This window comes from Pan troglodytes, chromosome 4 (genome assembly GCF_028858775.2).
Source record: "Pan troglodytes isolate AG18354 chromosome 4, NHGRI_mPanTro3-v2.0_pri, whole genome shotgun sequence".
Classification (NCBI taxonomy): domain Eukaryota; kingdom Metazoa; phylum Chordata; class Mammalia; order Primates; family Hominidae; genus Pan; species Pan troglodytes.
Genome location: NC_072402.2, coordinates 178,687,503 through 178,749,287, shown reverse-complemented (window position 1 = coordinate 178,749,287; position 61,785 = coordinate 178,687,503). Strand labels below are relative to the sequence as shown.

The following is a 61,785-nucleotide window of genomic DNA, read 5'->3' as shown; positions in this document are numbered from 1 at the left end:
TTGACTATTACAGACTCTGGGAATATTGGTAGTTCTTTATCTGCTCTGCTCGAAATGTGATATCTCCACAGAAAGACACAAATCATACATTTGCAGCTGAAATGAATTTTCAAAGCGTACAGTCAGAACAGGAGATGGATGGAGCATCCCCAGAAATCCTGAGTCCACTGTACTCATTCTCCACCCCCACGTAACCACGGTCTTGCCTTCTCTGGCCCTGGAGTAGCTTTGTCTGTTGTGAGCATCAGAGAATGGAATCGTACAGTCTGATGCTCTTACGCCAGGCTTAATTCACTTAACGTCTATGAGATGCATCCATGACATAGCATGTAGTAAGTTCATTCTCACTTTGATGTAAATATTCCATCATGTAAATAGGCCAAATGTACTTATGTGTTCTCTGGTTGATGGGAGGGCTGTTTCCAGTGTGGAACTATTAGGAACAGCACCTTGATCACCTGTATCCATCTTTTGGTGAACATAAGCATGCATTTCTTGCCTCTGGGCATAGGGTTTAGGGTGGAGTCACTGGGTCTGAGGCATATGTATGTTTTGTTTTCAGTATGTATTACTTATTATTGTTTAAACCTTGAAATTAAACTTTCTGGCACGTTGGTCATTTCACTTGGGCAGGCTGGACTGGCCCACACCGGGGAGGGGCCTACCATGAGATGGGGCTGAGAGCAGGGGGCTGTAACCTGGGTCTTGGGAGTCAACCCCAGCTGTCTCCTGACCTTCCCCCATCCTGGTCCCCCGTCTCCTGTCCTCAGGGAAGGTACCGATGCAGGGAACTCAGGAGCAGGGTGTTTTGATCTTCACTCTGATTAGGGGAAGAACTTGAGCTCAGTCTCCTTCTCCCACCACCTGCCTGGCCTGAAATTCCCACAAACCTAGGAGCCCTTTGGAGTTGAAGATGATGCATGCAGGGGCCCTCTCTCCTACTGCAGCCAGAGATTGGATGGACAGAGGGGCCAGGCCACTCCATCTCGTCCTCTCCCTGGTGCATGGGCCGGGAAGAGTGAAGGGGCTGTGTGCTTAAGGCCTAGCGCTGCAGAGGCTCCGAGAAAACCAGCTCCAGCCCCTGCTCCTTTCAGCCTCATCTAATTTACGGCCAGGCAGGGCAGGGGTTCTGTTTCTCGGGGCCGAGACCCTGGGAGCCTGCAGGACCCTGCCCGCAATGCACTGCAGCTCACTCCCTCTAGCCCTCTTCCGTGTTTTCCCAGGCCAGGACCAACAGTGCCTTCCCCCGAGTTAGTCTCAGTGAGCTACTGCCAAGAGCAATTCAGTGCACGGCCACACTTCTCCCTAACCTAGAGCCCACTCCTCCTCTGCCAGCAGCATTGCCCCGGGCCTCCTCCCCATTATAGACTGTGGAGAGGAGGAGCCTAGAGAGCCCTAGCTGAGGCTGTCAAACCCTTGGCGTGGGCAGCTGGCAGGTTGACCCCTGACCCCGGCTTTTTGCCTTGAGGGGCGGCTGTGTGGTTCGTTGGCTGGTGTGACAGTGCAGGGCAAGGAGAAGGTGAGAAGATGCAGGGAGGCAGCGTGGGCCGCAGTCACACTTCTGCTGCACCCACATCTGTGAGCTTCTCCACAAAGAGGAGAAAGAAGACAAGGCCAGGGTTGGGCCTTCCCCTTGGCTTTTTTTTTTTTTTTTTTTTTTTTTTTTGAGATGGAGTCTCTCTGTCGCCCAGGCTGGAGTGCAGTGGCGCCATCTCGGCTTGCTGCCAGCTCCGCCTCCCGGATTCATGCCATTCTCCTGCCTCAGCCTCCCAAGTAGCTGGGACTACAGGCGCCTGCCACCACACCCAGCTAATTTTTTGTATTTTTAGTAGAGACGGGGTTTCACCGTGTTAGCCAGGATGGTCTCAATCTCCTGACCTCGTGATCTGCCCGCCTCGGTCTCCTAAAGTGCTGGGATTACAGTCATAAGCCACTGTGCCTGGCCAGGATTTTTCTTTTTTAAGATTGCATGTTGTTCTGTTGCCCAGGCCGAGGGCAGTGGCACGATCACTGCTTACTGCAGCCTTGACCTCCTGGGCTCAAATGATCCTCCCAATTCAGCCTCCCAAGTAGCTGGAACTACAGGCGCACACCATCACACGCAGGTAATTTTTAAATTTTTTTATTTATTTTTATTATTTTTGAGATGGAGTCTCACTCTGTTGCCCAGGCTGGAGTGCAGCAGCATGATCTTGGCTCACTGCAACCTCCACCTCCTAGGTTCACGCAAATCTTCTTCCTCAGCCTCGCAAGTAGCTGGGATTACAGGCACCTGCCGCCATGCCTGGCTAATTTTTGTATTTTTAGTAGTGACGGGGTTTCACCATGTTGGCCAGGCTGGTCTCGAACTCCTGACCTCAAGTGATCCACCCGCCTCAGCCTCCAAAATTGCTGGGATTACAGACATGAGCCACCGCACCCAGCCAATTTTTTTTTTTTTTTTTTTGTAGAGATGGGGTCTTACGACGTTGCCCAGGCTGGTCTCAAACACCTGGCTCAAACAATCCTCCCATCTTGGCCTCTTAAAGCACTGGGATTACAGGAGTGAGGCACCACACCTGGCCAAGAATTTCCTTAAAGCCTATGAAGTGGTGAGCCTTTCATTTCATGTGGAAGGTTCTGGTGGCTGCAGGATGGCCTGAAATGAGAGAGCAAGTGATCCTTTAGAGAAATGGTTTCCTTTCATCCAGTCTGAAGCTGATGGGGGTGAAATCTGGAGTGGCAGAAGTAAGGCTGGAAAGGAGGAGCTGGATTGGAGGAGAAACATCAGCAGGACTTGGCTGAAATGTGTTGGGTTTGTTCATTCGTTTATTTACTCAGCAGATACACAGGGAGTGCTCACTGTGTGCTTGGCACTGTGGTCAAGGAACTGAGTATGCAACAAAGAAGAGAACACATACAGCCCTTGCTCTGTGCCACTCACAGTTTGGCGCAGGTCCGGAGAGGAAGAGGAGGGCTCCAAGGTGTGCTCAAGGTTCCATTGGGACAGTGGTGTCCTCCCCAAACCAATGACCAATTAGTGAGGGGTGCAGTCATGCCCGTGGGCCTTCAACAGCATTTTACTGAAATAAAACAGAAAATATCAGAGTGCTTTGGATGTCATAAGGGAAAGAACACTGCAGAAATTTTCTTTCTGTTATATATGTGCAGGTCTGTATTGGATCAGTATGTGCAATGTACTTCTTATTGAAGGGCAGGTAAAGAAAGAAAAAAAATCTTGTATGGGGCTGAGCGTAGTGGCTCACATCTGTAATTCCCGCACTTTGTAAGGCTGAGGCAGGACTGCTTAAACCAGGAGTTCAAGACTAGCCTGGGCAACATAGTGGGACCTCATCTCTACAAAAAAATAAAATAAAAATTAGCCAGATGTGGTAATGCACACCTGTAGTCCCAGCTACTTGGGAGGCTGAGGCAGGATGATCACTTGAGCCCAGGGGTCAAGGGTGCAATGAGCCATGATCATACCACTGCATTTGGCCTGGGCAACAGAGCAAGACCCTCTCTCAAAAAAAAAAAAAAATCTAAAAGAGAATGGGTAAATCAGGCATGGTGGTGCATGCCTGTAGTCCCAGCTACTCCACAGGCTGAGGCGGGAGGATCACTTGAGTCCAGGAGTTTGAGGTGGTAGGGTGCAATAATCGTGACTATAAATAGCCACGGCACTTTAGCCTGGGCAACATGACGAAACCCTGTCTCTATAAAAAAAATAAAGAAATTAGCCTGGAGTGGTGGTGCATGCCTGTGTTCCCAGCTATTCCAGAAGCTGAAGTGGGAGGATTGCTTGAGCCCAGGAGGTGGAGATTGCTGTGGGCCCAGATCGTGCCACTGCAGGGGGCTACAGGAGTCTAAAAGGGAGGGGACACAATTTCCCCAAATCTCCAATGTTGAGGAGTTCTGCCTACACTCCTTGCCCCAGGATGACCCCAGCACCAAGGCCAAGAGGGTGTCTTGGCCCTCAGCACTGGGGTAGAACATCTGTACACAGAACCAGGCCACAGGAGAAGGCATACACAGAGCCCATGAGCACCAGCCCCTCTGAGCTGCGTCCAGCCCCCATCTCCATCCTCTGTTCTCCGGGACTACAAATCCAGGCCTGACCTGGTTCTATCCCTACCTGCAGAGACAGAAGACAGAAGGAGACAACCCCTGAGAAGCCTTTCCCCAGGGCCTGATTCCCCCTCGCACTGTAAGATCTCTCAGCCCGCACTTTGGGAGGCCGAGGTGGGCGGATCACGAGGTCAGGAAATCGAGACCATCCTGGCTAACAGGGTGAAACCCCGTTTCTACTAAAAATACAAAAAAAAAAAAAAAAAAAAAAAATTAGCCGGGCGTGGTGGTAGGCGCCTGTAGTTCCAGTTACTTGGGAGGCTGAGGCAGGAGAATGGCGTGAACCTGGGAGGCGGAGCTTGCAGTGAGCCGAGATCGCGCCACTGCACTGCATCCTGGGCAACAGCCAGACTCCATCTCAAAAAAAAAAAACAAAAAACCTCTCAGCCCTGGATCAGGTCCCCTCTCCAGGAAAGGTGACAGCGTGGGGTCTAAATGACACTGCCCTAGGGCCCCGCTGCGGTGGAAAACAGACCCAGACAGCGCCCCCAGCCCTCCCTCCCCAGGGAGGAATGAAGGGCGTAACAGACAGCGGAGGACACCGGGACAGGAAGGAGGGGCCAGCCGCTCTCAAACTAAGTCTAAACCACGGCGGTGAGGAAGTGTGGTCCCAAATCCAGCCCCCTCACGGCCGAGCTCACAGAGCTCAGGGCTGGAACTCGGAACCCCTGGCCCGACGCAGGCGGCAGCACCGAAGGGAACTTGAGCCCCGGCCCCCTCAGGGGACCCACGGCCGGGGCGCAGCTTTGCTGGCAGACGCCGCAATACTGCGCAGCCGCGGCCCCGCAAGCAGAAACAGGGCTGGGTCTGAGGCCTGCGTGGAGCTGGGGCCCGACGGCTCCCGGAAGGCAGCGGGGGGCACTGGGCGCCCCGGATCCGAGCCTCCCGGGCGGCAGGCCCTCCCAGCTGTGCGGCGCCCGGATCCCCACCAAGGCACCCCAAGCGCGGACGGCGGGACGGGCGACAGCACCAGGGTGGTGTCCCAGGCTTCCCCACCGCCGCGGACCCACTCGGCCCCGGCCCGGGCGGGGCTTCCGGAGAGATTTATCCCCCTTCCCTCTAACCTTCCTGGGGCTCCGGCTCAGGCTGGACAACGGCTCGGAGACCCAGTCCCCCTCGAGTGTTGACCCCCCTCATCCAGAACCAGCCAACCCACCAAACCACCTCTCCGAAGCCGGGCCTCTTCCCGGCGTCCGCCGCTGACCTGATCAGAGCCGCTCTGCCGGCCTGAGGGAGCTGAGAAGGGGCTTGGGAATGGGGTCTTGAGGAGGGGCTGGCCGGAATGTGCAGCACTAGCCCAGCTGGAGCGGGCGGCGCGGGCGCGCCTGTCCCCCAGCCCACCCAACTCCCGGCCCGCGCGGCCCCCGGCACACCATAGAGACGTGGTCCTCCGCCGGCCTAGAGCGTCTCTCCAGAGCGTGTGCAGGAGCGAGACGTCATTTTGCGTCGCCTCGGGCAGGGTAGCCAGCGGCTGCATCTGAGGCGGACGCCGCAGTGTAGGGCACACCCTGAGGGTAGCGAGAGACGTGACAGGACCGAGCAGCTGGGGGCTGCAGCCTGCTGTGTCCCCACCGATCCCAGAGAGAGGCTGTGAGTCTGGATCTGGGCGTTCGCACCCTGAGAGAGGGGGTCAAAGCTCCCCTGCGGCCCCGAGGAAGAAGAGCAAGGTTGAGGACCGCCTCGGGTCACCAGAGTAGTTTGGAGGCAGGCCTGCAGGCGCGTCCCCGCTCCTCAGCTCCAAGCTGACGTATCTACACCTGCCGGCGGGCATTGAGATGGCTGGTTATGCCACTACTCCCAGCCCCGTGCAGACCCTTCAGGAGGAAGCGGTGTGTGCCATCTGCTTGGATTACTTCAAGGACCCCGTGTCCATCAGCTGCGGGCACAACTTCTGCCGAGGGTGTGTGACCCAGCTGTGGGGTAAGGAGGACGAGGAGGAAGATGAATGGGAGGAGGAGGAGGAGGACGAGGAGGCGGTGGGGGCCGTGGATGGATGGGACGGCTCCATTCGAGAGGTGTCGTATCGGGGGAATGCTGACGAAGAGTTGTTCCAAGACCAAGATGACGATGAACTCTGGCTCGGTGACAGTGGTAGAACTAATTGGGACAACGTAGACTATATGTGGGACGAGGAGGAAGAAGAAGAGGAAGATCAGGACTGTTACCTAGGAGGCTTGAGACCTGACCTGAGGATTGATGTCTACCGAGAAGAAGAAGAAACACTGGAAGCATACGATGAGGACGAAGATGAAGAGCTGTATCCTGACATCCACCCGCCTCCTTCCTTGCCCCTTCCAGGGCAGTTCACCTGCCCCCAGTGCCGAAAGAGCTTTACACGTCGCAGCTTTCGTCCCAACTTGCAGCTGGCCAACATGGTCCAGATAATTCGCCAGATGTGCCCCACTCCTTATCGGGAAAACCGGAGTAATGATCAGGGCACGTGCTTTAAACACCAGGAAGCCCTGAAACTCTTCTGTGAGGTGGACAAAGAGGCCATCTGTGTGGTGTGCCGAGAATCCAGGAGCCACAAACAGCACAGCGTGCTGCCTTTGGAGGAGGTGGTTCAGGAGTACCAGGTGAGAGAAATGAGGGAATGTTGGGGGATGAAGGGAGTGGAAAGGTAACTAGGAGAGCTGAGGAATGAGTAGCATTCCTTTCCCACCTCCTCAGGTGCTTAGTTGCTAAACTTCTCTTTCTTTGATGAGGGAGACACGGTGGAGAGAGATGGTCATGTGGGTAAAAAAGGAGACACAAAACCATGAAGATTGGGGCAGATTGGCTTCCCCAGAGGAAGCTGAACAGATAATATGACGGTCACTGGAAGCGAACCACTACTGCTAATACTGGCAGTCTACCTAAGTGTAAGGGACATGAGTAACAGATACCCAGTACTTCATTTCTCCCTAATGTGAGTCCTTGACCAATTCCCTGGGACAGGTACAGATAGGAATAGAAAGCCACAGTACTTGGAGATAATAGACATTTGGGACTTCAGCACAAGCAGTGTCAAAATAGATGTATTGGTAGACAGAAATGCCAGATGTGAGTCCTAAACTACTGGTAGCAATTGGCCACACCCCCCTCTCAAAGTCTGGGATTGCATCTCTACCTTCAGTGGGGTCCGTTTTCCTTCTAGAGAAAGGCAAAGCATATAAGCATCTTTGATGGATCAGAATGTGCCTCATATCCTGATCACTTTTCTTTCCTGGTATTTTATCATAGTGGAAGGAGTGCAGGATTTAGGATCAGATGACCTGGCTCTGCCACTTACTGTCTAGTCTTGGGCAGGTGTCAACCTCCTTGAGCTTCACTTTTTCCCTAGGATTGTAAGGATTAAAAGAGATCATATATGTTAACCGTAAAGCACTAAACAAATGTTTGCTGTTTTATTTGGCTTTCTTGTAACTTGTCTTCCCTTGTTTGGGTGCTGATATGGTTAATGCCTTGCTTTCTAGTCTTGACTTCTAAGCATTAGATAATTGTCTCAATGACAATGAGCATGAGTACCATCTTCCTTACCAAAAGTCTAGGTAGATTTGACTCCTAGCAGTGCCCAAACGAAGGAGAGGTTGTCTTCAGGCCCAGAAAGGTTGACCTGGATATGCAGCAGCCGCTGCTCACGTCTTAGTAGTGCTTTACAGTTTATAAAATATATTTCCTCATATCTCCTATAGCAGTGGTTTTCAAATTGTTTTTTGACCAATTAGTGTGTCTTAAAATAAATGGGTCATGCCTAGCATTATCTCAAAATGAAGTAAGAGAAAATATTAGAACACATGGAACATAGGGTAAGTATTGCTTTATGAAACTTTTAAGTTATATATATATACATGTATATACTTCGTCTAAAAATATATTGCTTTCTTTGAGTTGCAGTCAAAACACAAACACAAAGCACTGTCCTACAGGCTTCATATATTAGATATTATTATCACCCCCCTGCCCCCATTTTATAGCAAATATTGGTAAGTGCACAGTTAAGGCACAAATCTAACCATAAGTCACTGCTACCTCTGTTACATTAACCTGACTTGAAGGACAAATCCTAGTACCATGTTTTCACCCAAGGTGATAACTAAAGTATCCCATGGAAAAAACTTATGTCCTATGCTTCTGGGTTTTAGTACACTGAAGCTGAGGAAAAGAGAGAACCTTCCATTTCTCTCCTAACTTTTTTTTTTGAGACGGTGTCTTGCTCTGTTGCCCAGGCAGAAGTGCAATGGCATGATCTCGGCTCACTGCAACCTCTGTTTCCCGGGTTCAAGCGATCCTCCTGCCTCAGCACCCCTAGTAGTTGCGATTACAGGCACATGCCACCATGCCCAGCTAATTTTGCATTTTTAGTAGAGATGGGGTTTCACCATGTTGGCCAGGCTGGTCTTGAACTCCTGACCTCAGGAGATCCACCACCTGGGCCTCCCAAAGTGCTGGGATTACAGGCATGAGCCACTGTGCCCAGCCTTCCTCAGCTAACTTTTATCATCATCCCCTTCCCCCATTTTATAGTAAATATTGGTAAGTGCACAGTTAAGACACAAATCTTTTTTTATTTTTATTTATTTATTTATTTATTTGAGCTGGAGTCTCGCTCTGTCATCAGGCTAGAGTGCAGTGGTGCGATCTCGGCTCACTGCAACCTATGCCTCCCGAGTTCAAGCGATTTTCCTGCCTCAGCCTCCCAAGTAGCTGGGAATACAGGTGCGCACCACCATGCCCAGCTAATTTTTGCATTTCTAGTGTAGACGGGGTTTCACCATGTTGGCCAGGATGGTCTCAATCTCTTGACCTCCTGATCCCCCCGCCTCGGCCTCCCAAAGTGCTGGGATTACAGATGTGAGCCACCATGCCTGGCTGTCTCTTTCATTCTTTAGGCAGTTCATTGTCACTTCCTTCCATTGGTAAACATGTAAATTATAGTCGCATGATTTAGAATTTTACTGACCAAAGTCATAATAATAGTTAACGGTACAAGGAACTATTTTTGTATAATGGTTTATTTAATACAGTATACATTATCTTTCATATACTTTGTTACAATGTTAAAAAAACTTCATTTTTCATAATATAGGAAATAAAGTTGGAAACAACTCTGGTGGGAATACTTCAGATAGAGCAAGAAAGCATTCACAGCAAGGCCTATAATCAGTAAGATGTGTGAAAAGTTGGGTAGCCACAGGAGGTGTTCATTAAGGATATGATTCCATTTATATAGCTATTTCTATTGCATAACCAGGGCAGTTTTATTGTTTTGAGGTCAATGTTCTTTTAAAATTTGATTTTCTCTAAGAAGAGGCTTTTTGGCCCAGAAAGCCTTACTTATTTTACATCTTCCAGTTTGTCCATCCCATGAGTTAGAGTTCGTCTTGACTCTGCAAGCTAGAATCAAAGAATTATGAAAGTAAGATCATTTAGATTTGACCAAGGGCACCATTAAATGGTGTCAGGTTTTAGGAAGCAGACGGGTGTATAAAAAGAAAATGAACAAAGATTTCACTTATTGGGGATCAGGCATAACTGGATGCCTGGATTGTCCTGCCACCCAGCTGCCACCAATAAAATCATTCATCACTCTGCAAGAGGGACCAGATGCTTCCATCATCAGTACTCCTTGTTTTTCTGTTATCTCCTTTGAGGTAGCTAAAAATGGCAGCCAAAAAAAAATGTTGAGGCTTTTCTCAAGTATATACTCATGTTATTTTGCAGAAGATAGGGTCAACTTCTTCAGTTGAGTTATCTGAAAGTGTTGGGCAGTGACACCATGCCAAACACTGTTAAATTCATGCCATTAAAAACAGTGGAGTGTTCTGCAAAGCCCGATTCTCTGCAGCTTTAAGACTGGACAGTATTGAAATATTCACAGGAATCTTCCAAGCCATGAAAGCTTAATATTAGACAGCCTTTTTAATTGCAAAGGAGAAAAAAATGGAGACACTTGTGAAACCTTGCATTCTGAGTGCTGCCACAAATAAATTAAGGAATTCCAGAATTTCTTCATCTACTTCTGCAGTCTTAACTCTGAATTAATGACTGAATATATCAAACTTCAGATCTTAAAAAACATCAGCTCGCAAGAGGCTGAGGCAGGAGAATGACATGAACCTGGGAGGCGGAGCTTGCAGTAAGCCAAGACTGAGCCACTGCACTCCAGCCTGGGCAATAGAGCAAGACTCCATCTCAAAAAAAAAAAAAAAAAAATCGGCTCATCTTTTATTGCTGTTGGTTGAGATGAATCTACTGATGAAGAAAACTGTACTTTGCTTACATTCAGAATAAGGCTTTCAAAACTGTGGATGTGCTGTTTTCGTGAGCCTTCTACTTGACCACCAAAGACAGTATTTTTGCAGCTGTATCAAATGAACCGAGTTGGAGGAAATTGTATAGGAGTATATCTTAATGGCACTACAGCAAACTGTGTTAAATTTGGGTTTTTGGCAAAGATTGAAGAAAACTGGTATTCAAGATGTACTGCAGCTGTCACCACCAAGCATGAACTTTCACTGACTACCCATAACCTACTGGAAATCTTCAGCCTTGCTGTCAGCATAGACCACTGTGAGAAACAGTACATTCCATTCCAGTCTGCCCTGCTTTTTGATGATCTAAATGCCATTCCATGTTTTCTGTTACATATTGAAGTTTCTTGGTTGTCAAAGAAAAACGGATTCTGCTGAACTTGTGGACAGAACAACCCCAAGGTTGGAAGAACAATGAAAAATAATCTATACTTGAACATTTCAAAAGTTAAAATTTTTAACAGAGTTTTAACACACTGAAGCTTAAAATACATTGACACTGAAATGTCAAGGGGCAAACACCAATTTCGCCGTTCATTATGAAATACATCAAACAAAACTTGCCAAAAATACAACCATAAAAATATAGCAAATGTATGTATGAGCAAACTAATGCTAAAAATGTCTAATTTTCTTGGCTAGTCTTTCAAGGACCAGATTCATGAATGTCATTTGAAGGGAAAAAGTGAAATACTTGGAATTATTTTGAGTGATGTGCTCCTGAGCTTGTTCTTAAAATCTACCAGTGGTAGCTTTTGGAAAGAATGTGTTTCATACCAATGTGCAGGCCTCACCGGAAGAGCTTCAAGAGGAGTTTGTGAAACTCAAGGTCTAATGGTTTTGACTAGAAACTTCCAGGCAAATACTGTAGAGAAACTTGGGTGTAAAATGACTAAACAGATGAAAAGGCTTTATCCACTATTCCATTTGCTCCTTACACCTTAAAAAGCTTTTTTATTTTTTAATGTTTTGATATATCTAGCTTTGGGGAGAAAGCAGTGCAAGAGTGTTATTAAAAGCAGCTTGTGTTTTCTTGCACCTTTTACACCACCCAGGAAAGAAAAGTTCAGGCTTAACAGTGACATGGCTATCACATCATCTGAATAAATTTTTTCCTTCTAAAATTACTACTGCTTTCATTAATTTTAATCATGATACTTAATTTTGAAATTGTAAATGGAGGGGCAAATGTGAGATTTTCAGGTATATGAAAAGTAGAAGTGTGGGTTACAAAAACATTGAGGAAAAACATACAGCTCACCTGTTTATTGAATGTCTTCCCTATTAGGTTCAGCTGTTCACTGCTGTATCACAAGTCAGACTGTTTAAACTTGTTCCTCTACTTCTGTGGCTGTACCCTGGATCTCATCTTCAGATTGGCTACACATCTGAAATCAACTCCCATTGCACTATGACCTTAGCTCTTAGCCTTCCAATACACTTAAGCACACTCCAATTACACCTGCCCTTCAGCTTTAGGGAGCCCACTGTTTCACTCACTCCATATTTTTTCCTTCCCAATTTATCAGACATTTAACAGCCTTACTATCCTACTGAGCCTAGACTGCATGATTCATTTTGGCATAAAGACCTGATACAGGCTGGGCGCGGTGGCTCACGCCTGTAATCCCAGCACTTTGGGAGGCCAAGGCGGGTGGATCACGAGGTCAGGAGATCGAGACCATCCTGGCTAACACAGTGAAACCCCGTCTCTACTAAAAACACAAAAAATTAGCCAGGCATGGTGACGTGCACCTGTAGTCCCAGCTATTCAGGAGGCTTAGGCAGGAGAATCACTTGAACCCGGGAGGCGGAGGTTGCAGTGAGCCAAAATCGCGTCACTGCACTCCAGCCTGGGCGACAGAGCGAGACTCTGTCTGCAGGGGAAAAAACAACAACAACAACAACAAACCTGATTCATGTTGTCATCTAAACCGGATTGATTGATTGATTGATTTCTTTTTCTTTCTCTCTCTCTCTCTGTTTGACAGAGTCTCGCTCTGTTGCCCAGGCTGGAGTGTGGTGGCACGATCTCGGCTCACTGCCAGCTCCGCCTCCTGGATTCACGCCATTCTCCTGCCTCAGCCTCCCGGGTAGCTGGGACTACAGGCGCCCGCCACCAAGCCTGGCTAATTTTTTGTATTTTTAGTAGAGACGGGGTTTCACCGTGTTAGTCAGGATGGTCTCGATCTCCTGACCCCGTGACCTGCCCGCCTCGGCCTCCCAAAGTGCTGGGATTACAGGCCTGAGCCACCGCGCCCGGCCTCTTTCGGCCTCTTTCTTTCTTTCAATGCTTTTGTTTTTGTTTTGTTTGAGCCAGGGTCTCACTCTGTTGCCCAGACTGGAGTGCAGTAGTGCGATCACAGCTCACTCACTTCCTAGGTTCAAGTGATGCTCCCACGTCAGCCTTCTGTGTAACAAGGACTATAGTGCAGCTAATTTATTTTTATTTTTTGTGGAGCTCTCCCTACATTGCCCAGGCTGGTCTTGAACTCCTGGTGGGCTCAAGTGATCCTCCTGCCTTGGCCTCCCAAAATGCTGGGATTACAGTCATGAGCCACCACACCCAGCCTAGACCAGGATTTCTCAACCTCGACCCTATTGACATTTTAAGTGAGATAATTCTTTGTTGTGGGCAGCTGTCCTATGCATTGTAGGATACTTAGTAGCATCTCTGGACTCTACCCACTACATGCAGGTAGTACCCCTCCACTAGTGGTGACAACCGCAAATGTCTCTAGACATTACCAAATGTCCCATAAGCGGACATTGCAAAATCATCCCCAGTTGAGAACCACTGATGTAGAGTCAGGGAAAGTGGTCATGTCCACATATCATCCTCTTGTAGGCACTATAGCCGGTGCCTGGCATAGGTGTTCAAAAGTGGAACACCTACTCTTGAGAGGAAGAATAGGCTTGCCTAGCTAGCACTTTATTGAAAGTACCCTGAGGGCCAGGCATGGTGGCTCACACCTGTAATCCCAGCACTTTGGGAGGCCGAGGTAGGCAGATCACCTGAGGTCGGGAGTTCCAGACCAGCCTGACCAACATGGAGAAACCCTGTCTCTGCTAAAAATACAAAATTAGCCAGGCATGGTGGCGCATGCCTGTCATCCCAGCTACTCAGGAGGCTGAGGCAGGAGAATCACTTGAACCTGGGAGGAGGAGGTTGCAGTGAGCCGAGATCGCACCATTGCACTCCAGCCTGGGCAACAAGAATGAAACTCCGTCTCAAAAAAAAAAAAAAAAAGTACCCTGAGTATCAGTGGATTAATGGATATGACACCCACTACTCCCTGCTCTTGGAGTGGAGTAGCAAAGTCAACAAACCTTTTCTAAACATTACCGCTGCTTATGTCACTTGGATTTGGGAGAACAAGAACCGTGACAGATGAAACAGTTCACAAAATCAAGCTCTGGAGATTTTGAGTAATAACAATCACTTCAGCTACTCCTCAGTTCCAGCAGAGCAGTAGGGATGTCATTTTTTGTTTTCAGGTATTATGCAGAACCACTGAGTCCACAGTGGAGGCGGCCCTGGTAATATAACATCAGTCCCTAAAGTACTTTCTTAAAACCTAAGGCTCCTGCCATTGACCATCAACCCCTGGCCTCTATGCCATGCCTCCTGAAACTCCTATAAGACTTGTAGATTCTATGCTGCTTCCTACCCCCAATTCCTAACTCCTCTGAAAATTATCCTGTAACAGTGAAGTTATTGCAAATATTTGCTGGCTGGTAAAATGTGGTTATAAGAAAGGAAGCTAAAGACGCTAGTCCTCCACATTCAAGCTAATAGAACTTCATGTAACAATGGAAGTATTCCATTGTTGTCTAAAACAGTAGATACTACTAGCTACATATGACTTGAGCTCTTGAAATGTGGCTAGTGCACCTCATGAACTCAATTTTTAAGATAGTATTTAATTTAATTTTAATTAGCCACATGTAGCTAGTGGCTATCAAATCCTATTTAACAGCACAGTTCTGTACAACCAAAGTCTAGTTCTTCCTGGGGCCCTTGGGAGTAGCAAGTGCAAGGGGGAGGATAAAAACAGAAATGAAACAATTTTCTTTTTCCAGCTGGGAGCGGTAGGCTGTAAGGTAATATTTTTAGACATAAAAGGAGAAAATATTTTATTTTTAAAATCTGACCAAAATGATCTTGAGCCACCTATCACTTCTGATACACGTGGATCACACGGGTGACGAGACAGGAGAAAACTAGGGGAAACAAGTTAGAAAATAAACTGTATTACCTTCTCCTATCAAAAAAGGTCTGGGGCTAGAGCTGGAGCCTCAAAACAGAAGGGATAATAAATATAGGGTTTTACTTTGTGCCTGACTTTTTGAAAATGGGACGGGGGGCAAAACCTAGTATTGGAGCAGGTAAGTGGGTTCTTTCCGTGTTACAGCAGATGAGGGTGATGAGGAGCTCCTGGAGTCCTGGAAGAGAGAGCAGCCTGTGCTGACAGAGTTAATGAGAGGACAGATCTAGGAGTAACAGGGTCTGAGGAGAGGAGATGGCCTCCCAGACCATGAGAACTAAAGGTTGTGATCAATTTCATCGTAGTCTGTCCAAACCAGAGAGTCCTCAAGTGTGGTATGAGAATCCTGGGTGTGGGGCAGTGAGCTCATTTCTGCTCTTGAGAAGTGTAGGAGATGCAGCAAGGTTCCTGCTCTCAGGAGACCTGCACAGATGGAAGGAAACGTTCCCCTAAGTTATTACTTGTCTCACCCCCTCCCTCCCCCAAAGGAAGGGGAAAGATAGACACCTCGGGGGTTTGAATTAAAATAGCCCTTTGGAGGGTTTTTTGTTTGTTTGTTGTTGTTATTGTTGTTTTCCATTTTTTTTACACAGCTCCAAACAGCCAACTGAAATAAAAATAGCCTTTAAGAACAAGGAGGCTTATCCTGTATAGCGATTCCCCCTGCTGAGGTTTGTGCTTAGGCCTTCCTAGCTTTCTCGTCTCATCTTTTTTCTTTTTTTTTTTGAGTTTTGCCCTTTTCGCCCAGGCTCTGGAGTGCAGTGACACGACCTCGGCTCACTGCACCTCCACCTCCCAGGTTCAAGCAGTTCTCCTGCCTCAGCCTCCAGGGTAGCTGGGATTACAAGCATGTGCTACCACACCCAGCTAATTTTTTTATATTTAAAAAAAATTAAAATGTAATTTTAATTGTTGGCCAGGCTGGTCTCGAACTCCTGACCTCAGGTGATCTGTCCACCTCGGCCTCCCAAAGTGCTGGGATTATAGGCAGGAGCCACCACGCCCAGCCATCTCCCCTCATCTTAAGGGACCAAGATCCCAACTTAGAGCCCTTTGGTTGACAATTCCAGCTGGCAGTAAGCAGAGTCCTACAAAGATAAGGAGGGAATCCAGGTGGCCTGGAGAGGATCCATGGAGCTCACATCCCCTTTTTCTCTGACATCTCTTAGGCACATGGAATCCCTTCTCCTACAGCAAAGGATGTGATTTCTCAGCAGGCCCTGGCCATTTCGCCTTAGTGTGAGCAGAGAGGACTGCCCTTCATCCCTCATACAAATTTGAGCTAGCCAGCCCCAGGGTTCCATTCTGACCTTTTTCGCACTCTGGTTCATATGAAGTCCTCTCTCCAGTAGAAAGCTGAGAAAATGAAACTTGGGTCATTTTTTGTTTCTCTCTACCATCTAATGCTACTTTAAATCCTTTGACAAGGAGGCTAGAAGCTTGACTTCTCCCTGCATTTCTTTTTTTTTTTTTCTTTTTTTGAGATGCAGTCTCCCTCTGTTGCCCAGGCTGGAGTGCGGTGACGCAATCTCGGCTCACTGCAACCTCTGCCTCCTGGGTTCAAGTGATTCTCCTGCCTCAGCCTCCCAAGTAGCTGGGATTACAAGCATGCACCACCACGCCCAGCTAATTTTTGTATTTTTAGGAGAGACGGTTTTGCCATGCTGGTCAGGCTGGTCTTGAACTCCTGACCTCAAGTGACCCACCTGCCTTGGCCTCCCAAAGTGCTGGAATTACAGGCATGAACCACCGCGCCCGGCCATCCCTGCATTTATTATAGTCCTGTCTGGACCATCCCCTTTCCACAGCCTCTGACTCTGTATCAGCCAAAGCACCCAGGCCTAGCCCACAGTCCATCTCCCAAGGAAGCCCCAACAGACAACAGAATGCTTTCTGGGGGACTGCTAGACGTCAGACTTCTGCCTAAAATTTATGCTGAATCTTTATCAGGAAAATAAACATTTTTTTAAAAAGTTAATGACCAGGCTGGCCAACATGGTGAAACCCTGTCTCTACCAAAAAAGACAAAAATTAGCCAGGCATGTAGTCCCAGCTACTCGGGAGACTGAGGTGGGAGAATTGTCTGAACCCAGGAGGCGAAGGGTGCTGTGAGCCAAGATGGCACCACTGCACTCCAGCCTGGGTGACAAGAGTGAGACGCTGTCTCAAAAAAAAAAAAAAAAAAAACCGCAAGTGATCTCTGATCTCTTTGTAAGATTTGTTCCAGGAACTGATTTAATTTCACAGCCGACCTCACTAAGAGTGGGACAGCACCTATACTTGTACTCCTGTTTCCTGGTCTCCAAACTTTTTGTGCTTAATTTTTTTTTTTTCTTTTTGAGACAGGATCTTACCCTGTCACCCAGGCTGGAGTGTAGTGATGTGATCATAGCTCACTGCGGCCTCCAACTTCTGGGCTCAAGCGATCCTCCTGCATCAGCCTCCTAAGTAGCTGGGACTACAAGCGTGCACCACCATGCCTGGCTAAAATTTTTAAAAATTTTATAGCGATGGGGTCTCACTGTGTTGGTCTTGAACACCTGAGTTCAAGTGATCCTCCCACCTCAGCCTCCCAAACTGCTGGGATTACAGGTGTGAGCCATGCTCAACCAAAGAGCTCCTATATACAGAGGCCAATTCTAGACACTGGAGTGAAGGAAGTAGTGTAGGGATGAGAGAGCCCTCTTAGTCATAAGGTCTTTAGTAAGTACTCAGTCCCTCCTTTAGTGCCACTTCGTAGGAATCTTGCACCACCACCCCCAGCTAAATTTAGGGTCCCCCTAGAGACCTTCCTGTACAGCATCTCAGCCTTTGGCTTGACTCATTTGTCTTGATTACTGCAGTGGCTTCTTAACTCTTCTTGTCTCTAGTTTTACTCCTCCAACCTAGCCGGCACCGTGACAATAAATGCATTTTTAGCAGGTAGCAATAAAAACTTGTCCTAAAAAAAGAAGCAGTCTAGGCAGGACAGTGCTGAGATCAGACTTTTTTTGTTGTTGTTGTTGTTGAGATGGAGTCTCACTCTTATCACCCAGGCTGCAGTGCAGTGGCATGATCTCTGCTAACTACAACCTCCACCTCCCCGGTTCAAGCAATTCTCCTGCCTCAGCCTCCCGAGTAGCTGGGACTACAGGCACGTGCCACCAGGCCCAGCTAATTTTTTGTATTTTTAGTAGAGACGGGTTTCACCGTGTTAGCCAGGATGGTCTGGAACTCCTGACCTCGTGATCCGCCTGCCTTGGCCTTCCGAAGTACTGGGATTACAGGCGTGAGCCACTGCGCCCGGCCGAGATCAGACTCAAAGAAACTACTCTAGGCTTCAGGACAAAATCCAGATCCCTTAGCAGCAAGGCCTTCCAAACTAGGGCTCCTTGACCCTCAGGGGTTTCACTCCCTCCTAAGGAGCCCTCAAAGCTATCCCTACCTTACCTCTGCACCTATGCTGATCCCTCTGCCTGGAACGCCCTTCCTTTAACTACTTGACCTTTACTTTTCAACCCATGAGGCTGGCCACCAAAATTAGAATCTTCCACAGGCCAAACCCTCCACTGGGTGGTGAGAATGCAACACTTAGCAGAAACAGAGCAGTCCTTGTGAGGAGACACCTGAGGGATAAGAAGAACCAGTATACACTACACCACCGCTGTGAAAGCATGAAACAAATGTGACCTAGACCTGAGGGTCCCAGAGGCTTCCCTGAACAGGCAACCTAAGCTGAGACCCCAAGAAAGCTTAGATTGAACCGAGAGGGTTGGGGAGGGATGTGATGGGCCTTCCAGGCAGAACAATGTGTGTTCTGTGTGGGAGAGAACTAATGAGTTTGGAGGAAGAGGGGAGGCCCAGTCTGGCCACAAACACAAGAGTATGGGACACGCCAGAGGAAGCCACACGGATTTTGCAGGGAGACAGTAAGGATTTTGGTCATCATCTTAAAGTACGTGGGAAAGCCTCCTGCCCAGAGTTTTAGCTGGCAGTCAGCAGGCCCTCTGGTCCTGGCCACGCACCTTTCCCTCAGCCTCACCTCAGCATTCAAGGGAAAACCTGCCACCGCGCAAGCCCTCCAGGGTCTGGAATGCTGGCAGGAGGGGATGGATGCCTCTGCTCCTGGAGAAAAGGGCTCTGGCAGGGAAGCCTGAGGGGCTGGTTCCAACTGTACAGGTCCTGTGGACTCCTCAGAAAAGGAATGGTGAGATGGATTTTCATAGGAGAGCCTCTCCAATTTCTCCTTGGGACTTTTTTTTTTTTTTTTTTTTTTTTTTTGAGACGGAGTCTCTCTCTGTCGCCCAGGCTGGAGTGCAGTGGCGCCATCTCGGCTCACTGCAAGCTCCGCCTCCCGGGTTCACGCCATTCTCCTGCCTCAGCCTCCCGAGTAGCTGGGACTACAGGCGCCCGCCACCACGCCCTAATTTTTTGTATTTTTAGTAGAGACGGGGTTTCACCGTTAGCCAGGATGGTCTCGATCTCCTGACCTCGTGATCCGCCCGCCTCGGCCTCCCAAAGTGCTGGGATTATAGGCGTGAGCCACCGTGCCCGGCCTCTCCTTGGGACTCTTACCTTGTATGGAATGGTAGTGGTGCCTCTGGGGTCCCAGACACGGGAGAGAGGAAGCAGCCCAGGGGCTGGGAGAAGTGGTGAGACCCAGAAGAACGGTGGACCCAGTCAGGAAGGGTCCTGCCAGCAGGGCGTGGGCCAGCCTCGGGGTCTTCCCCAAAAGGCAGGTAGGGGCCTCCAGCAAGCTTCCCACCTCCGTGAGGCTGGAGAAGAGGCCCCCTGGATGAGAAGGAAGAGGCCGGCAGGCCCGGCGGGCGCAGGCACAGGTAGACTTCTGGTGGGAAAAGCGTGACTCAGCCTCCTCCAGCGGCTGCAGGACGTCCCCCCGCTAGAAAGGGCCGGGCTCCCTTTGCTGACCCAGAGTCAACCCAGCGATTCCTCCCGGGGAGGCGGGGGGCCCCTGCCCCGGCCCCGGCCCCGGCCCAGAGCGCATGCCTATGCCGGGAGCTGGGCGAGGACGGGGGCACAGCCACAGCTGGGTGCCCAACGGGAAAGGCGGCCGTTCCCCCTCAAGCTGCACCTGAAGGGGTCCCCAGGGTCGAGGCCACTTCTTCGGCTCAGGGTTGACCTTCAGTGACCACTGTGGCCTGCGGGCATCCCCTGGGAGGGACGGAGGGGGATGGAGGAAAACTCTAAAGGGAAAAGCCGAATCCTGCAGGGTCTGGTCGTTGGAAAGCCAACCATACAGTCAGCCCTCCCTCTCCTCGGGCTGCCATCGTCATCCGGGTCCACACGGGCTCTAAGACAAAACCCCAATTGCCCCCAAGGCCCCATAGGAGGGGCGCTGCCAGAATCGCCTATTTTTAGTGAAAGAGAACCGGGCCGGGAGACGGCGGCAGGGGGTCGGAGCATTCCCGAGATCTCGGTCTGGGTGTCGCGAGGCAGGGAAAGAGGGCGGCCCCGGAGCGGAGCGGAGCGGGAAAGGGGGCGGGGCAGGGTGGGGCCGGACGTGGCAACCTCCCGCTTCCGGGACAGGGACCCGCGGCGCGGCAAGGCCTTTTCCTTGGGCGTGGGTGGGGACCTGGACTCCCTGTGGAACGTTTAAGAAAAAGAGAACCGAATGAGGTTTCGCGAAAGGAAAAAAAATGTAACTGTGATCTAGTGCTGTTGGCGGCCGCGAATGGAGAAACCGCGTGTTCTCGAGGACAAATTGGAACTCCTCGGCGTTTTAGGTCCCCAACCCGGGAACCCCTCGCACCGCGAATCTCAGTCCACAGCGGGAGGCGGGTGTGGTCGTTCACCTATTTGTGCCCGAGGGCTCAGGGAGGCGCTGGCATGACCCGAGTGGGGGGCAGCAAGCTGGTTAGCGGGAGGGTGAAGGCAGGGGTCTTCCACGACCACCACAATCACCTGGGTAGGGATTGAGTCCCGTAAGAACAGTCAGCTGGGGGTGCCAAGGAGGCAGGTGATGTATACAAACCTGGAGCCTTAGGATGGTCCACAGGCTGCGGAGGACCACAGCCAGGACAACGTCCCGGAAAGCCCAAGGGAGACTGCGGCGGAAGGAAGGGGAACCTACAGAGGACCAGGCGAGCAAGCTGTTTCAGGGAGGGATCCTGGCCTTCTCTGCACACCTGGGCGTCTACAGCCTCCGGCAGCTCTGCCACCGTCCCTCGCCTGTCTTCTGCCTTTACGCAGGCTTTCTAGCAGACATTGCCAAGGTTCTTCTCCAGGCCTTCAAGGCCCTAGGTTAACTGCACCCTCCATTTCCCTGCTCTGTCCTCAGCCCCTCCACACTCCAGCTCAGTACGTTGGCACTAACTCTTCCCTCCGATTGAAATATTTTTCCCCCATTTGACTTCCCTCCACAGGAACATTATTCTCCCATATACCCGCAGGGCTCTCTCCGTGTCTCTGTTCCAATGTTCTCCCCTCTTCGCATACCGTAGGAAGTAAACTGCAAATAAAACAAACCAGGGTCCCCCCTCTGTCTTGTTCACAGCTGTGTCCCCAAGACCTAAAATAAGGCCTGGCACCCAAGAGGTGCTAAGTTTCACAACATTTACTCTGCCTTGTTCAGGGCGCTTTACATTTGCTTCTTTACTTTCCACACCACCATGTAATGTAGATACTAATATTATTTCCAATCTTATTTCACAGATGAGAAACGAAAGTTGATAGATGTCACAAATAGAAAAGTATATACTTAGGTATAATGCCCCCTTTATTTTGCATAGATGTTGGTGGCTGCTATCATCCTGATCTGTGCCCCTGTTTAAAACTACTTGAATAGACATGGTGCCAACACTGTCTCTCATAGTCAGAGATGGGTGAGAATGGGAGCCATTACTTATTTAAATTCCTGCGGTAGAGCGGAAGGCAGAAGGACAGTTAGGTATCCGTGTTCCACCGCTTCCCTGTCTGGGCATGTCCTTCAGGGCACAGTTGGACCCCCAGACCCCTGGGCTTTTGTGTACGCTGGCTGGGCCCAGAGAGAGCTTTCCACTAGATGTCCCCAGAAGTCAGAACCTTAAGGTCCTCCTTTGGGCATTTCCGTTTCTGCGAGAGCTTCCCGTGTTCTGGCCTAGGCAGGAACGGATTGGCAGTCTAGCAACACACAGGGCAATTTTTACTTTATTATTTTATTGTATGTATGTATGTATTTATTTGAGTCGGAGTCTCGCTCTGCTGCCCAGGCTGGAGTGCAGTGGCGCGATCTCGGTTCACTGCAACCTCCGCCTCTCAGGTTCAAGGGATTCTCCTGCCTCAGCCTCCCGAGTAGCTGGGATTACAGGCACCCCCCACCACGCCTGGCTAATTTTAATTTTATTTATTTATTTATTTGGAAAGAGGTTGCATCATGTTGGCCAGGCTAGTCTTGAACTCCTGACCTCAAGTGATCCACCCGCCTCGGCCTCTCAAAGTGGTAGGATTACAGGCATGAGCCACCGCGCACGGGAAAAGGGGACCAATTTTTAGCTCATCCAGAGTAACCCTCTCCTGCCTTAGTCCAGCCTGGACTAAGTCCTTCCGGAGTTGGTGTGCATCAGAACAAAAACCTCGTGAGGGGAGAACACCCTCCGGAAGCACAGTTTTAAAGTTTATTTTTAACATTTTAATACTCTACTTTTTAAATTGCCCATCGTTACCCACGATAGTGAAATGAAAATTAAGCTCCCCTGGGGTTGCCCCGTCAACCCTCCCCGCACCAAGTGGAACAGGCGGAGCTCGAGCTATGCCACATAGGGGCGGGGAAGCAGCCAGGCGGTCCTCACGGGAATGTGCCGTACACTTCACCTCTTTCGCTTCTCGCTCTACATCATCCGTGAGAAGCCTTTTTAAACACTTGAATGTGCTTGTTTCAGAGTGTATTTGTAAAGTGCAGTCAGATTTTGTTGTACGGAAGACGGGACTGTGATGCCGTGCAATTTCCCTCTGCCTTTTGCATTACATGGCGCCGCCATCTTGAGCAGAAATGTATCATGGGGCTCGCCATTTTGCATGGTCGAGCGGGTATTTCCGGTTCCGGCGGGGGGCTTTTCTCTCTCTCTTTCACTGCAAGGCGGCGGCAGGAGCGGTTGTGGTGCTGGTTTCTCTAAGCCATCCAGTGCCATCCTCGTCGCTGCAGCGACACACGCGCTCGCCGCCGCCATGACTGAGCAGATGACCCTTCGTGGCACCCTCAAGGGCCACAACGGCTGGGTAACCCAGATCGCTACTACACCGCAGTTCCCGGACATGATCCTCTCCGCCTCTCGAGGTACGGACTAAGGTAGATTTCAGGACCCGAGATTGCAGGGCTGGGGGATTCCGCGTGTCGTGTAGGGGATTCCGCGTGTGGTGTGGCAGGCCGGTGGCGCGCGAGTTGGCGGGGACTGACAGACTTCTCTGCCCCATTGTGAATTGGGGCGTGCGGACCCGAGCCTAGGCCTCAACCCGGGCGAACCACATTGCAGATGAGAACCTACGTGTACATCAGCTCGCAGCTGCTAGGAGGGTTGGAGAGTTGGAAACTTTAAAAATATCTTTTGCCTTCTCCTTCGTAGTGTGGCCGGGGGCCTACGGGCCGGGCGGGGCGGTGATGACCCCAACATGCCATCTGAGTGTCGGTGCTGAAATCCAGAGGCTGTTTCTGAGCTGCCGCCCGGCCCAAGGCTCGTGGGGAGGCAGGTGGACTCCAGAGGACCTCGTGGCTCAAGTCTCGGCCTACTTTTTCTGCCCCTGGTTCTCCCCGTCCCTATCCCTGTGTTCCTGACTGCGTTTAGACGCTTCTTGTGCTTCCGCTTTGCTGCTACACTGTTAAGAATTGTCTGACTTTTGAATCATGTCTGGCTGTTAATCGTAAAATTTGTTGAGTGGGACAGGTTTCAGTAAAAGCATCCAATCCTGTAGCGCCTGAAGTGGCTTTTCCAGCATTCATTACTACATTTCTGTCGGCCCTCAGAGGTAGGCATAGGAGGCCCCAGCTACTCTACAGCCACAAACTGCTGTGCATTTGGTTGCAGAGAAGACACAAAGTGGCTGTTGAGTTCGTCTGAGTTTCAGGAAAGGGTGTCTGTATTTCTGGCACCTAAATTAAGTTCTCAGGATACAGGCCGGGCGCGGTGGCTCACGCCTATAATCCCAGCACTTTGGAAGGCAGAGGCGAGTGGATCACTTGAGATCAGGAGTTAGAGACTAGCCTGGCCAATGGTGAAACCGCATTTCTAGTTAAAAAATTAGCCAGACGTGCTGGCAGGTGCCTGTAATCCCAGCTACTTGGGAGGCTGAGGCGGGAGAATTGCTTGAACACGGGAGGTGGAGTTTGGAGTGAGCCGAGATCATGCCACTGCACTCCAGCCTGGGCGACAGAGCGAGACTCCATCTCAAGAAAAAAAAAAAGTTATCAGGGTACAGTTTACCTCTACGTGCGTTTTTAGTCTGGAATAGAGCCACTCAGTCCTGGTCTGTAACTGCTCTTGTCTGTTCTTTCCATCCCTCCTTAAGCGTCCTTAGTTGTTGTTAACCCACTCATGACCTTGACACTTAGTGAATTATCCAGTGTGTTAACAAACGGGCTGCGGGTTCCTCACTGATTTTTCTTCTGTTTTACCTCCTTTAGATAAAACCATCATCATGTGGAAGCTGACCAGGGATGAGACCAACTATGGAATTCCACAGCGTGCTCTGCGGGGTCACTCCCACTTTGTTAGTGATGTGGTTATCTCCTCAGATGGCCAGTTTGCCCTCTCAGGCTCCTGGGATGGAACCCTGCGCCTCTGGGATCTCACAACGCAAGTAGCTGCTCACTTAGCTCTGGGGCCTTGGGAAAAATCTGGGCAGAAATGAGGTGGATGCAATTGGCTGGTTTCCCAGGGGAGATCCAGTCCATTTGGGAACTGGAAAGCAGAGCACACCTACAGAAGATGTTTGGCCTCCCTCACTTTAAATAAGTTACTCAGCATTGCTGAGGAGTGTGGCTGAACATTTTTGCCAGGTGCAACAGTTCTGAGTGGGCAGCAGTTTGAACATGTTTTACCTTGAAAGCTCAGGTAATTGGCAGGTGGAATTAGAGGGTCCTGGTGATGACAGATGGCATTGTCAACCAATCCCCAAGTGGGAGTGAGGACATGTCCTGCAATTCTGAAGGGATTCTCTGTCACTTGGCTCTTCTCTTTCATATACTCAGTCACTTGACTCTGTGATCAGAGCCAAATCCAGGGTTGTATGAGTGATGCAATGAGACAGAGACAAAGCCCAGGAAATGGGTCTGACCGTTGAATGAGAGTGTTTGCTAAGTCTGAGAATGACAAACTCCTCCCTCTCAGGGGCACCACCACGAGGCGATTTGTGGGCCATACCAAGGATGTGCTGAGTGTGGCCTTCTCCTCTGACAACCGGCAGATTGTCTCTGGATCTCGAGATAAAACCATCAAGCTATGGAATACCCTGGGTGTGTGCAAATACACTGTCCAGGTAAAGTGAGCCATCTCCAAGGATCTCTTCCACCCTCTTAACCTTTGCCTTTTTTTTTTTTTTTTTTTTTTTTTGGCGACAGTCTCACTCTGTTGCCCAAGCTGGAGTGCAGTGGCGCAGTCTCGGCTCACTGCAACCTCTGCCTCCCGGGCTCAAGGGATTCTGGTGCCTCAGTCTCCCGAGTAGCTGGTACTACAGGTGCGCAGCCACCACGCCTAGCTAATTTTTTGTGTTTTAGTAGAGACAGGGTTTCACCATGTTGCCCAGGGTGGTCTCAAACTCCTGGGCTCAGGCGATTTGCCTGCCTTGCCCTCCCAAAGTGCTGGGATTACAGGCGTGAGCCCCCACCTGCCTATCTTTGCCTTTTTTTTTTTTTTTTTTTCTCGGAGACAGTTTCGCTTGTTCCCCAGGCTGAAGTACAATGGCGTGATCTCGGCTGACCACAACCTCTGCCTCCTGGGTTCAAGCAGTTCTCCTGCCTCAGCCTCCCAAGTAGCTGGGATTAGAGGCATGCACCACCATGCCCGGTTTTGTATTTTTAGTAGAGACAGGGTTTCTCCATGTTGGTCAGGCTGGTCTTGAACTCCCAACCTCAGGTGATCTGCCCGCCTCAGCCTCCCAAAGTGCTGGGATTACAAGCGTGAGCCACCGTCCCCCGCTTTCTTTGCCTTTTTAAAGTCTTGTCTGGGCTGGGCTCACGCCTGTAATCCTAGCTCTCTGGTAGGCCAAGGTGGGAGGACTGCTTGACAGGAGAGCAGCCTGGCCAACATAGTGAGACCCCATCTATTTAAAAAAAATTTTATTTATTTTTTTTCTTTTTTGAGATGGATTCTGGGCTAGATCGCAGATTTGGGATCGCAGATTGGGGGCTGGATCGGGGATTTGGGGATGGGTGGGGGGTGGTGAAAAGGTGAAAGGGAGTTGCCGCAGCTCAGAAGCCGATGGTTGGGTGTCTGAGAAGATTACAGGCGTGTGCCATCATGCCCAGCTAATTTTTGTATTTTTAGTAGAGATGGGGTTTCACCATGTTGGCCAGGCTGGTCTCAAACTCCTGACCTCAGGTGATCTGCCCACCTCAGCCTCCCAAAGTACTGTGATTACAGGCGTGAGTCACCGTGCCCGGCCTTATCACTACTATTATGTTTTGTTTTGTTTTGTTTTGAGACAGTCTCATTCTGTCGCCCAGGCTGGAGTGCAGTAGTGCGATCTCGGCTCACTGCAAGCTCTGCCTCCCGGGTTCACGCCATTCTCCTGCCTCAGCCTCCCGAGTCGCTGGGACTACAGGCGCCTGCCATCAGGTCTGGCTAATTTTTTGTATTTTTAGTAGAGACAGGTTTTCACCGTGTTAGCCAGGATGGTCTTGATCTGACCTCATGATCCATCCACCTTGGCTTCCTAAAGTGCTGGGATTACAGGCGTGAGCCACCACACCAGGCCCTATTATTATTATTATATTTTTTTTTGGAGATGAAGTTTCACTTGTTCGTTGCCCAGGCTGGAGTGCAATGGCACAATCTTGGCTCATTGCACCCTTCGCTTCCTGGGTTTAAGCAATGCTCCTGCCTGAGCCTCCCCAGTAGCTGGGATTACAGGCACCCGCCGCCACACCTGGTTAATTTTTGTATTTTTGGTAGAGACAGGGTTTCACCATTTTGGCCAGGCTGGTCTCAAACTCCTGACCTCAGGTGATCCACTTACCTCGCCCTCCCTGGGATTAGAGGCGTGAGCTTCTGCGTCCAGCCACCATCTCTAAATTTTTAAAAAATTTTCTTGCCTGGAATCTAAAGGGATTCTATTGAGCTTAAAGGTTTGGGTTCTTGGTTTTTGAAAGGTGCTGCTAGCCATCATCCTACTGAGGGGTAGGGCTGGGAGGTCTAGCATTTCATGGGATAGGACTGTTTGCCCTTATTTCCTTTTCATCTTCTGTAGGATGAGAGCCACTCAGAGTGGGTGTCTTGTGTCCGCTTCTCGCCCAACAGCAGCAACCCTATCATCGTCTCCTGTGGCTGGGACAAGCTGGTCAAGGTGAGTGTCAAGCCAAGGCAGGGGCGGCTTTACCAGTCAGGGTGTGCTCCCAGGTGGTCATACACTCCAAGTCCTGTGGAAAGCTTTACAGATTCCCTCAGTTGACTCTTTCCCTTGTCACATGGTCTGATGTCCCTTGTAAGTCAGCACACTGCATTGGATATGTGTTATAATCTAACGTGAAGTGGCCAGGACATGTTACTGAATGAGAAATGGCTACCGTATCCAGAAGTGCCAAGCCCTTTTTTGTTGGGCCTGACCCTAGCTCATCAAGAGCTAGGATGTTCACCTGTCAACCGCACGTCTATGCAGGTATGGAACCTGGCTAACTGCAAGCTGAAGACCAACCACATTGGCCACACAGGCTATCTGAACACGGTGACTGTCTCTCCAGATGGATCCCTCTGTGCTTCTGGAGGCAAGGTATTTGGGGACAAGGCATCTCCTACTCAGTGGAAGACAGCGTCATGGAAGGAGCACTTAGCCAGCGTCTCTAACGTAAAATGGCAAACGTTAGCCAAGATGGTTTTAGGAGGATAATGAGATAATGGCAATCTGAGAATATGTTTCCAAAGATTACTTTCAGCAAATGACAGTTAAGGCATACTATCTGGAAGAAAAAGATGATTTTCTATAAGCCTGTGGGGTTTTTTTTGTTTTTTTTTGTTTGTTTGTTTTTTGTTTTTTTTTTTTTTGAGACGGAGTCTCACTCGGCTGCCAAGGCTGGAGTGCAGTGGCGCGATCTCGGCTCACCGCGACCATCTCCCGGGTTCAAGCAATTCTCCCATCTCAGCCTCCCGAGTAGCTAGGATTACAGGCACCCGCCATCACTCCTGGGTAATTTTTGTATGTTAGTAGAGACAGGATTTTACCATGTTGGCCAGGCTGGTCTTGAACTCCTGACCTCAGGTGATCCGCCCACCTCGGCTTCCCAAAGTGCTGGGATTACAGGCATGAGCCACCACACCCAGCCTAAAGTTGGTTTCTTGAAGCAGTTGATGAGATTGGGATCCTGGTTTTCAGAAATGATTGGAGTGAATTATGTAAGTTGGGAGGGGTTTTTTGATGGGGTTGGTAAGGTCTTACGTTAAAGGAAAGGTATACAGAGATAAATATTGGTACTTGAGTCATTAGCTTTCAAAGAAGCCTGGGGTAATGGAGGAAAGGTAAGAATTGATTCTGACAGAATCTTGAGATGGGCAGAATTAACATCTGGAAGAGGTCACAGCGTCCTGATTTACCTTACCTGTGTCCAGGATGGCCAGGCCATGTTATGGGATCTCAACGAAGGCAAACACCTTTACACGCTAGATGGTGGGGACATCATCAACGCCCTGTGCTTCAGCCCTAACCGCTACTGGCTGTGTGCTGCCACAGGCCCCAGCATCAAGATCTGGGTGAGTATGGGTTACAGTTGACTGGGTACCTGGCTGCACTCTGAGCCCTGACAATGTTTTGGTTATTATATATGCCATCTGGCTCCCACCTGGGAGCTAAGCTTTCTCAGCCTCCACGTAATTGACATTTTGGTCTGGGTAACTGTTGTGGTGTGCAGTCCTGTACATTCCAGGATGTTCAGCAGCATTTCCAGCTTCTACTAGATGTCAGTAGCAAACCATCCTTCCACTAGTGGCAACTGAAAATGCATGTAGGCATTGATACATGTACCCCAGGGAGCAAAATCATCCCTTTTTAACTTGAGAATCTTGAGGGGCTTTTAAGAGGGGACTCTCTGATTGGTAAGTCTTAAGGTTGCTTTTGCCCTGTTCCCCAGGATTTAGAGGGAAAGATCATTGTAGATGAACTGAAGCAAGAAGTTATCAGTACCAGCAGCAAGGCAGAACCACCCCAGTGCACCTCCCTGGCCTGGTCTGCTGATGGCCAGGTAAGTGGGTCTGTCCTTTCAGGTGATTCTGCTTCCAGTTAATTTTCTCCCTCTCATTCTGTTGGTATATCTAGTCTGTCAGACACAAGAGCAGTGTCCTTGGCATAAAGTGAAATGACAAGCCAGGTTGATGAGGATGCCCTCGTTTGCCATGCCAGTGAATGTGTTTCTGCATCAGAGGGAAGACTGATGTGGAACGCAGTGGCTGTCAGCCTTCAATTAATACCTTAATTAATCTGACCAGTTTTCAAATGTCTGGAGCCTTATCACCAGCTGTTTCTTCCTCAAGGAATACATAACTACCACTTACAATCTGGCTGTTAAAATGAGAGCGGTTTCTTATAGTCTACCCAGTGTTGCGGCACATGCCTACTGGAGGCTGAGGTGGGAGGGTCTCTTGAACTGCAGGGGCTTAAGGCTGTAGTGAGCCAGGATCGCACCCCTGCACTCCAGCCTAGACAATGGAGCAAGGTGGATGGATCTCAAAAAAAGCCACTTGGGCTGAATCTAGTGAGACTGCAGAATTTATGCCAGCCTGACCTGTCACTGTCATTTCTTCCCTGCAGACTCTGTTTGCTGGCTACACAGACAATCTGGTGCGAGTGTGGCAGGTGACCATTGGCACACGCTAGAAGTTTATGGCAGAGCTTTACAAATAAATTTTTAAAAAACTGGCTTTTCTGACTTTTAGGTTTTTTTTTCTTATATGCAAAAAAGCTCCATTCTATCTACATTGCTTACACATTAAGTTTGCACTAGCGAACTGGATGCAAGGTATGGACTAAGTAAACAAGGCTTTGAGGGGGAAGGGGAGCTGTCCGTCTAAGTTCTCAGGATTGGGGTAGCATCAGGTGGGATGTTTGTGAGAAGTCACATAGCAGTTTCCCTGAACTTAAACCCCATCAGCGTCCTACATACCAGGTGCAGATCATCAGGGCCTACCTTCAACCTGGGGAACCTTCTTGAGGGAAAGAGCTGATTATTTCAAAGTGGTTGCAGTCAGTTTTTAGAAAAAGCAGACTCCGCAGGTCCAACCCCTGACACGTAAGAGTGGAAGATGAATCCTCATTCCTCTAAAGATTTGAACATAATTCAGAAAACTTAAGCTTCATGTTAGCAGTCTCTGTCAACATGGTCTTTGAGGAAAGTCAAGGGTTTTTAATTCTTTAAGCAAGGCAGTTCTCACCAGAAGAACTTAATTCAAAACTAATTTATTCCTCAGGTTAAAAGTTTTGGGGTGGTTGGTCTGGAAGCATTCATAAATAGAACCATAAAGTTGGCCCTACTAAACATTTCAACTGCTACTATAACCTGGCCCTCAACCCCCGCCCCCCCCCCCACACACAAACACAGTTTATTCATGAGGATAGATGCCTTGTGAAAGGCCAGAAGTGAGCCATTAAACTACAATTACAGTTTCCAATAGAAACCTCAGTACAGGGATGGAATGGTTCAACATTCGGCTGAGACCCCCACTACCCTTGCAATTTTCTGTGCTGACTAAGCAACTACAGCATATTGAAGGCCCACATGCACCCTCCACTTCCTACTCCCCTCAATTTATAATGGTGATGAGGCATTTCTGGCTTCAGTTTCAACCAGGTGTGGCAAACATCTCTAAGTAGACTGAACAGTTAGTAAATTAGGTTAAGATATTAAAATGGGGAGCAGGGTCCACATCCCTGTTGAAATAGGAGCCTGCCTGGTAACAGGTGCAAAGCATGCCTTTAACTGCAACTAACCAGTTCAGTTGTGTGGCTTCTCACTGCAGGGGTGGCAAAGGAAGAAATCCTGAGTTACACCCTCACCTGAAGGAACAGACCTCACAAGAGAAGCAAATAAACATTTTATTTCCACAGCACGCCTTCCCTTTTCCCAAAGAACATGAGTTCACCTCAGCCATCAAAGCAGAGGGCGAAAGCTGCAAGTGACAAGGCAAGGGGCTCCTAGAAAAATAGATTATACCCAAGGCGCTCCTCTTGGGGACCCAAACCCGTCCCCAGGCTCCCCCTCAGGGCTTGCCAAATGGAATGAAAGGCATGGAAAGGGGCTGGGAGAAAAGCCAGCTCCACTGAACAAAGGGGAGAGGAGCCTGGCAGTGAGCAGACCTGGGAGGGGTGTGGGGTGGGATGAGCTTTGCTCCTTGGTTGAGTGCTGGAAAAGGGAAGGGGGAAGAAATAATTTATGTTGATGTAATTAATGTAATGATGATGTAATGGTGCGTGGTTTCAATCATGGCGACCATTCCAGATCTCTCTCAAGTGAAGCTAAATTCTGGCCGGTCTATGGAGGTAGAAATTGAGGACGGAAGGAAAGTTTAGAATCCCTCCTCCCCAGGAGAATAGACATTTATTACCCAGCTCTACCCTTTGGCCCAGCCTGCCTCCCCAAATGGCTTCCAAATCCCTCAGCTAAAATCTGCATCAGAAAATGGAATTGGAATGGGGATGTTGCCTTGCCCAAACCCTCCAGCCTCAGAACTGATAAAGAGGTTGAAGAGCAGGGGTGGGGAAAAGGAAGTTAAGGAATGAAATTACAATTTCCCCTCATCCCCTACTCAAATTCCAGTCCCAGGGCTGGGCTAGGCAGACTGGGAGAGAAGACCAGGCAGCGGTTCTCATTATCAGGGACCCATGCAGACCTGTTGGACAGACATAGTAGGTGAGAGAAGGCTGAGCTGGAGGCCAGGAGGGTTCTTTAGGCTCCTAGAGGGAGAAGCAGGGGCCTGGGGTCAAGGGGGAGTGGGAAGCAACACAGTAACAAACAGTGGGAAGAGCCTTTGAGCCCTCAAACTTATGGGCCACCCTCCACCACCCACCCCCCAAGTGCTGACAGAGGGGCCCCTGCGGGTGGCAGGATAATCAAGGGCAGAGCTTGATGCGGGTGCCCTTGGAGAGCACCCGGAAGAAAGGAAAGACACGCTCGCCCAGGAAGGCAGCCGAGAAGGTGTGCACGTGGGCTAGAGTCTCTGCGTTGTAGAAGCCCAGGCGCCCAGCTTCATAGTCCAGGTACACACCAAAGCGCCTTGGTTTCTCACTGGGGCTCAGCAGCGTCTGTTCTGTGGAGCTCTGGGCCTGATAGCGTTTGCCGTTGGTGCCCACGCACCACACTTCCCGCTGGAGCAGGGGCTGCTGGGGCAGGTGGAGCCGGCGGCGGCGATGGTGATGGCGCGAGGAGCTGGCATCCCCGCTGCCCACGGAGGAACCCCCAGGGCCCACCTTTTCCTTATGATGGGTTGATTCACGGGCAGCACCCACCGCCCAGCCCCGCCGCCCGCCCACCTCTACCTCCCAGTAGTGCCGGCCGGAGCGGAAGCCCTGGGCCCCCAGTACGCAGCAGTCGGCCGAGAAGCGCTTGGGATGGTCAGCAACCTCCTGCCGCCGCTCTGCCAGGCGGACCCCCCGGCGGTCAGGGGACAGCATCAGGGCCGGGTGAGCCGTGTCAGGGTCCAGCGTCAGGTCCACTTGGGAGGAAGGGAGGACAAATACGCCAGGGCTGGAACGGCTGTTCCCCTGTCAGCAGCCAACTCCACAGATTGGGCCCCCTTCCTCCCTGAATCCAGCTCCCCACACCATCCCAGAGGCCAGCCTCAGATTCCTGCAGGCTCATCTTGCTCCTCACTCTTGTTCCTAGCACACCTGACAGGTCTTCCCCCAGCCTGGCTCTTCCTGCCACTCCACCCCACCCCACCCTCCAGGCCTGCCTGCACTAGGTCTACCTGCTCATGGCTTGAAACCTCAACCTCAGAGTGGCTGCCTGGATCCTGCTCCATCTCAAGCCCCACAGTTTCCCTGGGGCCCAACTTCCCTCAGGACCCAGTCTCAGGTCTGTGAAGGGAAAGGCAAAGGAAGGTCGTGGAGGTGACCTCCCTACCTCTCGCAGCCTGACAGAACATCCGGCTCATTTTCCTCACGATGGCATCTGTCAGGAAGTCATGGCTATGGGGTTGGCACGGGTCAGGGGACCAGACCTCTGGGGGCTGCAGCTGTACCTCTTCACACCTGGAGGAAGGGGACCGGGCAGGGGGTGGGACCACGATATTCCCAGAGGGAAAAGCAAAAGCTGAGGGGAAGGAGAGGAGGGTCCAGGAGATGGAAACTCAGGTCCTGGGGAAGGAAGGAGAGGAGAGGGATACCCAAGAGAAGCAGGGACAGGGAACCAGATGCCACTGGGTCACAAAGGGCAAAGAGTGGGAACACACCTATTGAAAGTCTCCTTGATGTCCTGGGAACAAGAGAAACAAAAAGAGGGAGAGGGAGAAAGAGATAAAGAGAGTGTCAGCTGCACAGGGACAGCGTTCCCCGATCTCCAGTCAGAGACTGAACCTGAGCAGGAAGGGAGAAGCAGCACCCTCACGGCCCTCCATGAACACACATCCATTTCAACCACCCCATGCCTCGCCATACCTAACTCGCCTCATCCTGCTGTGAGCCCAGGGATACTGTCATTTCCACAATACGATTTGCTCACCTTTTTCAGGATGTCACTGTCAAAAAGCCTTTCCTCAACTGTCATTTAAACCTCTCCTACAACCGAATCTTCATGCTTTTCACTGGGTATAATCGCCACACATACCACATTCGACATTAACTCTGTTTCCAGCTTTAAAACATGTTTTTGGTCTTCAGGTTCAATCATTGTGGGTTCCTCCCAGGGAGAAAAGAGGCAGCTCTGGACAGGTGTTTGGTAAGCACTGCCTGACAGCCAACACAGAATGCTGGGGGAACAGGGAGGGGACATCGCTCACCTGGAGCAGCCGGAGACCCCCCTGCTGGCTCCGCTCCTGGGCCTCAGCCAGCAGGCGGCTGAGCTGGGCGGCCTGTTCTGCAAGGCGACTAGCCGCGGCTCCCGCACGCCCCAGCTGGGCTTCATGCATCTCTCTGAGACGCCGTTCCAGCCCTGCCTGCTCTTCAGCCAGAAACCGTGTCAGTCGCCCAAACTCCGAGGCCACCGCTGCCAGCTCTGACTTCATCTGGCTCTGGAATGGTGCAAAGGGGATGGCAGACACCACCTCAACACGTACGAAGATAACCTCCAGTTTTGCAACTACTACTTCTCAATGCAAGGCAAAGGAGCCCTACACTCCCCAGGTCCAAGACAGTCCCGGAAAGAGGCTCATCTCCTACCGGCCTTACTTCTCAGCCTTACCAGATACCACCCCCTTGCTCCCAGCACAGTGGTCTCAAACTCACTAACCTCTGCCTGGAACACTCCTCTCCACCTGATTCTACCTAAGTTGACTCATCCTTCAGGTCCAACCTTAAATATTCCAAGACAAGCCTTCTCTCCTCTCCAGATCTAAATCGGGACCATCCCCACAAATATCCCTGTATCTCTCTGTGGCACATATAATATTGAAACGTTGTGTTTAAATGACATAACTGTTAACATCCTTTCCCCCACTGTACCATGAGCTCCCACTGACAGGGACCAGGAATGTCTTTGTTTGCCAGTGTCCTCGGACGCTGACATAGTACCAATCAGAGTAGGCACCTGGTAAAAATTTTTGAAATGAATAAATAAAAGAATTCAGGCATCAAAACATGAAGTTAGGGTCCCGACGCCATTAAACACAGTGACCTTAAGAAAGTCACCCAAAAGCCCCAGATCAGAACTCGGAAAAACTTTTTCTGTGAAGGTCCGGATAGTAAATATTTTTATGCTTTGTGGGCTAAGAGGCAAAAATCAAGGATATTATGTAGGGACTTAATATCCTGTAACAGAAAAAACTCCTGCCCAGTCCCACCCTATTTGCCAGGGATGGCCCTTCCTGGGTGGTAGGCACACTTTTCACACAGTTACCATCGGCTGCAGACGCTGTGAGTAGCAGGCCAGAGGAGGGTCCTAACTGACCAGACGCGTGAGGGAACAGCCGCCACAGTCAGCTTCACTCTATGCCAGGGGCACACAGCTCCTGTTACCTCTATACCCAGGAGAGCCCAAAAGTATCAACTTGGGCAGCTGGCCAGAAGCAGGATGACTTCCTACTCCCAGACAGATCCTACCATTCAGTGCCTAGCAGTCGCCAGCAGCAGAGTCCCTAACGTTCAGGTGGCAGTGAGCATGGGCCCTGGGTAGTGGCAAGGCCCAGGCACTGGCTGGGAAGGGAGGAGGGAAGAGGGACAGAAGGGGAGGTCCTGGCTTGGTCTATGAAGCTCACAGTGCCAGCCCATTCCAGCAGGACCTGCTGAGGTTATGAGAACAGGCGGGAGGTGGGGAATGGAAAATGTATCTTAAAAGACTCCTTGGAGAAGGGCGAGCAATAATGGAAAAACAAAAAACAGAAAAAGCGGGGGGGGGGGGGGGTCGGGGTGTGCTGAGAAAACACTAGACTAGGGAATATTAGGTCTCCGCGGCGCCAACATACACTAAATCCTGCCCCAGCTTAAACACACCGGCCCCCTCTCAGGACACAGCAAGTGTCCCAGGACAGTGTCCGCCTCATGCTCAGGGCTGCTCTGCCCAGTGCCTGCATGGATCCTGGGGCCGGCAGCTTCTCTGATGGCTGCTATGTGGGTTTTGCTTTGCCCCCTTCAGGCTCTGGTGTCGGGTAGAAAGCCTGTTCTGCAGCCTTGGGCCGGGCACCTAGGCCCTCCAATCCAGGCCTCAGTTTCCACTCCATTTTGGAACCAGGAATGAACATGCCTCCTGATTCTCTAAGGCCCCGCTCTCCTCAGCACCCAGGGAAAGCATCTACCCCTCACCCCTCTCCCAGGCCTTAGCTGTCCCCTCCTCAGGGGACCAAGTCACTCCCTGTGAGAGTGGGAAGCCCTACCTTCCTTGCCTCGACTGTACTGCCCATCAGCCCCGTCGAGAACATTCACCCACCTTCAGTTCTGTCACTCGCCTCTCCTCCTTGGCTTTCATCTTCTGCACAGCCTCCAGGTGCTTCCTCAGTGGTTCCACGTGCCCCTGCAGTTTGGCCTGAGGAAACAGAAAAAGAAAAGTGGGGGCTGGGAGAGGCACCTGCCCTTCAGAGCCTACCTCTGCAATCCTCCCTATAGCAAGATGGGTCAAAGCCTGATCCCTACCCCCCAAAATGGGTGTCAAGTGAGTATTATACCCCTTCCTCCACTTTCTTCTTTCAGATGATGACAAAAGCCTCCAATCCCTCTGTGCACGTCTGCAGAAGCCCCCTGTGTGTACTTTTTTTTTTTTTTTTTTTTTTTGAGACAGAGTCTCGCTCTGTCGCTCAGGCTGGAGTGCAGTGGCACGATCTTGGCTCACTGGAACCTCCGCCTCCCGGATTCAAGCAATTCTCCTGCCTCAGCCTCCCGAGTAGCTGGTACTACAGGTGCCCACCACCACGCCTGGCTAATTTTTTTATTTTTAGTAGAGACGTGGTTTCACCTCGCCATGCTACCCAGGATGGTCTCAATCTCCTGACCTCGTGATCCGCCCACCTCAGCCTCCCAAAGTACTGAGATTACAGGCGTGAGCCACCGCGCCCGGCCGGCCCTGTGTGTATTCTCTAAATGTAGGAGCCTCAAGACTAGAGAGCTCCCACGCTCACAGCTGAGGGGAAGTGGCTTGAGCCCCGCACCAGAGTCTTTCCAGGGGTGCCCTCACCTTTGGTCCCTTTCCCCTTCACAGGCGATCTTCCCCAGAACTCTTCTCTCTAAATACTTTTCTGATGATTTTTTTCCTATGCTAAAACCTTTCCATGGGTCACCACCACTTCCAAAACATTGACCCCACACTTCCAGCCTCACCTCTACACTCAACGCCTTCCACACAGACTGTTAACACGTTTGACCACATAAAATTACTTGTCATTTCCTGAGTATAATTCCATGCTGTTCCCTCTGTCTGGGAGTGCCTTTCTCCACTTGGCCCAAGGTATTCTTCCTTTAAAACAGCTCCCTGAAAATGGCCCTGATCCTCCCCACCCCCAACATCCTCTGTGATCCCAAGAAATATCTAATACATGACTTCCCAGGGCACCAGTGACAGGTGTGCCTCCTCCAGGACACTGCGGAGTCCCTGCCCACACTCTACTTATTTCAACTTCTTTGCTTCTTTCTGCTCATCTGCTTTCTCTCCTGCTCAATTACTTGCTAAATGGCAAAGGACACCGAAACCCCTCTTCCAAAGGTTGTAACTGTTATAGCCAATAGGCACACGAGCTCTGTGTTTCTACAATTTGTAGCCAAATACTTTTCTTTAAAGGGCTGTTAGCCCAGAATGAGTGGAATAAGCCCTACCTATTTGCTCTTTCCTTTTCTATGTCTTCTACTAGCCTGTCTCCTTTTCTTTGAGAGAGAATATAGGGTAGGAGAGCTCCAGCCTGACTCCAATCAGGACCAGAGGGAAGTGAAGTGACCTCAGGCAAGCCATGCTTTCAGTTTCCTCAGCTTCAAATAAGAAGAGAATGGACCTCATGGATAGCACACTTACTGCAGTGCCTGGCATGTAGCAGAAGATCAGTAAATGTTATCTAATATTTGTTCCCTATACCTTAAGCTGCCAGTGACATCCTGATAATGACCGCTGAACTAAAGAGTTTACCAAGCCAGAGTGCAAACAGCAGTTGCTGCACAGGGTAAGTGGTTGTAGACAAAATTATAGTAATAATGGAATTATAGTCAACTCGTGACAATAGCATGAACTACACAAAATTTGGCCTTCTGATATAACTTTCTACTTTTCTAGTCAATAATTTCTCCATTAATTCAGAATTTATAATGCTTAAATTTACCATTTAGTGTTTTTCTTTTTTTTTTTTTTGAGACAGAGTCTTGCTCTGTCGCCTAGAATGGAGTGCAGCAGTGCCATCTCGGCTCACTGCAACATCCACCTCCTGGGTTCAAGCAATTCTCCTGCCTCAGCCTCCCGAGTAGCTGAGATTAAAGGTGCCCACCACCACACCTGGCTAATTTTTGTATTTTTAGTAGAGACAGGGTTTCACCATGTTGGCCAGGCTGGTCTTAACTCCTGCCCTCAAGTGATCTGCCCACCTCTGCCTCCCAAAGTGCTGGGACTACAGGTGTGAGCCACTATGCCTGGACCCTAAATTGCTGACAAAAACAAAAATTAATAAGCACAAATTCAAACAGAGTTCTATTTAAGATATATTTCCTTTTTTTTTTTTTTTTTTTTTTTTTGAGATGGGAGTCTCGCTGTGTTGCCCAGGCTGGAATGCAGTAGCACAATCTTGGCTCACTGCAACCTCTGCCTCCCAGATTCAAGCGATTCTCTTGCCCCAGCCTCCCGAGTAGCTGGGATTACAGGCACATGCCATCATGCTGGCTAATTTTGTATTTTTAGTAGAGACGGAATTTCACCATGTTGGCCAGGCTGGTCTTGAACTCCTGACTTCAAGTGATCCACCTGCCTCAGCCTCCCAAAGTGCTGGGATTACAGGCGTGAGCCACCACAGCCAGCCAGTTATAAGAGAAATTCTCAAAACATTTTTTCTTTTTTTTTTTGAGACAGAGTCTCGCTCTGTTGTCCAGGCTGGAGTGCAGTGGCGCGATCTCAGCTCACTGCAAGCTCCACCTCCCCCGGGTTCACGCCATTCTCCTGCCTCAGCCTCCCGAGTAGCTGGGACTACAGGCACCCGCCACCGTGCCCAGCCAATTTTCAAAACATTTAACTGTCGGGCAGACACAGTAATCCCAGCACTTTGAGGGGCCAAAATGGGAAGATTGCTTGAGGCCAGTGGTTCAAGACCAGCCTGAGCAACACAGCAAGACCCTGTCTCCACGAAAAAAAAAAAAAAAAAAAAAAATTAGCTGGGCATGATGGCACACACCTCCAGTCCCAGCTACTACTCAGGATCACCTGAACCCAGAAGGTCAAGGCTGCAGTGAGCTATGATCATGCTACTGCATTCCAGCCTGGCCAGAGCGAGACCCTGACTCAAAAAAAACAAAACAAACATGTAACTGTTCAGGAACTATATTTATATATCATTTGTGTGTTATTACCTATTCAACAAAAAAAATTTTTACAAAACATTTTGCCAAGCTACTGGTTACTGCATGTACATATCTGAAAAGAATAAATGACCCACTTGTGGCTGGGCGCGGTGCTCACGCCTGTAATCCCAGCACTTTGGGAGGCCGAGGCAGGCAAATCAGAAGGTCAGGAGATCGATACCATCCTGGCTAACATGGTGAAATCCTGTCTCTACTAAAAATACAAAAAAATTAGCCAGGCGTGGTGGCAGTCGCCTGTAGTCCCAGCTACCTGGGAGGCTGAGGCAGGAGAATGGCGTGAACCTGGGATGCGGAGCTTGCAGTGAGCCGAGAACACGCCACTGGACTCCAGCCTGGGCGACAGAGCGAGACTCCATCTCAAAAAAAATAAAAATAAAAAAATAAATGACCCACTTGTAAAATAGCCTATTAAGTCAGAAAGGGAATCACTCAAATTAGTCCTATACAATAAAACTATGTATTTACATTTACTCATCACTTAATGTCAGATTAAATATGTGTATATGGCCTCCCAAACTGCAGAGCGCAGTAAACAGATCAAGAAAAGAGAGTATGGCCAGGCGCAGTGGTTCACACCTGCAATCCTAGCACTTTGGGAGGCCAAGTTGGGCGGATCACCTGAGGTCAGGCGTTCGAGATCAGTCTGACCAACATGGAGAAATCCCGTCTCTACTAAAAATACAAAAAATTAGCCGGGTGTGGTGGCGCATGCCTGTAATCCCAGCTACTCGGGAGGCTGAGGCAGGAGAATCGCTTGAATCCGAGGCAGAGGTTGCGGTGAGCCAAGATCGTGCCATTGCACTCCAGCCTGGGCAACAAGAGTGAAATTCTGTCTCAAAAAAAAAAAGGGGGGGGGAAAGAAAAGAGATTATGACTTTTTTAAATTCCTCACCTACTTCAGGACCTAATACGGGATTTCAGGCAGCGGGCATTGAACAGATTTGGCTAATGCAAATTAAAATCCAGTTTCAGAAGCTCCTTGGAGCAGTCCTACAGGGGGAGGTGAAAGAGAAGGGGTGGAATGCCCATGGATAGTTTGGCCTGGGTTCCTGTTCACAAAGTGACCACACATGATATGATGGGTATGGTTAACTAGGAACTGAGGAGATGGAAAGGACAACAGGACCTCACAATCTCTGCTAAAAATGTAGGGACTAACAGCTAGGCAATGTTACCCATGCAGTGATCCCCATGCTAGACTGGGCTTTTTAAAGATATTCTCCTACTCACTGATTCAGAAACTCTAGTGGTAGGATCCACTGTATTTCTGAAAACCTCCCCTAGTAATTCCAACAATCAGGCAGGTTTAACAATCTTTGTGTAGCCAGGCACAGTGGCTCATGTCTGTAATCCCAGCACTTTGGGAGGCCAAAACGGGCGGATCACCTGAGGTCAGGAATTTCAGAACAGCCTGGCCAACACGGTGAAACCCCATCTCTACTAAAAATACAAAAATCAGCCAGCTGTGGTGGCGAGTGCCTGTAATCCCAGATACTCAGGAGGCTGAAGCAGGAGAATCACTTGAACCCGGGAGGTGAAGGCTGCAGTGAGCCGAGATCATGCTACTGCACTTCAGCCTGGGCAACAGAGTGAGACTCCATCTCAAAAAATTAAAAAAAAAAAAAAAGCCACTCTGTAAAAGAAATTGTTACTTGTGATGAGGTAATGTAGGTATGTCTAGCTGTACCACTCAGAGCTGAGAAACCCTAGACACATTACTCTAAAATTGGGGTAACGAAAATAATACCTAAATGAAGTTATAGCAGGAATCAGGAGAAGGTCTGAAAACATGAGTTATAAAACAAAAAAAGCTCTGTGCAGACCACACAGAGGCTACCCTCTCCTCCTCCTGGTCCCACTGCTTCAAACCCATCCAGGCCTTCACTAAGTATTGCTATTTGTGCTGGCTGCCTTGCAGACAAATCTCCTTTACCTATGTCCAAAGAAGAGTCAAAATGAGAAGTAGGGGCAAGGTATTTGTCAAACTAGAATCAGACTCCAAGAAAGCCACATCAGAAAAGTCAAACAACAGACATCCAAATGGTGGTGGCGTTGTTAGTATACACCAGGGGAAGGGACAGTAAATAACTAAGTCAATTATTACTGAAGCTCTGTGGCCCTCTGTATGGTACTTAAAGCCTCTCTGACTTTGTTTCCCAATCTATAAAATGGGAATGGAAAACATATCAAACTCAGGGTTGTCTGGGTTTTAACGAGACAGTCCATGAAAAGTGCCTAGTACAGTGCCTGGTATACATATAAATGTCCAGTGAATATTAACTATCAATCCTGGACAAATTAAAGTCCAAAGACACTCACAGACTTAATCAAGATTTGACAATGCAACTTGCAGAGCCAGGTCTTCTGACTGAAAAGCTCCTCCTTTCTAGTCAGTGCATAAGAATGACACAGAGCCAACCAAAGTCCTTGAAGACAGAACCAAGCCATATCGTGGTAGGTGGGGAACCCACTGGGAGGCAAGTGCAGGGCATTTGGGTCTGACACTGACACTAGCAGTTATCTCTGTGTTCCTTCTTCTGAGCCTTTTCTTGTCCTTTGAAGCCCCCAGTTCTTTCCATCTCTAGGTGTCTCCGTCAAGGACAGACTTAAGACTCACCCGAAAGAAAACGAGACTTCTGGTAAAGCCCTAGAGACCTGATCTGGCATCACCGGCTTTGCTCTATTTGCTTTGAGGAAGCCATTCTTCACTGCATCTGCTCTGTGTACAGAATCCTTCTCATTCTAATCCACCTTGGTGGCCCTAAGTGTTTAGATAAGCAAACTCAGCTCACCAATACCATGAGGTTCTTTGGTGGGTGAAGAGATGTTTCCTTTTCCCAGGTCCCCTTACTTCCTCTCCGCCCCCCCACTAAACTCCCGTCTTCTCTCTGTACTTCTCTCACCTTGTACTCCTGCACCACCTCCTCCAATGGCACCACGCTGTGCTGTTTGTGGCTCCTGGATTCTCGGCACACCACACAGATGGCCTCTTCGTCTACCTCGCAGAAGAGCTTCAGGGCTTCTTGGTGTTTGGGACAGATGCCCTGATCGGTCACGCGGCTCCCTCGACCAGGGGTTGGGTGCATCTGCCGAATCACCTGGACCATATTGGCCAGCTGCAGGTTGGGGCGGAAGCTCCGCCGAGGAAAGCTCTTTCGGCACTGAGGGCATGTGAAGCACCTCCGAGGGGCTGGAGGCGGGGGCAGTGGGGTCACGGGGTCTAGATCCTCTTCCTCAACCTCCTCCAGCACTTCCTCCTCGTCCTCCTCGTCCTCCCCCCTCAGGTCCTCCTCCTCCATGTCCCCCAAGTAGTAGTCCAGCTCTTCCTCCTCGTCCTCCTCCTCCCACACATAGTCCATGTTGTCCCAGCTGGACCTGCTCATGCCACTGGTCCAGAACACACCCTCTTCTTCCTCCTCCACCTCCTCCTCCATGTCACCCTCGTAGTCTTCATCCCGCATGGGGGTGTCCCACCCCGCGCCAGCCCCCACAGCCTCCACTTCCTCCTCCTCTCCGTCCTCCTCCTCCTCCTCCCGATCTAACTCCTCTCTGTCCTCCTCATCCTCCCCACCCCACAACTGGGTTACACAAACTCGGCAGAAGTTGTGCCCGCAGCCGATGGACACGGGGTCCGTGAAGTAATCGAGGCAGATGGCGCACACCGCCTCCTCCTGAAGGGTCTGCACAGGGTTGGGTGTCATGGCAACGGCAGCCATCTTAGTGTCCAGCCAGCCAGTGTAGAGGTTCGGTGGGGGGGCGAGGGGCGGGGGTCTTCCCTACCGACGCCCTGGCGACCCGGCTCCACCCCCAGCCCTGCCCCTCCACACCTCGCCCCAAGAGCAGCCAGAGATGTCCTCCCGACAACCACCCCAACACACAGTGTTCCCTACTCCCAAACGACAACCGTGTCTCTACGAGGGGAGGGGACAGTGCTGGGCGCCACCGCCAAGTCCCTCAGGTGGCTCTGAGTGCAAGTCTGCCCCAATGCTCCCTTGGACTCCTCATAACCCCCCGCCCCTCCTCACTTCCTGGCCCCGCCCCTAGCTTCCGGCCTCCTTCCCAACACTTCCGGCGTCTACACACCACCTAAGCTCGCGACTTCCCTCCGCTGTCCTGCTACTCCCCCTTTTTCCCGGCGGGGCCCCAGGGCGACAGGAAATGGCGAGGAGACGCTCTAGTCCGCACTAGAGAACAGGGCGGGAGGGCTAGGACGGTGGAGGCCCGCGTCTCTGTGGTAAGGGGCCGCGGGGAACGCAGAAAGAACAGAGGAACCGCCTACCCCCATCCCCCGCCGCTGGGGAGAAACTTCGGGGGGTGGGGGGAGCGCTTGGCGGCCGTCTGCTTTCGGTGCTATCACCGCATCGGCCAGACGCCATCCTACCCTCCCGGCACAGCCGACTGCAGCCGGTACTCCCCACAGCCGATGCCGGAAGCGAGGGGGTGGGTCCGCGGCGCGCCCTGGAGTACTTCCGGCCCTTCTAGGCAGACGACTTTGTTGTGGAGGACTCAGAGGGTCGTCCGGGTCGGACCGGGGGCGGGGCCTGAGAAAGCGCTTCGCGGGTTAGGGCAGCAGACGCCCCACCCTTCCCCAACTGTAGTCGGCGTTTCGCATCCAAGGTAGAAACTGCCAACCGGACACTGTCTCATGGTTTAGATGAACTTCCCTAACTGCCCAGCAGTGAAGAAGTGGTGACGAATCATTACATCTACATTCTCACAGCATCTCTGCAAAAATAGATGCTTTGTGCGGTAGAAATAATACTTGATGCTTAAATAGCTCTTTAAATTTTATTTTTATAGAGATTTGATGTCGATACATAAATAAATAAATGTTGTTTGATGCGAGAAAAATGACGGGGCCATGATTTGTGTACAGAATCTCCAGTGAGTGCCAGACACAGCGTGACGCCAGGGCTGGGCCTGCAGAACTTACCCTGCTCTCAAGGCGGCTCGCGGGAAAACTCCAGATGGACGTCGCGCTTCCTAGGGGGGTGGTCAGGCCTCTGAGTATGTCAGATCGAACGCGCCAAAAACCACGAACCCTCGTGGGTGAACTATGCTAGGCCATTACAGGACCTGCGGACTCGGCTGCGGTGGACAAGTCCGGCTCCAGAACCTGGACACCGCTCAGCCGGCCGCGGCAGGGGTCCCCGGGCCTGTCCTACAAGGGCGTTTGCCTAGAGCTATCCCGGCCGTCTCAGCCGTGTGTATCTTCAGGACGACGCCGGCAGGAAACTAGCCAAGGTGGTTTCCGTAGTGTAGTGGTTATCACGTTCGCCTCACACGCGAAAGGTCCCCGGTTCGAAACCGGGCGGAAACACGTTTTGGTCTGTTCGGGAGAGAACTTCTCTCCCGAGGCCGGCCTTACGTGGCAGGAAGGACATGTGTGTTCCTGCGCTTCGGAGGAACACGGACTGGGGCAAAACTGAAGGAGAGCACTACTCAAGTAAATTCAGGTCTCGCCCCTCACCTAATCTCTTGCTCTTCCCTTCTGAAGCCTATGCAGCCATCACATGTACAGGAATCCGTAGATTTCAGATCCTCGGCTCTAGTGCCTAGAACAGAGCCAGGCGCAGGCGCTTCTTAGTATTTGCACAGTGGAAACGTGCTTACACCTCTGAGGGTAACCTCCGTCTTCAGAGACAAAGTTAGAATACAAACACGACCGCCCGGCTAGCTCAGTCGGTAGAGCATGAGACCCTTAATCTCAGGGTCGTGGGTTCGAGCCCCACGTTGGGCGTAATTTCCTTTTTTTGGAAAGGTTAAGGCAAGTCGTGTTACCTAAGTGCACAAATGGTATTCTCCGTACCAAGACCTAGTGGGTAGCGGATTCACCAACAGTGGGTGTTAGAACTTGGACTAACCTGGTGTTCTCCGATCCGTGTGTGGAAGGCCCCGAGCAGAATTCTCACAACGTTTGCACCCTCGCTAACTCTCAAAGAAAGAATGAGAGGCGGGTACCTGTGGACCAATTCCAGCAGGCCAGCACCGCGGGCTATCGTGCATGCGTGACCCTTTGCTGTAGGCCACTCGCCCACGGGCAGCACATATTAGGCATTTTATGTTTACCAGACGGCCTGCCCCCGTCTTGCTGTGAGACTTGCTGTGCTGGAGGGAACAATGTGGTTTACTGAAACTGGGGTGAGACCGCAGGACGACCCCAGGCGTTCGTGAGCGTCAAAACCTATCTGATTCACTCCCACTTTACTGGGAGATTTAGTGGTTAGGATTCCGCCTTTGTCTCGCTACGACCTGCTTTCGACTCCCTGTCAAGAAAGATGCTTTGTGTCATATGAAACACTTGTCTTCCGTATATTCTTTTTTATGCTCCTGATTTTAAGAGTCTATTTTTGTGAGATGTTGCCCCACAAATACCAGCCTCCACGTTTCCCCCATACATAAATAAAGATAAAAACGGGCCATGCGCCGCGGTGGCTTATGCCTGTAATCCCAATACTTTGGGTAAGCCAAGGCGGGAGGATCGCTTGAGCCCAGGATGGCCTCGAAATTAGTCCTGCAAATATAGGCCTTTTTTCTTTTTTTCTTTTCTTTCTTTCTTTTTTTTTTTTTAAGATGAAGTCTTGCTCTGTTTCCAGGCTGAAGTGCAGTGGCACCATCTCGGCTCACTACGACCTCCGCCTCCCGGGTTCAAGTGATTCCCCTGCCTCAGCCTGCCGAATAGCTGGGACAACAGGCGCTCCACCACGCCCGGCTAATTTTTTGTGTTTAGTAGAAACGGGGTTTCACCATGTTGGCAGGACGGTCTCGATCTCCTGACCTCGTGATCCTCCTGCCTCAGCCTCCCAAAGTGCTGGGATGACAGGCGTGAGCCACCGCGCCTGGCCCCGTTTTGTATTTTTAAGCTGTCGAAGTCTCCTCCGCATACGCACCACACCACGAGAGAAGTCTGTTGATCATAGAAAGCTGGCTTGATCTCGCTGAGCAAAAGATAGCGTCGTCTTCTGTCTCAGACGTAAATCAAAGCGGGGACTTATGAGGGCTATATAGTCTGTGAGGGCGGTCTGGGCAGAAGTTGGTCAACGTTTGTAAATAGGCAGAGTCGCTAGTACAATCCTAGCACATGAGTTATTGGTGTTCAAAGCTGGTGTTCAAAGAGTTTTAAGTTTGACATTTCGTCTTGCACAAATTATTTCGGATTCTTTTGCAGACTGTGATTTCAGGGTTATTTTTTACCACCTTCACTGGGACTGGAAAACATTCTTAAAGGATTCTGGCTTTTTCGTTAAAGTGGAGATGAAGTGGACAGGCTTCTCTTCTTTGTCCTCTAGCAAGCCAAGGGAACGCCCGCTGGAGTTTTTGCTACAATTCCTGCTTTCTCTCCTCTCCACCCCTTCCACCCGTCGCCGCTCTGGCCAGGTCAGGTTTGGGATGCCCCTCCAGGCAAGTGACCCAAGCTGCTCCGGGCACAAAGGCGGCAAGCGTTCAACAGTCGGAGAAGCACGACACACACATGAACCTGGTGGGATCTTTGGCCTCCTCCCAAACCCTGTGGGGATGGGGCCTGGGGAGACTGAGGGACTCACTCTGATTTATATTTCAGGGGGTTCCTTCAGGAGTGATGCAAACAGGGAGTTTGAGGGGGAGTAAGACTGTCGGAGACAGGGGCTGGAAGGACACAGGCCTGGTCCATACAGGAGGCGGCCGGCGCCGGGTGAGGCGGCAGCCAGAGGGAGACGCAGGTGAAGGAGCGGGATGCAAGGCTTGCAGCGGCGATAGATTTGGGTAGTTCCACAACCTAGATCACAGGCTGAGGATGCGGGAGGGGAGGGAAGAAAAAAACAATGACTTAGGTCTCGAACGGTTGGGCGTTAGATGCTGTGAGATACCTGGAAAAACTGCCCAAGACACGCGTGGATCTGAAGCTTGGGAGAACAGTTCTTGCTGGAACCAGAGACGGAGCTAAGGTGTGGGTCCTGCTGCCAGCCGACGTGACGCTCCAGAGTCAGCCTTGGGCGCTCGGAGGCGGAGACGGGATGGGAGAAAAGCCTGCAGCGAAGCGCCCACCCAGGCCTAGGGTGCCGCACAGTGCAAAGGAGATTGGCAGCGTCCAGTTCAGCACATGGTCTCGTAAGAGAAGGCGTCCATGGATTGGGCCACCTGGAGGCCCGTGGTGACCTTGACCAGAGAATCAGACGCACACAAGAAGGGCTCCCGCCCTGCGCCGAATGGAGCGGGCCTTCGGGGTCACAGAGGCAGCAAGGATGCCTGATCAGCAGGACTGCGCCTCGCTTCCAAGCAATCCAGGTATTCGGAAATTAGGCGTCGGCGGCGGAAAAACATTTCACAATATTAAGCAATCGCTACTACTTTTAAATTTACATATATGCAGATCTCCATATGACAGACGTTAAGCGTATTCCAACTCTACATACGTACATACCTTGGATGCTAGGATTGGCGAGTTTTATTTTTATAAAAATACTTAAAATTTTTCATTGAACTTTTAAAATGTAATAAAAATTTCAGATTTGTCTTTAAAAACCGACTTAAAATTTTGATATTCATTAATTTATATTTTGCCGTTTAGTTTAATACTTATGCATAATTCATAGAAATAAATTTTTGAAAGGACATAAAAATAATTTCACTTTTTGATTTTTATGTTTACTTTAATTTACATTTTAACAAAATATATTTAAATATCGTGTGCTTTGAATGCATTTTGCATTTTTTAAATCTTCTCTGTCATTACTGTCCGTAGAGCACAAATCATGTGAAAATTAAAACCTCTGGCTGTCTTCCCTGGAAGAGAAGGAACCACTAGGGAAGCGTATGCAGTCTTAAGCCTTGGAAGGTACATTTGCCTTTCCTCCCGCGATGCTCGCTAGTTTTTTGTTTTGTTTTTATTTATTATTATTATTCGAGACGGAGTCTCGCTGTGTCGCCCAGGCTGGAGTGCAGTGGCGCGATCTCGGCTCACTGCAAGCTCCGCATGCCAGGTTCAGGCCATTCTCCTGCCTTAGCCTCCCGAGTGGACTACAGGCGGCCGCCACCACGCCCGGATAATTTTTTTGTATTTTTAGTAGAGACGGGGGTTTCACCATTTCAGCCAGGATGGTCTCGATCTCCTGACCTCGTGATCCGCCAGCCTCGGCCTCCCAAAGTGCTGGGATTACAGGCGTGAGCCACCGCACCCGGCCTTGTTTTGCTTTTAATTGCTGGAAGTGACTGGGGTACCCTTAGAGGTCACGCTTTACAGTTTGACAAACGGCATTACGCAGGGCCACAAGGAGACTGGTGTTCTGGGGAAGAATGAATCTAAAGGCCATGACTCAATGGGTGAAGCCGACACCTGGATGTTGACTATAACACTTATAAAAATCATACAGTAACCTCTCCGCATCTGTTTCCGTAGTGTAGTGGTTATCACGTTCGCCTAACACGCGAAAGGTCCCCGGTTCGAAACCGGGCGGAAACAAGACCGTGTTTTCCTTCCAGTTCAAAAAGGTTTCTTAGTGTGGAGTCTATGTGTATAATCGTTCACAAGTTTTGCTACACTTAGACACCGGCCGGATTTTCCAATCCATTGCCAATTAACTTCAACCTGCGTATTCCATGTCTACGTCTGTAATATGAGGGTGAGAAGTAAGTGGTCTTACTGGTCATTATTAGGGTCTGCCTGCAAAGTCCCGGCGGATCAAATACAGTCAGCCGCCGGGGAATGCCACGGAATGACAGATGAACGATTAAAAAGTGCAAGAAGGCTCGGGTTGGAAATCCTTGGTGGAAGTTCACGCCGTGGAAGGTGTGCACCGGCAGGCCAATAGTGATGGCGGTAACTACAACGTGTACCACACATCAAGTAGTCTGCAGGTGTGGCCCTGGGCTTCCTGCAGAGGAACCTAACCATTCTGGGAGGTTGTTTACAGATGAGGCCACTGAGGCATGGGCAGGTCACACAAGGCTGCGGAACACGTAGGACGGAGCAAAAGGACAGGGAACGGAAAAGAAACAGGGCACAGAGAAATTCAAGTGAAATACAGGCTGGTTCAGGCGGAGGACTGCGCCACTTCGGGCGGGCCTGCAGCACTGACACGGCTTTTGGGCTCGCAGTGGCGGTGGAGGGCGGTCAAGAGGACCATCAGCCTCTCCAAGGCGTGACCGTCGGCCTCCCTCTGCACCCCTCCTCGCTTGCAGCTCGTCGGCTTCGGGCCGTGGGACGCGGCGGGTGAGTTGGGAGCCCGATCCCCAGGGGCCTCTTCAGCAATCTCAGGGAAAAGGCTGCAAAGGCTTCAGAGAAGAAGCCGGAGCGGTGGGCGGGATCCCTAGGAGAGCGCTCCCGGCAGGAGAGTAAGCCCGGGGAAACCCACGTGCCATGATGCGGCCCCGGCAGCGCAGGCTGCTTCCCCGCCTAGAAAACAGGCTTCCAGCTTTCTCACACCGCACCCGCACACTTACGCAGGGGCCAGCCGCCTCTTTCCCAGCACCTCTGCCCGACGTGAAAGTCGAATAAATGCAACATCTAAGTGGCAAAGCAAGGGTCGGGCGTGTCAGCGCGCTACTGTAGCCCCAGCGACTCGGAAACCGGGCTTAAGAGTTCGAGACCAGCCTAGGCAACATAGTGAGACTGTCCCCTCCGCCCCCGCCCCCGCCCCCCGCCCCATCTCTAGGGAAAAAAAACCATATTTTTTTAATTAGCCGAGCGTGGTGGTGCATACCTGCAGTTCCAGTTACTACCCTAGATCGAGGCTGCAGCGAGCCATGATCGCGCCACTGCACTCCAGCCTGGGCACCGAGCCCGTTAAAAAAAAAAAAAGGAAAAGTGGGAAAAACCAAAATTCTCTTTAACGTTTCATACATTTTAAATGCAGACAAAGCGTAATCAAAGCAGAGTCCCGTGGTGGGAAACTTGTTGGGACAGCGTTAGCATAACGTTCACAGAAAATATCAATGTCATGCCTATTTCTTCATCACCGCTCTTTCACACTTAATTGTAATTTTATACCGTCCCAGAATTTACGCATCAGAAAGTCCGGTAGTCAGCCTGGAACTCACAGACCCCATGCATGAGAGTTCTCCCAGAAAATTCTCCCCGGCCCAACTTCTTCTCCTCACCCCTTCCCCGCCGACCCCCCCCTCGCACTCCTCCTGTCGTGTTTAACTGACTGGTTTGAAGTGAGTCTGTACTTTGCTGACGGAGTGCCTTCTGCATCCCTCTAAGCTGACCTCCTTGGCCACTGGGACTCTGGGAGGCCAGGACCATCACTCAGTCCTTTGTCACTCTTCTCTAAGTATATTTTGCTCTGTGCCTCAGGTAACGTAAGACAGTTCTCATTGGTCTTCCTTGTGGAGACAGTGAAGCAAATTCAAAGCAACACAGTCAACATCAGCCAGTTAGCTGGGCAGGGCAACAAGATGTACAGGAAACAGTCTCTTTGAGTCCTATTTCAAATTACATTTTTAAAAATATTTAGGAACGGGCCGGGCGCGGTGGCTCACGCCTGTAATTCCAGCACTTTGGGAGGCCGAGGTGGGTGGATCACCTGAGGTCAGGCGTTCGAGACCAGCCTGACCAACGTGGTGAAACCCGTCTTACCGAAAATACAAAATTAGCTGGGCGCGGTGGCACATGCCTGTAATCCCAGCTACTTGGGAGGCTGGGGCACGAGAATCGCTTGAACCTCGGAGGCAGAGGTTGTAGCGAGCCGAGATGACGCCATTGCACTCCAGCCTGGGCGACAAGAGCGAAACTCCGCTCCGTCTCAAATGTATATATATTTGTTTGTTTGTTGGAGACGGAGTTTCGGGAGGATCCTCCGGGAGGACCCTTTGAGACCACCGCCCCCTCCACATCTCTAAATATATATTATATATATTTATAAAATATATTATATATTTATATATTATATATTTATTGCACAAATAATAAATCTATTACATAAATAACACATACATTATATATTTATTATATAAATAATGAATATATTATATAAATAATGAATATATTCATTATTTATTATATAAATAATGAATATATTCTATATTTATTATATAAATAATGAATATATTCTATATTTATTATATAAATAATGAATATATTCTATATTTATTATATAAATAATGAATATATTCTATATTTATTAAATAAATAATGAATATATTCAATATTTATTATATAAATAATGAATATATTCTATATTTATTATATAAATAATGAATATATTCTATATTTATTATATAAATAATGAATATATTCTATATTTATTATATAAATAATGAATATATTCTATATTTATTATATAAATAATGAATATATTCTATATTTATTATATAAATAATGAATATATTCTATTTTATATAATATATTAAATTATTATATAAATAACAAATATATTTTATATTTATATTATATTATATATAATATTATAATATTTATATTATATTATATATTATAATATTTATATTATATTATATATAATATATTTATATTATATTATATATAATATATTTATATTATATTATATATAATATATTTATATTATATTATATATAATATATTTATATTATATTATATATTTTTATTATATATTATATATGCTATATATTTTATATAAAAATACATATATATATTTTAGAAACATGGAGTGGATGGTGGCCTCAAAGGATCCTCCTAGAGGCTTCCCAAAGTTGATTGGGCTACAGGTCTCAGCCACTGTGGCTGGCTCTAGGTTACACAATGCCACTTTGTCATTATGGATTTACAGCTTTCCTTAACTCATCTTGTTTCAGTTAACTGGAACTCAGTGCTATTACTCTCTTTTTGATGCTTGAATTGCAGCTGCTTGTTGGTGGGCGCCCCTTTGCCATGGCTCTTTGTCTTTTCAGCATTGTCCTGAGTATTTGAAAGCACCCCTGTTTCCAAATTCTGCTTTGGCCTGTCTAAAATTCCTCTACCCTATGATGCAGGAGAATATTCAGGAAGTTTGAGGGGTTTTTTTTCAGTGAAGAATAAAAGAGCCCACTCCGGGTGCCAGGACAGTGCATGGAGTCAAAGCTCCTGGCTCCCTCACTTGCAGGTGCCCTAGAGAAATAGTTTGAAGGAGGCGAACTCACATCCAGAGTTCTACTGACTTGCAGCTTTGCTAGGTCTTTGCTTTTTTGTTTTGTTTTGTTTTGAGACAGAGTTTTGCTCTGTTGCCCAGGCTGGAGTGCAGTGGCACAGTCTTGGCTCACTGCAAGCTCCGCCTCCTGGGTTCAAGAGATTCTCCTGCCTCAGCCTCCCGCGCATCTAGGACTACAGGCACGCGCCACCACACTCAGCTAATTTTTGTTTAGTAGGGATGGGGTTTCACTATATTTGCCAGGCTGGTCTCCAACTCCTGACCTGGTGATCCACCCACCTGGCCGCCCAAAGTGCTGGGATTACAGTCGTGAGTCACCGCGCCCGGCCTTTTTTTTTTTTTTTTTTTTTTTTTCAAATAAACTCCAACATCATTTCCCTACCAAATTATCTACTTAGATTTTTAACCTCTCACTCAAAAGCAATTGTAGGCCAGTTATGGTGGCTCTCACCTATAATCCCAGCATTTTGGTAGGCCAAGGTGAGTGGATTGCTTGAGCCTAGGAGTTTGAGACCAGCCTGGGCAACATGACAAAACAAAAAATACAAAATTATTTTCTCTCTTTTTTTCTATTTTAAAGTAGAAAATACAGAATCTTTTCTAGAAAAATTAGCCTGGCGCCTGTAGTTCCAGCTATTCAGGAGGCTGAGGTAGGAGGATGGCTTCAGTCTGGGAGGAGGAGGTTGCAGTGAGCCGAGATAGCACCACTGCACTCCAGCCTGGGCAGCAGAGCATGACCTTGTCTCAAAATTTAGAGAGAAAAAGGTGTAATGAAAGTCCAAATACACATCTCCCAGCTTCAACAACTCTCACTCTCCCACTATTCCTGTTTTATCCCTGTCTCCATCCATCTCCAACCCACTGGCTCTTTTCTTTCTAATCCTCATAGATTTCATGGACTTCTCCTCTGTAGTCTCATCACTGACCGTCTCCCTTTCACTGTGGCTGTTCTGATACTCTATAACCTTTTGAGGTTTAGGGAATCATACTAACAGCTACAAATTTCATTAATTGAACCCTTACTAGGGATTAGGCACTGTCCTTTTATTTATTTATTTATTTTACATTTTCTTTGATGAGTCTAGAGGTTCCCTATGTTGCTAGGGCTGACCTTGAATTCTTGGGCTTAAGAAATCCAATCCTCCTGCCTCAGCCCTCCTGGGATTAAAGGCACACACCACCGTTCTAGGCATTGTCCTATGTGCTAGACTCGCATTGATTCATTGCATCCTCGAAACCAACCTGTGGTGTGCACTGTTAAAATGACATCTCATTTATTTATTCATTTATATTGCCGTAAAAAGGGATAGATCAGGTCCTTGCCCGCCTGGAGTTCACTTTCTGACAGGTGATTTAAATAAGAAACAACAGGCAGATACAGAAACCACCTCAGAGAGTAAGGACTGTGACAAAATTAAAGAGGGCAACGTGGCAGAGTGGCAGGTAAACAGAAGACGGCATTATAGAGAGGGGCCAGGAATGAGGCGGCAGAACAGGTGACACTGAGCTGAGCCAGGAAAAGAGAGAGGCAGCCTTCCAAAGATCTGGAGAACAGGTTCTTGGGAGAGAGGAAGCAGAGGAAGGTCACATACTATGAAGTAGGAGTGAGACTGGTGTGCTCAAGAGGGAAGACCTTGGGTGTGGGGAGGTAAGGAGCCACAGGTCTACTTCCTTGGATATGCATTCTCATGACTCCATCCACACCAGCTGCTGTTTTTGTTTTGCAAACAGATTGAAAAATGAGTGGAAGACATTGGATCTGCTATCTTACTGGACTTCCAGGCTAATGAGGCACACAGTAAGGCCTCAGTGCAGAACTGTGAAAGAGAGACAAATTAGTACATAGCTTTATTCAGAAGATTTCAAATGAACAATACTCCCAGGATTTCTGAAAGTGCTATGGGTTAGGGGTTAAAGCAGGGAGTCTGTAAGAGCAGATGAAATTCGGATACCAGCTCTCCACTGCCAGCTGTGACCTAATGTCTGTCTCCTGTCTCCTTGTCCAGCCAATGAGGGTTCATAAGCATAAAATTCATAATTGTAATTTAAAATATATAAGAAAAGATTACCAATTGCTTAGCCGTTCGGAATGCCTCCGTTTGATAGCCTTAGTTAATGAGGGAACCATTAACTAAGGAAAGTTAATGAGGGAACTAACGAAAGGGATTGTTCTAGCTGTTTCAAAAAATGATAGCTTTATAGAAAAACAGCAATATCTGTAAGCTGAATTTAAAGCCTTCAGAAAAACTAGGCCTTAACATTTGCAACTCTAATAAATTGAATATTAATCACAAAGCAAGCATGTATTCTTTTCTATATTCAGAAGCGCCCCCCGCCCCGCACCCTTAGATATTATACATCTCAAATGACAGTGATAAGCAGGGACATTTCCCAGAATATCCTATGGCTCTACTCCAGTTGGTCCCAACACAGAATGGAAGAGCGGGCCATTCTGGGTCATCTTTTTGGCCACTCTTCCTATTGCAAGCAGTCCTCCAGAGTTAGGTTGCCCTAGTTGACACTTCAGCTTCCTTCGTGCTCAAAACTCACATTCTCCAGAACACCAGCATGTGACTGAGGCCTGCCTTTTACCTGAGGGACTTGCACCTTTAATCCAATGTGATATGATATAAACAGCAACGAAACAGTGAAGTGAGCATTTGATGGCAGCTGAGCCATCTTCCCTGATGCTACCACAGAGATCCTAGAAGAAAGACTTCCTCAACTTCAGTAAAGAGAAACCAGTGACTGGTAAAGAAAGAGATACTGGAATATTTTTAGACTAGTTAGATTAGATAACAGCCATGAATATATTAAACCTGAAGATAATTTTCTGCTTCAAATGAGGCTTTTAAATGAAAACATTCGGAATGGTTGATTAATAATTTACATATAAATTATATGTAATCATTCTTGTAGACCACATCACCAAACACATCTGTGCTCTAATAATTTATACATGCCCCAAAGGACACCAAGATCAAATGGAAAATGACATATACATTTTATTTCTTATGTCTGGTTGGATTCTTCCTGTCCAAGGAAGAAGATGTGCAGAGTAAGAAATAACAGAGCAGGCCTTTCTAATGGTGTCCTGGCTTTGCAAGTGAAGAGAATATGATGGCTTCTTCAGAAACAGGCCTGAAAAGAGAAAAAACGACGCTGCCATATAGAATTGGATTAAGAACCGCAAATGAAAGTGACACTGTACTCTTCAAAATCTTTTATCTGAGTAGATTCCTGTGTGATGTAAAGGGGCGGGGAGGGTCCTTCTCCCCTCCAGGTGGCACCCTGCACGCCCTCCAGTGGGTATTATCCTGCAGGCAGGCAGTGAGGGACTCCAGCAATTTTAAGTGGGGGAGTCACACGCTTAAATTTGTTGTCCAGGCAGCCCGTTTCCCCCAAGACCTTGGAGAAATAGGCAATCTCATTCATGGCTAGTGGGAGGTAATATCAGACTGTAGGTTCTACAGTAGGGCGATTTATCTATTTTTACAAAATTACTTGCATATAAACCTGGATGCAACAAATCTCATTTCTGGCAATTACCTCCACAGATAAAAAAGTGCAAAAGTGCAAAATGACAATTGCTACATGCTTAACTGTAGCATTGATCGTAACAACAAAAAAATTGGAAACAATGTAAATGCCCATCCATTAAGTGATCTGTTAAATAAAAGATGATTCATCAACAGTGGAATATTGAGCAGCTGTAAAAAAAGATCGAGGATATGTTCTATGTCTTGAAATAGAAAGGTCTTCAAAATAGGCCGGGCGCAGTGGCTCATGCCTGTAATCCCAGCTCTTTGGGACGCGGAGGCTGGCGGATGACCTGAGGTCGGGAGTTCGAGACCAGCCTAACCAACACGGAGAAACCCCGTCTCTACTAAAAATACAAAATTAGCTGGGCGTGGTGGCAAATGCCTGTAATCCCAGCTACCCAGCTACGAGGGAGGCTGAGGCAGGAGAATCACTTGAACCTGGGAGGCGGAGGTTGCGATGAGCCAAGATTGTGCCATTGCACTCCAGCCTGGGCAACAAGAGCGAAACTCCTACTTAAAAAAAAAAAAAAAAAAAAAAATCTTAAAAATATAGCACAATCATACAATACAAAATTTTGTATAAAATACAGGAAAATAAAACTCCGCTTGTATCAGCCAGGCACAGTGACTCACACCTGTAATCCCAGCACTTTGGGAGGCTGAGGCAGGCAATCATTTGAGACCAAGAGTTCAAGACCAGCCTGATCAAAAGGGCAAAACCTGGTTTCTACTAAAAATAGAAAAAAATAACTGGGTGTGGTGGCACACGCCAGTAGTTCCAGCTACTCAGGAGGCTGAGGCAGGAGAATGGCGTGAACCCGGGAGGCAGAGGTTACAGCAAGCTGAGATTGCACCACTGCACTCCAACCTGGGCAACAGACTCTGTCAAAAAACAAAATAAACAAAAAGGCCGAGCGCTGTGGCTCACGCCTGTAATCCCAGCACTTTGAGGGGCCGAGGCGGGCGGATCACCTGAGTTCAGGAGTTCGAGACCAGCCTGGACAAAATGGTGAAACCCTGTCTCTACTAAAAATACAATTAGCCAGGCGTGGTGGCAGGCACCTGTAGTCCCAGCTACTCGGGAGGCTGAGGCAGAGAATCGCTTCAACCCGGGAGGTGGAGGTTGCAGTGAGTCAAGATCTCGCCACTGCACTCCAGTCTGGGCGACAGATCAAGAGACTCTGTTCCCCCTCCTTACCCAGCCCCCCCCCCCAAAGAAAAAACTACTTGCATCAAAATTTCTGGAATATGTACAAAAATATAAAATTGAAATTTTAAGGGGGAGTTAAACACTTTTCACTGAATTCTGTTTTATATTTTAATGTTCTTTAATTTTTATTTTAAAGATGAGGGTCTGGCTAGGTTGCTCCCGAACCCTTGGCCTCAAGCAATCCTCCTAAAAGTGCTGGGATTTACAGGCATGAGCCACCGCGCTCAGCCGAAAGATTTTTGTTTTGGGTTTTGTTTTGTTTTGTTTTGTTTGTTGTTGTTGAGACGGAGTCTCGCTCTGTCGCCCAGGCTGGAGTGCGGTGGCGCCGTCTCTGCTCACTGCAAGCTCCGCCTCCCGGGTTCACGCCATTCTCCTGCCTCAGCCTCCCGAGTAGCTGGGACTACAGGCGCCCGCCACCACGCCCGGCTATTTTTTTGTGTGTTTTTAGTACAGACGGGGTTTCACTGTGTTAGCCAGGATGGTCTCGATCTCCTGACCTCGTGATCCACCCGCCTCAGCCTCCCAAAGTGCTGGGATTACAGGCGTGAGCCACAGTGCCCGGCTTTTTTTTTTTTTTTTTTTTTTTTTTTTTTTTTTTTGAGACGGAATCTCGCTCTGTCCGCCAGGCTGGAGTGCAGTGGCGCCATCTCAGCTCACTACAACCTCTGCCTCCTGGGTTCAAGTGATTCTCCTGCCTCAGACTCCCGAGTAGCTGCGATTATAGGCGTCCACCACAACGCCCGTTTGTATTTTTTAATTTTTTTTTTTAGACGGAGTCTTGCTCTGTCGCCCAGGCTGGAGTGCAGTGACGCAATCGCGTCTCACTGCAACCTCTGCCTCCCGAGTAGCCGGGATTACAGGCGCGTGCCACCACGCCCGGCTAATGTTTGTATTTTTAGTAGAGACAGGGTTTCACCATATTGGTCAGGCTAATCTCGAACTCCTGACCTCAGGCGATCCACCCGCCTCGGCCTCCCAAAGTGCTGAGATTACAGGCGTGAGCCACTGGGCCCGGCCGAAAGATGTTTTTTTTAAATTTAATTTAATTTCTGAGACGGAGTCTTGCTCTGCCACGCAGGCTGGAGTGCAGTGGTGCGATCTTGGCTCACTGCAAGCTCCGCCTCCCGGGTTCACGCCATTCTCCTGCCTCAGCCTCCTGAGTAGCTGGGACTATAGGCGCCCGCCACGCCCGGCTAATTTTTTGTATTTTTTTTTCCAGTAGAAACGGGGTTTCACCGTGTTAGCCAGGATGGTCTCGATCTCCTGACCTCGTGATCCGCCCGTCTCGGCCTCCCAAAGTGCTGGGATTACAGGCGTGAGCCACCGCGCCAGGCCGAAAGATGTTTTTTAAAGCTCATTTGTGATGTAGCCTCTGTGGAAAATGGTATGACACTTCCACAAAAACAGAAATGCCATATGACCTAGTAATTTCACTTTGTGATGTATACTCTAAAAAAATAGCCTAAACTCAAACAGATATCTGTACACTCATGTTCATAGCTGCATTATCCACGGTAGCCAAAAGGAGGAAGGAACCAAGTGTCCATTGGCAGATGAATGGATAATGTGGTATATATGTGCAATGGAATGCTAATCAGCTTTAAAAGGATGGAAATTTTGACACATGCTACAATAAGGATGAGTCTTGAAGACATTAAGTGAAATAAGACAATTTAAAAAGGAAATATTGCACGATTCATCTTATATGAGGTATCTGGAGGAGTCAAATTCAAAGACACAGAAAGTAGAATGGTGGTTGCCAGCGTCTGTGGGCAGAGGGGAATGGAGAGTTAATGCTGAATGGGTTCAGAGTTTCATCTGGGAAACAGGAAAAAGGACTGGAGACTGATGCACAACCATTTAAATGTATTTAATGCTACAGAACTGTACAGTTAAAAAGTGTTAAATTTTGTTGGGCATATTTTACCACAGTTTTAAATCGTAATTGTATCGCAAGATAATGGGTAATGAACAGTGGAGCGCCCGCAAGAGTATTACACACACAGAAGTGCAAGACTTCAGAGCAGATTATTTTCCTAAGAGCTGGTCTACTTATAATATATTTTTAGGTATGGCTAGTAGTCGTAGATTTAGGACTAAAACGACCAGTTGCCGCCCAACGTGGGGCTCGAACCCACGACCCTGAGATTAAGAGTCTCATGCTCTACCGACTGAGCTAGCCGGGCGCCCGATAACCGCATCTAAACAATTTTTCATTCTAGATCAGAGTCGGACTGTATTCAACTGCGGGTTTGAACTTGGATTTATTTGGAGTGTGATAAAACTACTAAAGTGCCTCGGCTCCTGGGAAATTCAAACTCTGCCGTCAGTGCCTGACCGTCCCTCCCACTTACGTCCGTTTCCTGCCCCTTCTACCCTACCAGCGACCAAGCCATTTTCTACCCGCGATGAAGCTCACGGCACGGAGATGGAGAAACGTGCACCCTGACGCCACTGGAGCTCTCACCGTGTGGATTTTTTTTTTTTTTTTTTTTTTTTTTTTTTAACAGAGAAGACTCTGTCAAAAAATGGGCCTACCTTTCACCACGAACTGCGGCTCTGTCGCCCAGGCTGGAGTGTCGTGGCGCAATCTCGGCTCACTGCAACCTCCGCCTCCTGGGTTCATTCCATTCTCCTGCCTCAGCCTCCTGAGTAGCTGGGATTACAGGTGCGTGCCACCACTCCCGGCTAATTTTTGTATTTTTAGTAGAGACGGGGCTTCTCCATGTTAGTCAGGCTGGCCTCAAACTCCTGACATCGTGATCCACCCGCCTCGGCCTCCCAAAGTGCTGGGATTACAGACGTGAGCTACCACACCCGGTCAAGTACCGTGTGGATTTTTAAACAGGAGGGAAAGACAATGGGGCCCAGAGGAGGGCAGGGGCCGCCGCGGTCTTTTTCTACTCCGCAAACTCCACCCTCTGGGTTTTTTCTTGGCGCTCTGCAAACATGCTGGATTTCAAAATTTGAAAGGAAAATCGAAAACAATAATTGAATGTGCAAAACGACACTGGAGATGCCGGGGATCGAACCCGGGGCCTCATACATGCAAAGCATGCGCTCTACCACTGAGCTACATCCCCACCTGCTCTCAACAACTCTCCCAGATGGTCCCTATTCGTCGCTTAACTCAGGACACCGGGAGTGGAAGGCAACCGGTACGCGCTGGGTCTCAGCCGCTGCAAAAACCCGGCATCGCAGGGCCAAGAGTTGTTCCAGGGTCCTCCGCCGACTCCAAACCAGCGGGTCTTGACCAAGGGATTCCAAGAGAGAGAATTAGGCCCGGCTAAGCACCTGGGAGCAGCGGCGGAAAAAGGAGAGAAAATCATCAGGCACGATGCCAAAAATGAACTGTGACCTGAAAAAGAGAAGAAAGGAAAATTGTGCAGGATGCTACGTTTTGTTTTTTAAAAGTGGGGGTTGAGGCAATAAAATACGGAATATTTGATTAACGTAATCCAGAATTGTAAAGTTGATTGCTCGGGATGAAGAAAGGACTGGGACACAGGCGATGGGCCTACTTTCCACCGTGAACTGCGGCTCCTCTTTTGAATTTTGAACCAAGTTTCATCCAAGAAAACCTTACTGAGCTTGCCAAGAACTGCTCTAAAAACAGGATTCAGCCGTGAACAAACCTAGTACAGTCCATCTTAAAGCTGACATTCCAGAGGAGATAGAGTGCGGGCACAGAGCCGGCCCTGAGAAGGGAGCGCGCTAAGAGACGACTTTACACAGTGTGCGCGTTCGGGGCGGGCTCCGTGGGCAGAGACGTTTGAAACAAGACCTGAATGAGGTGGGAGGGAGCATGCAGGTGGTGGGAGAAAAGAGGTCCACGCAAGGGGAACAGCCAGCGCAGAGGCCACGGGGTTCAGGAACAGCAAGAAGATCGGGGACACAGGGTCCTGGAAGGCCCTGAGAAGGGAAGTCCGGAAGGAGGGAGCATCCGGGGGCAGATGAGGTGAGGCGAGGTCTTCGCCTTTGGGTGAGAATTGCTGAAGTTCCCGGTGACATTGGCAAGGGCGGTTTCTGAGGAGGATGCGGGCGGAAGCTTGATCCAAGTGGCCTCCAGAGTGAGCGAGGAGAGAGGGTGTGGAAGCGGATAACACAGGCAGCTCTGCTGCGGGGCTGTGGAGACAGCTGGGGGACAAGAGAGCGCTGAGGTTTGTGTGTGTGTGTGTGTGTGTGTTTGCGGTGGGGGGGGATAATACTGAATAAAATGGGAAATTATAAATGTATTATGTGTTCAAATACTAAGTAAAGAGTAAAGAAGCCGGAGGACAGTCGCAGAAAAGGTAATGGAATGGATACAAGGCCACGCTTGAGTGTGAGGGGACAGGACCAGGTTCCAGTCTCTAAATTTAACTCAGCACAGGGCCGGGGCGAACCTGCGCTGGCGGAACCTGACACCGTGGCCCGAGCGCCAGGCCCTTGCCCCGGCGATGCTGGGTCGGCCTCGGTCGGAAACCGGGAGTGGCGCTGGCAGCATTTGTGCGCCCACCTGTCGCGGCCCGTTTCCCGCGGCTGACTGGGTCAGGCTGGGGCGGCCTGGAGAGTCTGAGGGACGGGGGCGAGGGGGAGAGGCCGCTGGCCAGGGCGGGGGCTGGTGGAGCGCAGATCCGGGGCGCAGGGCGCTGTCCCGCACTTGAATGGCCCAGTGCCTCCCGGCCCGTAGTCAACGTGCGCCTCCCCTCCCGGCTCCCAGCCGGGCGCGGCCCGGGGCTCAAGTCTCTGCCTGCCCAGTGGCAGCCCCGCCCTTCCTCTCCCAGTGGGCCCTCGGCGCCCAGCTCCGCGTCCTGTGAGGTCCAGTGGCCGCCCAGGCGCGACCAGATCTGGGTGCGCGGAGAGCGCGCATGGCGGCTGTGGGACCGCGGACCGGCCCCGGAACCGGGGCCGAGGCTCTAGCGCTGGCGGCAGAGCTGCAGGGCGAGGCGACGTGCTCTATCTGCCTAGAGCTCTTTCGTGAGCCGGTGTCCGTCGAGTGCGGCC

General features: G+C 49.5%; 4 protein-coding genes, 1 long non-coding RNA gene and 7 other non-coding genes across 22 annotated transcripts in view; 8 read left to right on the top strand and 4 right to left on the bottom strand.

Moving 5' to 3' along the window:
- Positions 1 to 2,106: 2,106 nt before the first annotated feature.
- On the bottom strand, positions 2,107 to 5,451 carry LOC112207522 (uncharacterized). The gene is made up of 3 exons (XR_002941957.3): positions 5,312 to 5,451; positions 2,924 to 3,062; positions 2,107 to 2,638 (listed from the first exon to the last, which is right to left on the bottom strand). It is a non-coding gene; the product is annotated as an uncharacterized LOC112207522 (long non-coding RNA).
- Positions 5,452 to 5,543: 92 nt separating this feature from the next.
- TRIM52 (tripartite motif containing 52) lies at positions 5,544 to 12,589 on the top strand. 4 transcript variants are annotated; one of them, XM_054684072.2, is made up of 2 exons: positions 5,544 to 6,683; positions 12,392 to 12,589. In XM_054684072.2, exons 1-2 carry the CDS (start codon positions 5,883 to 5,885, stop codon positions 12,572 to 12,574), a joined length of 984 nt encoding a protein of 327 aa, XP_054540047.2. In that variant the 5' UTR covers positions 5,544 to 5,882; the 3' UTR covers positions 12,575 to 12,589. The 4 variants fall into 4 exon arrangements, with proteins under 4 accessions (XP_054540047.2, XP_024209304.3, XP_016808286.4 ...); XM_024353536.3 differs by lacking the exon at positions 12,392 to 12,589 and adding an exon at positions 10,376 to 11,527 and having other exon boundaries at positions 5,562 to 6,683; XM_016952797.4 differs by lacking the exon at positions 12,392 to 12,589 and adding an exon at positions 9,811 to 11,527 and having other exon boundaries at positions 5,562 to 6,683.
- Positions 12,590 to 20,181: 7,592 nt separating this feature from the next.
- On the top strand, positions 20,182 to 29,700 carry RACK1 (receptor for activated C kinase 1). Its single transcript, XM_518165.9, has 8 exons — positions 20,182 to 22,919; positions 24,261 to 24,432; positions 24,967 to 25,114; positions 27,044 to 27,139; positions 27,452 to 27,562; positions 28,396 to 28,536; positions 28,914 to 29,024; positions 29,591 to 29,700. Exons 1-8 carry the CDS (start codon positions 22,577 to 22,579, stop codon positions 29,654 to 29,656), a joined length of 1,188 nt encoding a protein of 395 aa, XP_518165.4. The 5' UTR covers positions 20,182 to 22,576; the 3' UTR covers positions 29,657 to 29,700.
- Positions 23,232 to 23,299, top strand: LOC112209339 (small nucleolar RNA SNORD95). The gene has a single exon (XR_002944080.1). It is a non-coding gene; the product is annotated as a small nucleolar RNA SNORD95 (small nucleolar RNA).
- On the top strand, positions 24,714 to 24,792 carry LOC112209317 (small nucleolar RNA SNORD96 family). Its single transcript, XR_002944060.1, has one exon. It is a non-coding gene; the product is annotated as a small nucleolar RNA SNORD96 family (small nucleolar RNA).
- A 1,154-nt stretch (positions 29,701 to 30,854) lies between the features above and the next one.
- Positions 30,855 to 43,561, bottom strand: TRIM41 (tripartite motif containing 41). 6 transcript variants are annotated; one of them, XR_010157452.1, is made up of 8 exons: positions 41,869 to 43,445; positions 35,853 to 35,948; positions 33,772 to 34,002; positions 33,226 to 33,248; positions 32,898 to 33,025; positions 32,041 to 32,487; positions 31,666 to 31,729; positions 30,855 to 31,307 (listed from the first exon to the last, which is right to left on the bottom strand). XR_010157452.1 is itself a non-coding variant. In XM_016954509.4 (8 exons), the coding sequence occupies exons 1-8, from the start codon at positions 42,679 to 42,681 to the stop codon at positions 31,282 to 31,284; spliced, it is 1,557 nt and encodes a 518-aa protein (XP_016809998.1). In that variant the 5' UTR covers positions 42,682 to 43,561; the 3' UTR covers positions 30,855 to 31,281. The 6 variants fall into 6 exon arrangements, 5 of the variants coding, with proteins under 5 accessions (XP_016809998.1, XP_063667840.1, XP_016809997.1 ...); XM_016954509.4 differs by having other exon boundaries at positions 32,312 to 32,487; positions 41,869 to 43,561; XM_063811770.1 differs by having other exon boundaries at positions 31,582 to 31,729; positions 32,306 to 32,487.
- A 651-nt stretch (positions 43,562 to 44,212) lies between these two features.
- On the top strand, positions 44,213 to 44,285 carry TRNAV-CAC (transfer RNA valine (anticodon CAC)). Its single transcript has one exon. It is a non-coding gene; the product is annotated as a tRNA-Val (tRNA).
- A 347-nt stretch (positions 44,286 to 44,632) lies between these two features.
- On the top strand, positions 44,633 to 44,705 carry TRNAK-CUU (transfer RNA lysine (anticodon CUU)). Its single transcript has one exon. It is a non-coding gene; the product is annotated as a tRNA-Lys (tRNA).
- A 3,626-nt stretch (positions 44,706 to 48,331) lies between these two features.
- Positions 48,332 to 48,404, top strand: TRNAV-AAC (transfer RNA valine (anticodon AAC)). The gene has a single exon. It is a non-coding gene; the product is annotated as a tRNA-Val (tRNA).
- A 10,508-nt stretch (positions 48,405 to 58,912) lies between these two features.
- On the bottom strand, positions 58,913 to 58,985 carry TRNAK-CUU (transfer RNA lysine (anticodon CUU)). Its single transcript has one exon. It is a non-coding gene; the product is annotated as a tRNA-Lys (tRNA).
- An 825-nt stretch (positions 58,986 to 59,810) lies between these two features.
- TRNAA-UGC (transfer RNA alanine (anticodon UGC)) lies at positions 59,811 to 59,882 on the bottom strand. Its single transcript has one exon. It is a non-coding gene; the product is annotated as a tRNA-Ala (tRNA).
- A 22-nt stretch (positions 59,883 to 59,904) lies between these two features.
- TRIM7 (tripartite motif containing 7) overlaps positions 59,905 to 61,785 on the top strand; it is a 12,544-nt gene continuing 10,663 nt past the window's right edge. Inside the window, exon 1 of one of the 3 annotated variants that reach the window (XM_016954499.4) lies at positions 59,905 to 61,785. This exon is cut by the window's right edge and continues 386 nt beyond it. In XM_016954499.4, the coding sequence (XP_016809988.1) occupies positions 61,650 to 61,785 (136 nt within the window). In that variant the 5' untranslated portion in view covers positions 59,905 to 61,649. The other 2 variants (XM_063811768.1, XM_063811769.1) reach the window with 2 other exon arrangements.

Excerpts from the sequence above, each read along its gene's own strand:
- TRIM52 (XM_054684072.2), top strand. The coding sequence starts at position 5,883 with ATGGCTGGTTATGCCACTACTCCCAGCCCCGTGCAGACCCTTCAGGAG. Across the intron at positions 6,684-12,391 it reads AGGTGGTTCAGGAGTACCAG|AGTCTCGCTCTGTTGCCCAG; the intron begins GTGAGAGAAATG and ends TCTGTTTGACAG.
- RACK1 (XM_518165.9), top strand. The coding sequence starts at position 22,577 with ATGCCGTGCAATTTCCCTCTGCCTTTTGCATTACATGGCGCCGCCATC. Across the intron at positions 25,115-27,043 it reads TGTGCAAATACACTGTCCAG|GATGAGAGCCACTCAGAGTG; the intron begins GTAAAGTGAGCC and ends CATCTTCTGTAG. Across the intron at positions 27,140-27,451 it reads GCTGGGACAAGCTGGTCAAG|GTATGGAACCTGGCTAACTG; the intron begins GTGAGTGTCAAG and ends ACGTCTATGCAG.
- TRIM41 (XM_016954504.4), bottom strand. The coding sequence starts at position 42,681 with ATGGCTGCCGTTGCCATGACACCCAACCCTGTGCAGACCCTTCAGGAG. Across the intron at positions 35,949-41,868 it reads AGGTGGTGCAGGAGTACAAG|GCCAAACTGCAGGGGCACGT; the intron begins GTGAGAGAAGTA and ends CTGTTTCCTCAG. Across the intron at positions 33,026-33,225 it reads ATCAAGGAGACTTTCAATAG|GTGTGAAGAGGTACAGCTGC; the intron begins GTGTGTTCCCAC and ends CCCTTCCTCCAG.